At 42.2% G+C, this 72,082-nt stretch overlaps 3 protein-coding genes across 5 annotated transcripts; 1 reads left to right on the top strand and 2 right to left on the bottom strand.

Annotated features, from left to right (window-relative positions):
• Nucleotides 1-20,673: 20,673 nt before the first annotated feature.
• Nucleotides 20,674-35,379, bottom strand: pcyox1 (prenylcysteine oxidase 1). 3 transcript variants are annotated; one of them, XM_067249832.1, is made up of 7 exons: nt 35,127-35,379; nt 29,392-29,537; nt 28,979-29,185; nt 26,316-26,490; nt 23,713-23,885; nt 23,294-23,446; nt 20,674-23,094 (listed from the first exon to the last, which is right to left on the bottom strand). In XM_067249832.1, the coding sequence occupies exons 2-7, from the start codon at nt 29,501-29,503 to the stop codon at nt 22,424-22,426; spliced, it is 1,491 nt and encodes a 496-aa protein (XP_067105933.1). In that variant the 5' UTR covers nt 29,504-29,537; nt 35,127-35,379; the 3' UTR covers nt 20,674-22,423. The 3 variants fall into 3 exon arrangements, with proteins under 3 accessions (XP_067105933.1, XP_067105932.1, XP_067105931.1); XM_067249831.1 differs by having other exon boundaries at nt 23,713-23,924; nt 35,190-35,379; XM_067249830.1 differs by having other exon boundaries at nt 23,713-23,924; nt 35,127-35,378.
• A 55-nt stretch (nt 35,380-35,434) lies between these two features.
• On the top strand, nt 35,435-36,881 carry fam136a (family with sequence similarity 136 member A). Its single transcript, XM_067249848.1, has 3 exons — nt 35,435-35,711; nt 35,800-35,940; nt 36,058-36,881. The coding sequence occupies exons 1-3, from the start codon at nt 35,625-35,627 to the stop codon at nt 36,244-36,246; spliced, it is 417 nt and encodes a 138-aa protein (XP_067105949.1). The 5' UTR covers nt 35,435-35,624; the 3' UTR covers nt 36,247-36,881.
• A 207-nt stretch (nt 36,882-37,088) lies between these two features.
• gmcl1 (germ cell-less, spermatogenesis associated) lies at nt 37,089-51,810 on the bottom strand. The gene is made up of 15 exons (XM_067249833.1): nt 51,545-51,810; nt 47,893-48,076; nt 47,692-47,815; nt 47,096-47,192; nt 46,183-46,280; nt 45,923-46,035; nt 41,132-41,197; nt 40,665-40,749; nt 40,456-40,546; nt 40,177-40,317; nt 39,981-40,050; nt 39,675-39,750; nt 39,405-39,550; nt 38,359-38,446; nt 37,089-37,996 (listed from the first exon to the last, which is right to left on the bottom strand). Exons 2-15 carry the CDS (start codon nt 48,066-48,068, stop codon nt 37,856-37,858), a joined length of 1,512 nt encoding a protein of 503 aa, XP_067105934.1. The 5' UTR covers nt 48,069-48,076; nt 51,545-51,810; the 3' UTR covers nt 37,089-37,855.
• Between the last annotated feature and the right edge of the window lie 20,272 nt (nt 51,811-72,082).

Genomic DNA, 72,082 nt, shown 5'->3' with positions numbered 1-72,082 from the left:
CTCCCTGCTTAGGTTGCTGCCCCTGCGACCCAACCCCCGGACAAGCGGAAGATGATGGATGGATGGAACATCCTTCATATGTTTTGCTATCTGCTAAATGCATAAATAACTTTGCAGCTCGTGGGGCGCACATTTGGCAAATCAAGAGTTGAGGAGTGACGAGTGGTTGTCAAATTGTAATTCTTTAATCTCTATAAATTTTTCAACAACTGGCGCGGACAATAAAGTGAAGATGGCAGCAAAGTAGAGCTACGAGCTCAAACGGAAGCAACATTTTTTATGGAACGAAGATGCACTGTGTCGTCTGTCGTATGTTCCCGTCTAAAGCAGACAAAAGTGGATATTTTCACATTTTCGAAAACAATACCTGACCAGCCATGCTAGCAGACAGCACCTGGTTTGCGTGACAGCTAAGCGGATGGTTGACAATCCATCTTCCATGCCGTTGACCATGCTGGTCAGGAATTTAAATGTAGATGCCCATCGTATTATTGCACGATTTATAACAACGGCATATCACATAATTAAGACGGGCCAGCCGTTCGCCTTGTTCCCCCAGGCTATTGAACTGCAGCAGAAGAATGGTGTCGACTTTTCAGAATCAGAATTCGGTTTATTCGCCATGTATGTTATACAAACACGGAATTTACTGTGGCAGGGAGGTGCAAAACACTGAACATATACGAATCTTAAATTAAGTAAAAGTACAAAAGTTTAACTATTTCTAAGAACTAAACAATCTAAGAATACAACAATTTAAATATAAAATATATATAAAAATAACAATAAGAATGAGCAGCGTGAGTGGTCAACATAGTGCAAACGGATACTGAGGTAAGGTGGCTTGTGCATACTGTAAGTGCCATTAGATGGACTTGTAATAGTTATATAAGTGAATGAATGTCAATGGGAGTCCTTGGCCTTGTTGAAGAGGCCAGTAGCAGATGGAAAGAAACTGTTCTTATGGCGTGAGGTTTTGGTCTTGATGGACCGCAGCCATCTGCCAGAGGGGAGTAGCTGGAACAGGGAGTGACCAGGGTGGGAGGGGTCGGCCACAATCTTCCTTGCACGCCTCAGGGTCCTCGAGGTGTGCAGGTCCTCGAGGGTAGGCAGATTGCAGCCGATCACATTCTCAGCAGTGCGGATGATACGCTGCAGTCTGCTCTTGTCCTTGGCAGTGGCAGCAGCGTACCAGATGGTGATGGAAGAGGTGAGGATGGACTCAATGATGGCTGTGTAGAAGTGCACCATCATTGTCTTTGGCAGGTTGAATTTCTTCAGCTGCCGTAGGAAGTACATCCTCTGTTGTGCTTTTTTGGTGATGGAGCTTATGTTCAGTTCCCACTTGAGGTCCTGGGAGAAGATGGTGCCCAGGAAGCGGAAGGACTCAACAGTGTTGACTGGGGAGTCGCACAGGGTGATGGGGGTGAGTGGGGCTGTATTCTTCCTGAAGTCCACAACCATCTCCACTGTCTTAAGAGCATTGAGCTCTAAGTTGTTCTGGCTGCACCAGGTCACCAGGTTGTCAGCTTCCCACCTATAGTCAGACTCATCCCCATCAGAGATGAGCCCAATGAGTGTGGTGTCGTCCGCAAACTTCAGAAGTTTGACAGACGGATGACTGGAGGTGCAGCTGTTGGTGTACAGGAAGAAGAGCAGAGGGGAAAGGACGCAGCCCTGAGGAGATCCGGTGCTGATGGACCGGGAGTCAGAGACTTGTGTTCCCAGCTTAACGCACTGCTTCCTGTCAGACAGGAAGTCTGTGATCCATCTGCAGGTGGAGTCAGGCACGTTCAGCTGGGAGAGCTTGTCCTGAAGCAGGGCAGGGATGATGGTGTTGAAGGCAGAGCTGAAGTCCACAAACCGGATCCTGGCATAGGATGCTGGGGAGTCCAGGTGCTGTAGAGGGCCATGTTAACGGCGTCATCCACAGATCTGTTGGCTCTGTAGGCAAACTGCAGTGGGTCCAGGAAAGGGTCCGTGATGGCTTTGAGGTGTGCCAGCACAAGGCGCTTAAAAGACTTCATTACCACAGAGGTCAGGGCGATGGGTCTGTAGTCATTATGTCCTGTTGGCCTTGGCTTTTTGGGCACAGGGATGATAGTGGAGGACTTGAGACAGGCTGGCATATGGCATGTCTCCAGGGAGGTGTTAAAGATGTAGGTGAACACCGGAGACAGCTGGTCAGCACAGTGCTTGAGGGTGGCAGGAGAGACACAGTTCGGCCCAGCTGCTTTGCGGGGGTTCTGCCTCTTGAAAAGTCTGTTAACTTCACCTTCCTGAATGGAGAGAGTTGTCACTGTAGAGGGGGTGAGGGAGGAGGCCTCGTGGGTGGGAAGGGGTAGTTCAGGACTGTCCAATTGTCTTTCAAATCTACAGTAGAACTCATTCAGGTCATTGGCCAGGCGAGAGTCGTTAGTGGAGGGGGGGTTCTGGGCTTGTAGTTGGTAATCTGCCTGAGCCCTCTCCAGACAGAAGCAGAGTCGTTAGCAGAGAACTGACGCTTCAGTCTCTCTGAGTACAGTCGTTTAGCCTCTCTCACCGCCTTGCTAAACCTGTTCTTCGACTCCTTGAATCTGTCTCTATCCCCACTCCGAAATGCTTCCTCCTTCTCTGACCTCAACCTTCTGAGCTCTGCTGAGAACCAGGGCTTGTCGTTGTTGAAGTTCACCCTGGTGCGTGTTGGAATACAGCAGTCCTCACAGAAGCTGATGTATGATGTCACAGCCTCTGTGAGTTCATCCAGACTATTGGTAGCAGTCGTGAACATATCCCAGGGTTTTTCCTGCATAGAGACATTTTTAGCGCGCGCCAAAGCCGTTTTCCCGAGCGTCAAAGGCAAAAAAAAGTCTGCGATGAAGAAAAAAAAAAAGCTGTGTTCATCACGCGTGCAATGCATGTCAGCGAATATGTGTCACGGCCACAGGCGTGCCCCCCCCCCCAGTTTCAGTTTTTTGTCCTGCCCTAGTGTTTCCCTGTCATTGTCTTCACCTGTTCTCGTTAGCGTTATTGTGTCCACCTGTGTGTCGTTTGGTTCTGTGTATTTAGGTTTCTGTTTTGTGTCCAGTCTTTGTCTTGTCCTTACCATACCTGTCTGTGTGAGTACCCTATCTGTTCCCAGTTTTTGAGAATAAACCCTTGTTTCAACCATGCCTCGCATCTCTCGTGCATTTGGGTCCTACCCCTCCTCACACCCTGACAATATGTTCTCAATAGTATGTTTCAAGTAGGCTACAGCCAACCCTCGTTCTGTTTTGATCAATAGTAATCGAGTTGATAAGCGTGTCGTCTTGTCTGATCAATACGCAACTGTGAGGTGCACGAATGAGTGGCCAATAAACTGTCGTTCCGCTGCGAGGACCAGCCCGACGTGCACGAATACACCTGTACAAATGCAAATGAAATTTCCACTGAGAATGCTGACAAAAGTTTAATTTACGATTTCAAACGCAGCCTCCATTGGTATTCTTAACCTGGAATGATAATATATACAGTTAGGTCCATAAGTATTTGGACATTGACACAATTTTCATCATTTTGGCTCTGTATACCACCACAATGGATTTGAAATGAAACAATCAAGATGTGCTTTAAGTGCAGACTTTCAGCTTTAATTTCAGGGTATTTACATCCAAATCAGGTGAACGGTGTAGGAATTACAATACATTTTATATGTGCCCCCCCCCTTTTTAAGGGACCAAAAGTAATTGGACAATTGGCTGCTCAGCTGTTCCATGGCCAGGTGTATGTTATTCTCTCATAAAGGGAGTTCGTTATTTCATTGACAAGGAGCAGATAAAAGGTCTAGAGTTCATTTCAAGTATGGTATTTGTGTTTGGAATCTGTTGCTGTCAACTCTCAATATGAAGTCCAAAGAGCTGTCACCATCAGTGAAGCAAGCCATCGTTAGGCTGAAAAATCAAAACAAACCTATCAGAGAGATAGCAAAAACATTAGGTGTGGCCAAATCAACTGTTTGGTACATTCTTAAAAAGAAAGAACGCACTGGTGAGCTCAGCAACACCAAAAGACCCGGAAGACCACGGAAAAAAACTGTGGTGGATGATGGAAGAATTCTTTCCCTGGTGAAGAAAAACCCCTTCACAACAGTTGGCCAGATCAAGAACACTCTCCAGGAGGTAGGCGTATCTGTGTCAAAGTCAACAATTAAGAGAGGACTTCACCAGAGTAAATACAGAGGGTTCACCACAAGATGTAAACCATTGGTGAGTCTCAAAAACAGGAAGACCAGATTAGAGTTTGCCAAAAAAACATCTAAAAGAGCCTGTACAGTTCTGGAACAACATCCTATGGACAGATGAGACCAAGATCAACTTGTACCAGAATGATGGGAAGAGAAGAGTATGGAGAAGGGAAGGAACTGCTCATGATCCAAAGCATACCACCTCATCAGTGAAGCATGGTGGAGGTAGTGTTATGGCGTGGGCATGTATGGCTGCCAATGGAACTGGTTCCCTTGTATTTATCGATGATGTGACTGCTGACAAAAGCAGTAGGATGAATTCTGAAGTGTTTCGGGCAATATTATCTGCTCAGATTAAGCCAAATGCTTCAGAACTCATAGGACGGCACTTCACAGTGCAGATGGACAATGACCCGAAGCATACTGCGAAAGCAACCAAAGAGTTTTTTAAGGTAAAGAAGTGGAATGTTCTGCAATGGCCAAGTCAATCACCTGCCTCCGGGCCGACCTCCGGACCTGCTCCGGCCTTGTGGGACATCCGGTGACGTCCCTTGAGAGGGGGGTACTGTCACGGCCACAGCCGTGCCCCCCCCAGTTTCAGTTTTTTGTCCTGCCCTAGTGTTTCCCTGTCATTGTCTTCACCTGTTCTCGTTAGCGTTATTGTGTCCACCTGTGTGTCGTTTGGTTCTGTGTATTTAGGTTTCTGTTTTGTGTCCAGTCTTTGTCTTGTCCTTACCATACCTGTCTGTGTGAGTACCCTATCTGTTCCCAGTTTTTGAGAATAAACCCTTGTTTCAACCATGCCTTGCATCTCTCGTGCATTTGGGTGCTACCCCTCCTCACACCCTGACAATATGTTCTCAATAGTATGTTTCAAGTAGGCTACAGCCGAACCCTCGTTCTGTTTTGATCAATAGTAATCGAGTTGATAAGCGTGTCTTCTTGTCTGATCAATACGCAACTGTGAGGTGCACGAATGAGTGGCCAATAAACTGTCGTTCCGCTGCGAGGACCAGCCCGACGTGCACGAATACACCTGTACAAATGCAAATGAAATTTCCACTGAAAATGCTGACAAAAGTTTAATTTACGATTTCAAACGCAGCCTCCATTGGTATTCTTAACCTGGAATGATAATATATATATAGTAGGATCTCAACTGCAGTGTGAAGCGCAGTTGAGATCGTACTATATATATTACCTACTATATATATTATCAGTTGAGATTGCGTGTGTGCGTCTTTGAGAACTGTAAGTTGTATAACTTATGTTGTCAGTTCATTTAAGCCTGTTTTTGTATAAGTCTATAGTTCTTGCAAAACACCTGGGAATAAATATATTAATTAGAAAAAAGAATATATATATATAAAAAACATTTTTTTGGAGCACCGAAGACCCATTTTGACCCAGGAAAAACCCTGTATCCCAGTCAGAACAGTCCAAGCACGCCCGCAGATCCTCCATAGCCTCACTGGTCCACTGTTTTGATGTCCTCACAACAGGTTTACAGAGCTTTAATTTCTGCCTGTATGCAGGAATCAGATGGACCATGGTATGGTCAGAGTGACCCAGTGCTGCACGAGGGACGGCGTGGTAGGCTCTACTGACTGTAGTGTAGCAGTGATCCAGAGTGTTCTCTTCTCTGGTTGGGCATTTGATGAATTGTCTGTATTTAGGGAGTTTGTGGCTGAGATTACCTTTGTTAAAGTCGCCGAGTACGATAACAAGGGAATCCGGGTTTGCTCGCTCCACACTCAGAATCTGGTCGGCGAGCATGCGTTGGGCCTCTTTAACCTGTGGACCCGGTGCCATTTAACCTCCGACCAAAATGAGTGACGCAAATTCTCGTGGCGAGTAAAAAGGTTTACAGTTTATAAAAAATTATTCCAGATCCGGAGAACAATGTTGCAGAATCACTGTCACATCTACACACCAGCCACTGTTGATGTAGAAACAAATACCACCGCCTTTGGTTTTGCCGGAGAGTGCAGTCCCGGTCAGCTCTCACGAGTTGAAAGCCTGCCAGATGTAATGCAGTGTCCGGGATCAAATCGCACAGCCGGAGACATGGCTGTGCGATTTGATCCCGGAAGCACAAAACCGAAGATGAAAGAAAGACTCTGTTTTTCACCATCAGTAGTTGAAGTTCGTCCATTTTATTGCACAGTGAACGTACGTTGGAGAGGAAAAAACTTGGAAGCACTGTTCGGATTCCACGTCTGCGAAGCCGGACTAGCGCTCCCACTCGCTTTCCCCTTCTTCAGCGTTTCACTGCATGGGCAAAACCTAGCGCGGCACTGGCTAGAATTCCCACTAAATCTGCCGCTGGAAGCAGAAAAGTGGGAAACAAATTCACAGGACTTGTAGTCCTGATGTTTAGAAGTAATTCTCTTGTTTGACAACCCCGGAAATTTTGGCAGAACACTGAATTACCAGACAAAACAAGACAAAACAGAGCGCACCTGGCAACCGAGGCAGCCATCATCGGCGCCATCTTGGAATAGAATAATAATTAGAATAATTAGAATAATTGGGTACTTAGTATCATACTGATGAAATACTATGGAAGCTTTTATATATTAGCATTGAGGGACCAGAGGTTTCAGTTTCAGCCAGAGTTGTGCAGAGATGGCTGTCAGCAGGGAAGAGAGACATAGAAATGGAAGTCAGCTCATCAGTAATTGTTGAAAAACATGTATAAAAAAAAATGCCATTTTAGAAAATTTAATTATATATTATGTATTATAAATCAATTATTTTGTGTTATACTGAGAGACAAAATATTAGAAACTCTTAAGTAGTTTTAACAAAAAATTAACATTAGAACCTTAAAGTAGGAATTACAGCAATTATCTTACAATATTTTTTAAATATCATCATCACCATCAGGCAGAGAAAGTAATTAACTCTTGTTTAAACACATCCAGTAAACCAAGAAAAGCAAGTGAATAATACTCACCACTACTACAGAGCCTTTGGTACAGCACTCAAAGCATAAGTCAAATGGCCTTGGCTGGAGGATAACTACACAGTGAAAATATATATGTGGGGGGAAAAATCACAAAGTCAGGTCGGATCTCTGTGGGTGTGTATCAACTCAGGACAGAAGAATTGTAACAACTGAGAGCTGTACTTGATAATAAACTAAAAGCTAGCAATAATCATATTGATAGCGGTACTGTTAGATATTACGAAATATGAAAGGAGGCTTCCACATGCTTGGATTTTACACAGCGTAAAATCCAGATTATTCTAGCGACATCGCTAGAGTTTCGCATTGCTGAATTTCAAATATTAAAACTTTGATTTGGTTTCCCCCCATTTTGTTGCCGCAGCCACGTTTCAACAAAGCCAATGTCAGAGTGGAGTTAGGCTTGAAATAGTTGGTTTGAAGCGCCAATTTGAAAAGACAAGTGGAACCGTTTTATGAATTTTCAAATACAAACCAGCTGCCGTGCACACATTACGTTAATAGGCATAAAATCCGATACAAAGATATTGAAGGAATACAGTACATCTGAGACGCCACAATTAGCTAGCACAACCAGTTACCAACTAGCTTAGCTAGCTAGATGACAGAAAACGTTAGCATTGACTGACTGGCTTATACTCGATATTACAAGCAAATACAAAACTGAACTTTTTTAAACATTGCGGGTAATCACTCTACCTTTAGCTCGTATTTCATACGTTTTAATTACCTTAGATGTGTGCAGCCAACGTCCATTGAAAATTCTTCCAACTGAGAGAAAAAATGGCAGCGCGTGCAAGCTTGTCTGTTCTCGACCAACCGTTTTCCTGTCCTCAAGCCAGCCCCCTATGGCGGGCTTTTCCATTTCTGACTGATTAAACATAACTTTTTGGTTTCTTCTTCAAATGACTGAAACATATAGATTTTTAATTCCTCAATATTGAATGACTTTAAAAGAATTAATTATGTTTCTGAAAGAATATAAATAAATTATGTAGTATATATGAAATGCATATTTGTAAATTGAACAACCATTGATCTTCCATTTTTTCAGTGTACTGTCATCATGGTTGCTAATAGAACAGTGAAACCAGAGACCTGTTCCATAAAGCGAGTTAACCGAATAAGCCAGACTTATGTCAGTTAGTCTGACTCCTTTTTAGTTCATTCGGTTCCATAAAGCTAGCTCAACGTAGTTCGAACTCAGTTACTATGGCAACTTAGGCTGCGAAACTAGTCTGGTCCGGGGCAGGCTAACTGTCAGGCTTAGCGTGACTTGGTGCTTAACCATACCTTCCTGTAACACTGACCCAACGGGAAAACGATGATTTACCACGGATATTCTCATTTTCTTATTTTCATCAGTGCAATATCTTCAACACTGATAAAAAATCAACTTACATAGCCTACATAGGCTACAACATTTAGCCTAATGCATTAAACGATGATGAACAATGATTTGATACACGCCACGTTAAACGTAGCCTATGGCTTGCCTAGTTTGTGATTTCAAATCTTTAGGCATCAGGCATAGGCCTATCTCAATCTAAATTATCTGAGTATAATTAGCATAGCTGTATAGTTGTTAACAGTAGTATACAATTGCAAAACAAACCTAAATCCATAGGCTACATCTATATCCTCCATTTTCCTGACACAACCATGTTAAAAAGTTAGGCTACTGGGTAATGTATTGATTAATTGTAGGCTATTTATTTAAAACAATGTCAAAAAAGTACATTTACATGTGTTTAGAGGGTGTCTGTTTTTTAATCAACAAAGTAACCAAAGGTCTAAAAAAGGACCTCGACCTACGTAGCCTATCGTTCACGTCAATCATGGCGTGTCGTTTCATTTTGATGAAGCGTGGCTGAGGGAGCTGTCATAGTACAAGGCTTAAAGGGAACGTTTTTTCTGGAAGAAGTCACGTGGCCGTGTGCATTGCTTTTGCCGTGGTGGATTGTATGATCCATGTTTTACCTCTCTGGCTGCTTAAGAATAGGGTGCACGTGCAATTAGCTTGACTACTTAAATCTGACTTGAATTAGTAGGACTGCGTGAGCTGAAATTGGCCTTTATGGAACCGCTTTAGCCCCGCTTGACTTGTTAAGCTAATTCAAGTCTGGTTTGGGACTTTCAGTCCAACTTATTTGAGCGGCCTTTATGGAACAGGCCCCAGGTCACATACGGTCTAATAACTATCATTCATTACCTAGCTACAAACAAATGCTTCGTAACTGAAGAGTATTTACTTTTTATTGGCGATATTGACAACAAAGGTTAAGGAACTTGTCTTTAATCAAAAGATCGTCTCTGTTTTCAATTTGAAGCAGTAGATCTAGCTTATGTAGGACATTTTCCATTGCATCCTCTCTCTAGCTTCACGCCTTCGGTTATTATTCAAGCCTACGGTGTTAATACAGTCTGTATAAATACCACTTTGACATACTCTCAAGAAATGATCCGCAGGTTAGATGTAGCATGATCTTATTATTTAAGTATAAAAAACTCACCAGGGACAACGACAACATTGGCAACCCTGCACTCAGTGGCATTTTTATATGTAAAAAATTGGTGGGGCACAAACCATTTCGAAATATAGGATACATACCATTAAAGCTACAAAACTCCCTCTTGCTACTGATATGTTTATTTAATACATCAACAAACAGCGTGTCTCCACAAAACACTTTTAACGACAAAGCGGCTTGCTTCTACCAGGTGTTGTAGTAGCCTACACAGGCCTACTGAAGAGACCTTCTTGTGTAATTGCTCTCCTTCTCTCACACACACATGTAAAATTACCACTGTCACATTTGGAAACCTAAATTAGGAATGCAACCAAGCTCAGAATCAATTTGCCTACAGGGCCACACCCGAACAGCAATGAGCTCAACACCACTGATGGCCCCAACAAAGCAAAATGTTTTGACTAAAGGTTCAATAAACACTAAAATAACAAAAAACTGAATTTTCTGTCTATTAGTTGATGTGTCAGGCTTCACAGGGTTAAGCATCTGGGGGCCTGTTTCAATAACTATATGGGTCCCTACCTACATAAAACATAATAGAGCAGAAAAAGCAAGGATTCCTGTTGGTTTGCATCAATGGTTTATTATTTTATTATGTGCACTTTCATCTTCATGAACAGGCAGCTCAACATAGAAATAATCCAACCTTATTTGATTAAAACGATATACATACAGCGTTTTATGTTGGAATAAGCCTCGCCCTTTCGGTAACTTCACTGCTTAGCTAATTGATTAGCGCAGTATATTTTCAGCTGTCTGGGCTGACTCAAACATCCCCTCAACTTGAATTATTTAACAAAAGCAAAGAATAACTAGAGAGGGTACAATTTCTGGGGAAATTGTAGGGTGTGCTTGCTTGCGTCGGTTGCACAGGGGTCTGTTTTTGGATGACATTTTTACAACTGATATTTATCTATATTTTATATAAAAATGCATACTTATTATTCATAAAGATTACATAGATTTAAAGGCATTTTTTTGCTGCTCATTTACAACTGAAAATACGAGTGAAGTGTAGAATGAAATAGATATCTTCTCATTTCCCCTGCAAGAGGCAGCCTCATCATTGAATCAAAACGAATAAATTTGGCAGACCGGTGTAAAAATTGACCTAATCTCTATGACTTAAACGTCCTTTAAAGTTTTTCCCTTCTCGTGATATTTTAAGGCATTTAGCCTACTCATATTGCATTCATTCATGAATAAAGAACCCCCTTTGAAGATTATTCTACGACGTTACCGGCAGTAGAAGATGGAATCGCGATTCAGACAGTCCCATCTGCTAACTGAAAATATGCCCCCCAAAACGTAAATAAGATTGACATTTATTTAGTGGAAAATCGCTCATTCATAAAAAGCTCACTGGTAGCGATCATTGTCAGTAACAAGGCAAAATGCGATATAGCCCTGTGTGGAGAAGCTGCCCCGGTAAATTGTACTACTACGGTACAGTAGTAGACTACTGCTGTGTTCGTCTTGGTAGCGATTGCGTTGGTTGAATTCGATTTAACGTTCCGTTGTACGGTTTAGGCTGAAATTAATTATTTTCATGAACAGATTGACAACGTTTAGGCTGTGGCAATGAAGTTCAGGTTAGTAGTTAGATAGACTTTTGATTTAAGTAAGGGGAGTGCCGAACATTTTCTGTCACCGTTTGACTTCCTAAACAGCTGTGTACTGTAGCTAGATGTTTTTGTAGTGTGTCTCGCGTAAGCTACAGCGTTGCAGTGAGCTACACTGGTTTGAAACCACAGGTAATGGTAATTTCACCAACAAATCGTTTACTAATGTCAGAATAAATCCTACAACAAAAATGTATATGTGAGGAATGTTTATTTTAACGTTTGAAAACAGATACATCATAGACCACTGTAGTATGTGTTGCCCGGGCAACACAGGCTAATGTCATGATGCTAATATTTCAGTGAAATAGTAGACTACTGTTTCCGAAAGTAGATGTACTTCCTTAATAATATCAGCTTATATTGTACATTACACATCACAATTGTGTGTCATATCACAAAGTAAAATGAGTAAATAGTTATCACCCTGGCCTCTTTGCTTGTGGCGTTTCTGCAGCTGCCTTGCAGTAAAGCTATAGTTAGCCTAGCTATCCCCCAAGTTAACAGATGCGAAACGAATGTTCTGCCAAAGGTAGTCACGCGTGTTTTCGTGACGTAGTGACGTTAGTAACGTCAGTGACTGTGGCTAGCAAATTAGCCACCGTTAGCTTCACTTTTCGACACAAAAACTTAACTTAAGCCCAAACCATGCAACGGAACGTAAATTCCAATAGAAGCAACTCAATCGCTACCAAGACGAAACTTTTGACACCTACGTTGTCTATGTAGGCCAAATATTGACTGAGTTTTAGGGGGGCAAAAAGAATAATAAAAATAATAATAATAATAATAATATATATGTGAGAGAACAAAGTGCCCTTGCCGAAGGCAAAGCACACCCAATAAAACTAACAATAGCAATAGGTTTCCTCCTTACGGAGGAATCCTAATTAGAATGTATTTGTTCAATGAGTGAAACATACAGATGCATATAAATGAAATATTCCCCTGAGCTGTAACACAGGAGTAAACATTTACAGCTGCAGACCCGGCGCTATGGGCCTTGGGGTGCCGGGCCCGCCCTGGGACTCGGTTGGGCCCGCCCTTGACGAACGAGCCAGTCAGTCACTTATCACACGTAAAAAAAATATTTCCAAAGTCCAAAACACAGGAGGAAAGGTGCCGGCTGTGGATTAAACAGTGTGGGAGACCCCACTCCCAACTAAATATATCGAAAAACACATGTCTGCACCACATGTCTGCCGAAGGCAAAGCACACCCAAAAAGTGTCTGACTGACACTGAACCGAAGACTATTGGTATCATAAATAGCAACGATGGGCTCCGCGTTTCAGCACCGTGGACATGCAGGTCACCGGGCACAGGGTTAGAGCTAGCTCTACAGATACTGGACCAAAGAAAGAGGTCACTTTTGGTAGACTGAATAAGCTTTTCTTTTGTTGTCTGATATGTTCAGCACCACTGGCATATGTACGTTTTCATTTCTTTTCCTGCTCAAACTAACATTTTAACCTTCAGATCGCTTAACCCATAGAGTTAATATTACTAGAGGAAGCAACTTTTGTCTTCCAAGATGGCGTCCCCATTCATTTCTATGAAAAGTGCTCAGTGGCGCAGTGAGGCATGCAAGAGCACGAAACTGGACCGCGCCATCTTTCCACTTCCGACTCTTCCGGTCTAGCTTTAAACAGTGGCTCTTTTTTTCCCTAGCACCGAGACCTCGTGCACGCTTGCAACTAGCTGTACACGTCATACTTTGCGACAACCAGTCGCGAGCATAGATTTATATGGGTGCGAGCGTGTGAGCTAAGGCATTGCAGTGGCAGAATGCGGTACAAGTCCGATAAGAATCAGAGACATGATGCAAACTTTACGGAAATGTATGCTGTCATTAAATAGTATTCCTTTCACTTGGCTTTTAGAAATAGGCAATAGGGCTAAATATAGGGCTATTCTAGATGGAACTCATCACATATGTTGCTTTCTTTCTTTGTGATATGAGTATGATTTCCAACGCATTGTATTGGATTAAATAAACTGTTAACATGAACACTTAGCTCCGTCGTTGTTCTCGCCAGAAAAAGAAAGCTTAATAGTTATTTTTGTAACAGAAATCTTCCATAATGCAGACTTACCATAGCTTACTGTCAACTTTATATTCAAACGAAATGCCGCGAAATTCACACTGCCTTCAATTTAACATCAGTGTAGAAATGTGGCCTGTGTTATATATGTTCAACCTACAAAACCAAACGCCTATTAATGGATATAACGTGATCTAACAAGACTTGCTAATAATGTAATAAATTGAGAAGTGTGTCTAAAATATAGTCTACTTTATTGAACGTGCCTTTGAAAGGGGCATATTAACAGAACTATACAAGACGTTTCCATCAGATATAAGTGGGGGTGAAACGTAGTCACTGAGGACCTTCATTGTCCCACAAAAGCAGTCTGGCTTGATGACACGATCAAAAAAGAATAATGAGTGTGTTTAACAAAAGCTTCTGAAGGCAAGACTAATATTATTGAAATATATATAATTTCCTATTGTGGTTATCAGTGTATATGTCTATGCATCCACCTGGGCCGTTGCTTCAAGCCGAGGGGTGGGGGCTTGGCTTAAACCGGTCACGGGGGTGGTAAACGTCGCCAAGGTAACCGCGAGTTCGACCAATCAGAGATATCAGTGTTGTTTTGCTTAGGATTGTGGGTAGTGTAGTATTTCAACAGAAGATAGCAAAAAAGGACGACTCGCTCTTCTTCTTGCCGACTAATGTTGGCGCCAGACAGACAGACAGCCAATCAGGTATGAAATACAAGATGACGCTGTGGTGGGGCTACCCATAGATATATATATAGACAAGTTTTTGAGCCGTTTCCGCTCTACTTCCTAAACTCCTCCCTTCGATGCAATCCACTTCCGTTCTGGCGGGCTGGGTTTGTTTTGCTAGCTAGCTCCGTTGTGCCGACAAAACACTGATATCGCAGTGACAAAGAGGATATACAATTTACAACATGAAGAAAAGTGGTTCGGGAACGATGTGTGCGGTAGTTGGTTGCAAACACTCGAGAAAGCACCTGAACGAGTGTTTAGATAGAGTGCTACGACCACCAGTTTTAAAACCTAGAATCGCCTCTAGCCTGTTACAGTTATACTACAGTAGTATGCTTATTGTTTGTAGGCTATTCACATTGTGTTGGTGTTCCTTTGGCCTATTGTTGCAGTGGATTTAATAATTATACATTGATATGTGGATATAATAATTCAATCCTTTCAAAGTGCCAATACACACATCTGTATAAGCCCGGCATGAGGTGTGTAGCCAACCGGTGCTTGTTTAAAGCAGTCATAACCGGGTTCATAGGAAGAATAGATAGATAAGTAGGCACTTCAGGCAGTGACAAGCCACTTAAATAAGGATAACAGTGTACTGCCTGTCTTGTCCTTCTGAAGTTGTTAAATTGAATAGGCTGAACATCAACATGTAACATCAATAGCCTAGAAATTCCAAACGAATTAGCTTTCAATGTTATGTATGCCTAGGCTACTTGGACCGTGTCCTGGCAATAAATAAAGAACATTATGCTACATGTTTTTCTAAGACCATTGAATGTTCATGATGTTCCTGTGTGTTTATTCCTTTGACTGGGTACAACAACGCGATCAGTCAACCGACTATAAATGTTTTTAATGTCGGGCTACGAATTTATAGAACAACTTCTGTCTGATACGTGTGGCATCCTTTAGCCAAATAATTAGCTTACATTTTGCTGAGAGATTAAGAGCTAGACAACAAACGTTCTAATGAATCACCGACTAAAGTCATCTTCTGACATTGCCTTTGCTCCATGTTAAAAGCTCCAAAATGATGGACTGGCAAAAGCTTTATAACTATAAATCTACTCTAACAACACTACTCTACTCTAGTTGTTACATATTCATATAAATATATATATTTTATACACACAACAGCACACAAACAGACAAATGAACAAACAGGATTTCGCTAATGGCACACAAGTAACTAACTTTCTGTAACGTTCTGTAACTTTCTCTAAAGTTCTCAAACTGTTTCAAACTCTCACAAATCTCCCAACCAAGGTCTCATGCATTCAAAACCTTTGGCTTTGCCGCCTCATTTTATACCTCAACACGTCAGTCTTTTGGCAAGTAGGAGACAGGTTTCGTTCAAGATCACGTCACAAAACGTTTCGAAACACTTTGACACGTGACCGGCAGTGTTTTTAACACAAAAGCACGCAAACCAAAAACGCTGCATCCAGTTTTCACAACGGAAGTTGACCAGGCCTCTAGGGGGAGCGCTAAGTGGAACAGCTTGATTTTCGGCCCCACGGAGCGAAAGAGAGAGAGCATATGAGAAGTTTGGACCAACATCGAAGTAAAGAGGCGACATAAAAAGGTTAGTATTCATTTTTACATGTGGCCCTCCTCTTTTACAGTTTTTCAAAAGAGCAACTTCGATTTTGGTCCCATTTCCAAAACAAACTTCTCATATGTTCTCTCTCTCTCTTGCTCTGTGGGGCCGAAAATCAAGCTGTTCCATTTAGCGCTCCCAGAGGCCTGGACAACTTCCGTTGTGAAAACTGGATGCAGCGCTTTTGGTTTGTGTGCTTTAGTTTTTGCAACGCGTTTATGTATTTGCAGCGTTTTTGGTTTGCGTGCTTTCGTTTTTGCAACGCGTTTATGTATTTGCAGCGTTTTTGGTTTGCATGCTTTCGTTTTTGCAACGCGTTTATGTATTTGCAGCGCGTTTATGTATTTGGTTGCGTTGTGTATTCGCAGCGCGTTTGCTGAATGCTGCGCATGTGTTGTCAAATTCATGAAGATGTTTTCTTAATTTGCTTGTGTTTTGTCTATTTGCATGTGTTTTCTTCATTTGCAGCGCGTTTGCACGTCGGCCACCGTAGTTATGGAACCAAATTGCCAATATGCATCTTTTTCTATAGGGAGTCAGGTGGCTGAGCGGTGAGGGAGTCGGACTAGTAATCCGAAGGTTGCCAGTTCGATTCCCGGTCATGCAAACTGACGTTGTGTCCTTGGGCAAGGCACTTCACCCTACTTGCCTCGGGGGAATGTCCCTGTACTTACTGTAAGTCGCTCTGGATAAGAGCGTCTGCTAAATGACTAAATGTAAATGTTCTATGGCTCTGCGGCCCAGCAACTCAACTTTCATAACATTTTGTTCAGGAAGCCTCAACCCCAATGCTAAACCTTAAAACGATAACTGTAATATGATGCTCTTGTCTTCCGTCGCTGGCACTGTATCAGACTCTGGCATAGTGATTTGTGACTGACTGGTGAACTGTGGAAATATCCTCGAAATGCGCTGCCAGATGTTAAAAAAAACCCGCTTCTTTTAACAAGATAAATTAAATTTCAATCAGCATCCAATTGCCAGGGATAGCGAATGACATTTTGGGGTGGCACCTGGGGTGGCCAGTCCGATATCAGGGGGGGTCCAGTGCCACCCCAGACACCCCTATGGCTCCGCGACTACTCTCAAACATATCCGAAAGGAATGGTGATTTCGACAAGCCATTGCAGCATGAATGAGTTGCTGTGATTGTTGACCATTGAGGCCTCACCGTGTGTGTTTGCTATTGGCAGGTTCAGAGGCCGCACGGAATCCACCTCCTGGCGTTCTCGGGGGATCCCGAGGAGTGACGACAGCCAGGTCGTGGAAGCCGCATCCAACTAACAGGCTCAGCCACGCGTGAGTGAACTGGAAAGACACTGGCCGTGCGTCAAGTTCAAAGACTGCCTGTGGCAAGAGAACCTTTCGCCGGTCCTATACTTAGGTTCACTGGTAGTGCAGCCCAACCAATCCAGTCCCTAGGTTGGTCAGTTTCCTCGTTCGTTCGTTCGTTATCTGCCGCTTGTCCAGGGGTCGGGTCGCGGGGGCAGCAACCTAAGCAGGGAGGCCCAGACTTCCCTCTCCCCGGCCACTTCCACCAGCTCTTCCTGGGGGACCCCGAGGCGTTCCCAGGCCAGTCGAGAGACATAGTCCCTCCAGCGTATCCTGGGTCTTCCTCGGGGCCTCTTCCCAGTGGGACGTGCCCAGAACACCTCACCAGGGAGGCGTCCAGGAGGTATCCTGATCAGATGCCCGAGCCACCTCAGCTGGCTCCTCTCGACGCGGAGGAGCAGCGGTTCTACTCTGAGCCCCTCCCAGATGACAGAGCTTCTCATCCTATCTCTAAGGGAGAGCCCGGACACCCTGCGGAGATAGCTCATTTCGGCCGCTTGTATTCGCGATCTCGTTCTTTCGGTCACTACCCAATTCGTGACCATAGGTGAGGGTAGGAACGTATATCGGCTGGTAAATGGAGAGCTTCGCCTTTTGACTCAGCTCCTTCTTCACCACGACGGACCGATGCAGAGCCCGCATCACTGCGGACGCCGCACCGCTCCGCCTGTCGATCTCGCGCTCCATTCTTCCATCACTCGTGAACAAGACCCCGAGATACTTGAACTCCTCCGCTTGGGTCAAGATCTCCTCCCCGACCCGGAGATTGCACTCCACCCTTTTCCAGTTGACAACCATGGCCTCAGATTTGGAGGTGCTGATTTTCATCCCAGCCGCTTCGCATTCGGTTGCGAACCGCTCCAGTGAGAGCTGAAGGTCGCTCAACGCCCCTAGGTGACAAAGGGCAGCCCTGGCGGAGTCCAACTCTCACCGGGAACAAGTTCTACTTACTACCGGCAATGCGGACCAAACTCTGGCACCGGTCGTACAGAGACCGGACAGCCCCGATCAGGGACTCCGGTACCCCGTACTCTCGGAGCACCCCCCACATGAGCCCCCGAGGGACACGGTCGAACGCCTTTTCCAAATCCACAAAACATGTGTATACTGGTTGGGCGAACTCCCATGTACCCTCCAGGACTCTGCCGAGGGTATAGAGCTGGTCCACTGTTCCACGGCCAGGACGACCACATTGCTCCTCCTGAATCCGAGGTTCGACAATCCGACGGACCCTCCTCTCCAGGACCCCTGAATAGACTTTCCCAGGGAGGCTGAGGAGTGTGATCCCCCTAAAGTTGGAGCACACCCTCTGGTCCCCCTTTTTAAAGAGGGGAACCACCACCCCGGTCTGCCAGTCCAGAGGCACTGTCCCTGATGTCCATGCGATGTTGCAGAGTCGTGTCAACAAAGACAGCCCTACAACATCCAGAGCCTTAAGGAACTCCGGGCGGACCTCATCCACCCCAGGGGCCCTGCCACCGCGGAGCTTTTCAACCACCTCGGCGACCTCAGCCCCAGAGATACAAGGCCCCCCCCCGATGTCCCCAGACTCTGCCTCCACGTCGGAAAGCGTGTTGGTGGAATTAAGGAGGTCTTCGAAGTATTACTTCCACCGATCCAGGACGTCCCCCGTTGAGGTCAGCAGCGCACTATCCCCACCATATACAGTTTTGACAGTGCACTGCTTCCCCCTCCTGAGTCGCCGGATGGTGGTCCAGAACCTTTTCGAAGCCGTTCGGAAGTCATTCTCCATGGCCTCGCCAAACTCCAAAAACCATGCCCGGGTTTTTGCCTCCGCGACCGCCAAAGCCGCGTTCCGCTTGGCCTGCCGGTACACATCAGCTACCTCTGGAGTCCTACCAGCCAATAAAGTCCGATAGGCCTCCTTCTTCAGCTTGACGGCATCCCTCACCTCCGGAGTCCACCACCGGGTTCGAGGGTTACCGCCGCAACATGCAGCGACCGCCTTGCGGCCGCAGCTCCGGTCAGCCGCTTCAACAATGGAGGCCTGGAACATGGCCCATTCGGACTCAATGTCCCCGGCCCCCCCCGAGACATGATCAAAGCTCTCCCGGAGGTGGGAGTTGAAGCTCCTTCTGACAGGGGGTTCTGCCAGCCGTTCCCAGCAGACCCTCACATTACGTTTGGGCCTGCCAGGCCTGACCGGCATCCTCCCCCACCATCGTAGCCAACTCACCACCAGGTGGTGATCAGTTGACAGCTCCGCCCCTCTCCTCACCCGAGTGTCCAAGACATTTGGCCCCAAGTCCGACTACAAAGTCGATCATCGAACTGAAACCTCGGGTGTCCTGGTGCCAGGTGCACATATGGACACCCTTATGCTTGAACATGGTGTTAGTTATGGACAAGCCGTGTCTAGCACAGAAGTCCAATAACAAAACATCACTCGGGTTCAGATCGGGGGGGCCGTTCCTCCCAATCAAGCCCCTCCAGGTCTCACTGTCATTGCCCACATGATCATTGAAGTCCCCCAGGAGGACGAGGGAATCTCCGGGAGGAGCGCTTTCCAGCAGCCCCCCCAGAGACTCCAAAAAGGGTGGGTACTCTGAGCTGCCGTTTGGTGCGTAAGCACAAACAACTGTGAGGACCCGTCCCCCCACCCGAAGGCGGAGGGAGGCTACCCTATATTCCACCGGGGTGAACCCAATGTACAGGCGCCAAACCGAGGGGAAACAAGTATTCCCACCCCACCTCGACGCCTCTCACCAAGGGCTCACCACCTACAGGAGGGGTCATGGGGGTCGGGTGCAGTGTGAGACAGGCGGCGGCCGAAGGCGAGGGCCTTGGCGGTTTGATCCTCGGCTGCAGAAGCTAGCTCTAGGGACGTGGAACGTCACCTCGCTGGCAGGAAAGGAGCCTGAGTTGGTGCGCGAGGTAGAGAGATTCCGGCTAGATATTGTCGGCCTCGCCTCGACGCGACGCACAGGCTCCGGAACCAGTCTCCTTGAGAGGGGCTGGACTGTCTTCCACTCTGGGTCAGTTTCCTGATATTTTTTATTTCTTTTTCGGTCGGGAGGGACCCCGACCAAACGGATGTTTTTCTTTTCTATCTGTCTGTGTTTGCCTGGACAAGGGATAGCGTTGAGGGTGGGTTTATTGGGAGTTGCAGGTTGAGGCTGGGTGTCCTTATGTGCACGTGTGAGGATTGAAGATGGATCTGTGTGCAGTGATCTGTGTCTTTACGATTTCCTTAACCCTTGTGTTATCTTCGGGTCATTCTGACCCATCAGTCATTGTGACCCACCGTCGTATGCGACAAATTTACCTCATACAAAAACAAAGTGAAGCATTTTCTTTTAACCGTTGGGCTGTCTCAGACCCCCCACATTGGAATGGTTAAAAGAAAATTATTTCTATTTGTTTTTGTATTGGGTAAAATTGGGTAAACACAACGATGGTTCGTTATGGACCTTTGGGTCATGTGACCCGAAGGCAGCACGAGGGTTAATCTTGTGTGCGGGTTTGACCGGTAAAACTAGTATACAGACCCTAGCCTTACTGGGTGACCAATATTGGCCGGTGCCCTCCGCTAAACCTGATCCAGGGGAACCTCGTCAGGTTCGGCGACAAGCACACAAAATATTTTTGTCACTGTTTTATTGATGATTGGAAACATTAATTGCAAAGTGTCTTCCAACTGGATGTGATAAGGTTAATATCTCCAAAGACGACCTTTAGACAACCCTGTAAAACATTTATATTTTTTGGCAAATGCTGTTTAAAAAGTGTTTTTTTTACCTGTGGAATAAGATGGTCATGAATTCAACTTTTACTCGTCAACCACCCAAAAACACTTTACAGTATATCTCAGTCGCTTTGGTATATTTCTCAAATCATCCTTAACATTAGCAAAACGGTAGCATTTATCAAAATAATTAGTACAAAGTGCTATCAGAATGATAAGTCCTTGTCTCATTGTTAACAAACAAGATGGTTAACATGCTTAACCATGTTGTCAATACGACAGTGTACTCTGTAAGCAGTTTCTGTTGTAAACTTTGGCTAAGGTTTTGCACGATTGAAAGTGCCAAAGGCTGCACTTTTTGTGTATGGCATATATCAATTTCAACAGAACAAAGCTACACATTACATACTGTAAGTGGGAGATTGCTTGCAAGAGTTTGAACAGGATTCACATTCACACTTTTACTGTTTGTACTGTTGTTTAAAGGACCATGTCAATCTGATACAGAAAAAAGGGACAAAATTGTTTTATAGCACAAAGGGAAAAAACTACTAATCAGGAGAAATGTAAACATAGGAAATACCCCTTCAGCAGGACTGTACATGCAATGCTGGTATGGGGCATTATAATTATGACAATTGGTTAAGACATTACTAACTTCAGAAGAGAACCAGTATAACACATTTTAATCAACATGACACAAGCAATTGATAATATATGAAAAATAAGCAAATTTTCTATAATAATATGCAAGAAAATACCAAAGCATTGACAATTTGTTCAAAAGAATGTGAAGTTGCTTTTATGATGAACACAATTGACTAGATTATGTGGAGGTTTAATCAATTATTTTGAGAATTTCAATTGTGATCTGAGAGATGTACCATCTGAGTGACTGGGATGTAACTGTAATGATCATCTATAGATGAAAGAGCTTTATCCATACATGTATATATGCTACACACAGACAAAAGGCCATTAAAATGCTTAGTCAACGTCCAATAACTACATATTGGTTAGTAATTTACAAGGCACTATAGTTCAGAACACTACACATTTTTCATATGATATCACTTAGTGTTGGAAGATTAGCAGATGGTTTAGTTGATGTCGATAAATAACTGACACCTCCCTGAGAGGATTTATCATTCACTTTGTCACTTCACTAGACCATGTCATTAAACAATTAGCCACAGGACTTTGTGCATGTACTGAGTTCTAACCTCTATTTAATCAAAATTACTTATTAATTTAGCAGCTATTTGAACATTAAAACATGTTTGAGTGGCCCAGAATTGTTTGGTGGTAAAAAAAAGAAATCCAAAGCATTAAGTAGAAAAAGTATTTTGAACCCTGTCATATAAGTGTGTTCTATAATGTTATCACAATGATCAATAGAAACAGTATCATATCTTGTAAAATTTTGTGGAATATTTGGTGCTGGTATTATGCATCGTGACTGGATCTATTGAAAATACAGCAAAGAGAGGTGTGATAGTTAGTATCAGGTTGATTCAGTGTGTCTAGCAATAGGACAATGTGAAATTTCGAATTGATAGTTATTGTTTTAGACTCCATCTCTTTTACTTTCTCCACATCCTCCCCTCCATACAACCCTCCTTTCCATACATCTATCCATCCCTCCCCTACACCTCTATCTACAATTCCCCTCTCAGGCGGGTGTGCAGGTCCTCCTGGTCAATCTTGCTCATCTGGTTGTACCAGCGGTGGTGTGCCAGCAGTGCCAGGTTCCTAGCTGAGATGGCACTCATCTCCATGGCACTAGCCGCCCACTCTACAGCATTCAGGTAATATAGGCGATCGTGGAGGATAAAGGGCGGGGTCCGGCGGTGGGGCGGGCGATAGGAAGGGTAAGCGAGCCACCTGGTCTCAGAGACAGAGTCCCAGGAAAGGAACATACTATGAAGCTGCTCCTGAGAAAGAGGCTGATGAGAGAAAACCTTCCACACCTTGTTGTGGCTTGCCGGGGGGCGGGTGTAGCTTGGCGGGATGTGTACAGGGTCGATGGAGCTCAAGCTCTTGATGATGGAGCCCTTGGTGTCTGTGGTCAAAATATCTGACACCCTAAACTGGGAGGGCTGCTCAGTGGTACCCAGGAAGGACACATTCAAAAGGCCATGGACCAGGGTAGAGACAGTCTGGTGGTAGCGCCCTGGGTAATGAGAAGGGATGGGAGGAGAGAAACCTGCAAAGGTGATGTCAGACTTTTCCTGATGAAGAGGCGTGGCTATGATCACAATGTCATAGAGAGAGTGGCCGGCGGCAGACTCTCCAACGTAGTTTACCTCGTAAAAACTGCCTGTTGAGCCTAAGGATGATAAAAGCTAGTTATAATGAGATAGTAAAATATGGTGTATAGTCTAGGGGAATTTCAATTAGGGCAAGACAGCGCAATCCAAAACAGAATAACCAGAGACAATGAAAGTACATAAGGTAATGCAGGTTACTGTCCAAATTATGTCTTGCACAACTGCAATCCAGTCTTCAAGATTTGACCTCAATCGTACCTGACTTGGAGTGCCGCACCTTGATAGAGATGGCCGTCACTCTAGCAGGAATGAGCTCGGCCTTGCTGTGGTAAAGGAGGCCTGTACACACTCTTTTGTTGCCTCCATCTACTGCCCACAGGCCTGGATCAGCCCCGGCTAGAGAGACAGCCCCTGGAGACAACAGAATAAAATTAAATATGCGTTAAAGCCAAACACTATTTAAATTCAATTTAGAATAATACATAGAAATTGCAGGCAGCATGCTTTAGGGTTAAATTGCTAGAAATGATTAGCTTCTACAAGGCATGTTTCTAAAACCACTATGGTTTTAGAATATGTGACCTGTTTTTATTAAATTTGATAGCAATATAGGGTCATGCGGCAGTCAGAGTAAACTGTTAACTTTTTTACCCCCCTTTTTTGTGTGTAAAACTCACCCACAAAACCATTGATCCGGACACTCTGGCCATAGTTTACGCGAGTAACTGGTGCTACAATGTCATTAAGGAAGCTCTGAGAAAAGCCCTCCCCCAGCATGGCCTCCTCAAGCGTCTGATTGGCTAGTACGAGGAAGCCATCACCACCCATGGCATGAAGGAGCTTTTCCACACTGGAGAAAGAGTACCCAAACTGCTGGTACTGATAAATCCTGAACAAACAGGTGGCAAGGAACATGCTCAACGAATAGTAAAATATAATGATGTAGAACCTATATACACTGAACAAAATTATAAACGTAACACTTTTGTTTTTGCCCCCATTTTTCATGAGCTGAACTCAAAAGATCTAAGACTTTTTCTATGTACACAAAAGGCCTATTTCTCTCAAATATTGTTCACAAATCTGTTTAAATCTGTGTTAGTGAGCACTTCTCTTTTGCCGAGAAAATCCATCTACCTCACAGTTGTGGCATATCAAGATGCTTATTAGACAGGATGATTATTGCACAGGTGTGCCTTACGCCGTGGCTACACCAATCGCAGAAATTTTGTTTTGCGGACGCAGTGTGGACTCAGCAGAGTTCTAATCCATTGTAAGCAATGACAGTGGCAACACCAGGCGCGGAAACGAAATGTACACGCCGACAATTTCCGCGCAGAAAATTGATAAATAGACTGGTTTCTATTTTTATTATTTTCCGCAAGTTTTACGTGGCACTTTTTACATAGTCTGGTAATAAATCTATGAAAATTATTATATATTTTTATGTAAATAATGAAGGAAGCAATACATCCGATTATTTCCCAAACCTCGAGAGCTGTTTCCATGGAGATTTAACGAGATTTAACGTTGCTTTTCTATTTGAAGATACGACAGTGATAGTAAGTAGATAGATTAAAGTGTTAAATAGGAAGTAAGATAGTTGACAGTGTTTGTAAAACAAATAAACAAAGACAGCAAAACTGATTCATCTTCAACGCGTCCAATGTAGCCGGCTAAATAAAAGATCCGCTCTGTGAACATTCTATTTCCGCACGGCAAAATTTCCGATCTTGGTTTAGCCGTAGCATTAGGCTGGCCACAATAAAAGGCCACTCTAAAATGTGTAGTTTAACTGTATTGGGCGGGTCCGGGGGGGGGGGGGGTCCGAAAACCAGTCAGTTAGGGTCAGGGTCAGGCCAGGGTTAGCTAACCCTCGAGCTAACCCTCGACCTGACCCCGACCTGATGAGGAAGACCCGATGAGGACGATGAGGATGACAAGCATGCAGATGAGCTTCCCTAAGACGGTTTCTGACAGTTTGTGCAGAAATTCTCACCCTAACTGACTGGTTTTCGGGCCCCCCCCGGACCCCTCCAATACAGGAAAACTGCACATTTTAGAGAGGCCTTTTATTGTGGCCAGCCTAAGGCACACCTGTGCAATAATCATGCTGTCTAATCAGCATCTTGATATGCCACAACTGTGAGGTGGATGGATTTTAGAAAAATCATAGAAACATATATAGAAAAGTCTTACATCTTTGAGTTCTGCTCATGAAAAATGGGGGCAAAACAAAAGTGTTGTGTTTTTATTAGTGGTGGGCATAGATTAATTTTTTAAAATCTAGATTAATCTCACTGTAATCTTGGCATTAATCTAGATTAAAATGGCTCATTTGAAATCCGCCGAAGGCATTCAGAATATGTTTGCTACCCAAATAATGACTAAAAGTAAGTCTTTGAGAACGGGTTTCTCAAGCCAGGTGGCGCATTAGACTAGGAGCTCATCTCCTGCTTCCAAAATGCATCACAAACTGCTTGAGAAAGCTGTTCTACTATAATAATTGGTGATGAAAATAAATTATGTTCAATAAGATGTACTTGTGTTTATTAGATTAGTTAGCTTGGCTGATAGAGCTGTGCTGACGGGCTTGCCTCGGTTGCACTCAAACATCGTTGTTTGACGACGACTCTTCCCCTGCGCTACATCAGTGCTTGGCCCGGCATCTTCTGCATTAACTAAGGGATGCTTTGCGTTTCGGTGGTATTTGAGACTGGAAGAACTCCTACAGTAAACTAATTCCGCATAGCACAAGGTGCAAACAACCTTAGTCTTGTCGAGGTTTCCATTGGGAAGCTTCTTAAAAATACATTTTCCCTGAAGCAAACCAGGTGGCTTCATAGCTGCATCCATGTTAGCATGTCACGTTTGATGTGATAATTTCATACACAAGGCATACACACAGGTTCAAAGACTCGTTCTCGCCCCCTACAGTGCAATTCGGCCAGGTATACATCCGCATAGCTTGCGTAGTATAGACCCAGCTCCCAACCCAACTTTGAGAATAGATTAACGGCGATATTGTTTTTATCTCCGATAAGAGTCGCATCGCAGTGCGTTAACGCCGATAACGGCCCACCACTAGTTTTTATAATTTTGTTCAGTGTAGTATGAAAAGATAATTGTGTTTGATCCCATGTCTATAAGCTTCTTGGGGAATGTGCACTGTGAATAGAGGATAAGATAAATTGCTGATGCAGACAAATTAAGTCTTTTAAACATGCTGATGCTGAAATGTGCCAGCCTGAAATACAGACCATACAAAACAACCTCTCACCTCATGAACTTGTCAAGAACACTCTCCACCCACATGTGCATGCGGAGGAAGTTAAAACCATATCGCCAGAGCAGACGGAGGAAATTCACAATGAACCAGTCACTCTCTTCAAAGGTAAGCTCCTTCCCATCAAAGATGGCCATCTTGGAGGGAACATCCTTTCTCTGAGAAATCCCTGTAAAAAAATATTTAAAGATAAGATTTAAATCTTCTCACTTATGATATACCATACACTGAGACCAAAGGCCTATACTACAAAGCAAGTTCAACATACCCAGGATATCTTTTTGTTAAGTGACTTTACTAAGTCTAACATCTGCAATCACGCATAAGTAGTGTTACCATTTACCACGGTAGTTATCAACTTGAGTCAGGTCTACCCAGGTTTTCGTGATCTAGCTATGATCAACCGTATTTGCACCCTATTGCCCCGCAAGGACACTTAGATCTCAAGATGCCGGCTATCTGGTGGTTCCCAAAGTTAAGAAAAAAACAGCTGCAGGTAGGGCGTTCTCATATAGAGCACCTCTTCTCTGGAACAAATTACCCGTCTCAATTAAGGAGTCTGATACTGTTTCGACATTTAAAATTAGGTTAAAAACGTTATTGTTTAGTCAATTCTACGACTGTTAAAGGTAAGTATGTTACTAGTTGGAGGCAACGGGGGACGGGTTGCTTCCATCCTTATTCTATAAGTATAACTTATTTTAGAGTTCTCTTCCCCTGGAACAGATTTCATGTTCCAAATGGGGGGGGGGCTGTCGCTGTCTTGGTGTGTGGGGTTGCATCAAATTCCCCTTTTTTGCTCCGTTAAATTGCTGCACCAGTCCACACTTGACCGGTGGGGATCTCATTCTATTATGACTGTAACTGTTAGCTGCTCCTGGCATTCTCTAATCCCTGCTCTCCTCTCTCTGTCCCCCCCCCACACACATCCCTTGTGGTGTGGGGGGTTTGAGTTGTCAGCACCTGCCTGGTCGTCGGTCAGCCAACGCTGGACCTGGTCGCGAGTCTCCCGGTCCTGTCCTACATCTATAAAGTTGAACAATGGATTTTGGTGTTTTAAAAACCCACCGACACTGTATGACTATGTTTAGCCTGTGTTCTGCTACTCTTTCTCACCAACCGTCTCTGGAGGAGGGGATCCCTCTCTGAATTGCTCCTCCCAAGGTTTCTTCCATTTTTTCTCCTGTTGAGAGTTTTTTGGGAGTTTTTCCTTGTCTTCCTTGAGGGTTTAGGTTGGTTGAGGGGCAGTTCTATGGGCATATGTAAAGCCCTCTGTGACATGCTTGCGTGTAAAAAGGGCTATACAAATAAATGTGATTTGATATTTGGTTGTTTTAGGCTTTTTTTTAAGGCTTATTAGGCTACTTTGTTGCCGAGCAGATGCAACGTTGTTAATGGCTCGTTAATGGCTACATCTCCAAGGCAACCGCTTGTTGTTAGGTCCGTAAAACGTTTATTTACCTTTCAGGAGGTATATAAACGGATTTATTAACTTTTGAGAACGTATTCTAGACCAATAGGAACCGTGTATTGGTCCAATTATTACACTAGTATATAAGAAACGTTTTTACGGACCTAGCAACAAGCGGTTGCCTTGGAGATGTAGCCATTGACCTTAACAACGTGGCATCTGCTCGGCAACAAAGTAGCCTAAATTGCCTAAAAAAAACCTAAAACAACCAAATATGGTTTTAGCACAGGTCCGCAAACGCCCCGCAATCGCTTCCCGTTTTAAAGAAGTATCTGAAGCAGACAGAAGACGAATTGATGTTGTTGATATGTTGCGTTGGAGATGTAGTGACGTCACCAGTGCAAGTGCAGCTGATTGCTCTGACAACATGGCGTCTGATCCAGATTCGACGTGTTTGATTTGGGATCTTCCCACGTATTGTTGTAGTATATAAGAAACCAAATGTTTACTCCTCGACAGGTCAGCAAACGCTTTGTCGCCTCGATTTGTTAAAACGTTTGTTTAAAACGATCTCGGTTTACAAAGGCGTTTGCAGAGCTGTCGAGGAGTAAACATTTGCAGTTTGCAACATGACCAATCACAAACATGGACACGTCTACCAGAGATGCATATTACACAAGATGGACAAACTCTAATATTAAACACATACGAAGAATTTGAATAATCCAGGCTTTAAAAAAAAAACATAAGTTACTGCTGCCAATGGAGGGAAGGAAAGCTGGCAAAAACAAATCTGACTGTCTGAATGTGTAAGTTATTAGGCTTATCAATATCACTGCCTCATCATTGAGGCACGAGTATATCTGACAGTAATTACAATTGTGTATTCCAAAAAATGAATGTGTTGCTTAGGTGTATTCTTATGGTGTGTAAAATAAGCCATTCGCATTTGCTGAGAATCAATAGTATATCTTTCCCATAGATCATCAGGGAAAGGGTTTTGTCGGTCTCTGAACAAAACTTCCTAACTACCCTCTCGCTATTCATGGTCCATGGAATCTTCTAGGACAATTGTAATAACTTTTTCCAAAATAAGTGATTGGTCAATAGGCAGTGCTTTTATACCTTTTTATCTGTTATCTTGAACCATGGCGCGGTACCTCAGTAAAAAGTGAACCACCGTTGTGAAACCCTTTGTTGTTTCTGGGCAATCCAGTTTAACTCTAGTAGTATATAATAACCTTACCTAGTTTCTCAATAAAATGCTTCATATGAAGATTAAGGGGGTGAATGACTGAGCCCCCTGTCTCATACTCATTGTCCCCAATCTTCTCGGTGGCCAGTCTCCCACCTATGGTCCCCGGTTCAAACACATCAATCTTCACCCCGGCTCCAAACTCCTCCCTCAGGAAGTACACGGCTGCTGTTCCACCAATGCCTGCTCCTACCACAGCTGTGAAATGAGGTGAATCAAAACTAAAGGTTTCAACAATGGAACCATAAATTCCAACCGAACTCTGGTCAAAAAGCTAAATACAAATGCTGCATATACCAACAGAACTCTTTCTCCAAATACATGCATAGATTAGGCTTGCCTCACAACCTGTTCACAGTGCCAATGATAAGTAGAATCTGGACTTTGGTCTTAGCCTGGCTTACCTATCCTCTTGGGTGGTTCTTTTAGCTCAGGAGCTGAGGCTAAACTTCTCCTTCCAGTCTGACACAGACCCAAGAAGAGAAGAGCCCTGACTGACAAGGTTTTCAAAGTCATTTTGAAGCATTCAGTTATTCACATGAGCAGGCGCCTGTGAAAATAAACACATCCAGAATAAAATAACAATGCCACTGAAAATGATAGCTAGCCTGTATGGGCTGTGAATGATAAGAGATGACTGATAACTATTAATGGAGGCAGGAAATCAACGTCTTTAATGTGTAAACTACTAAAGTTCAACCAGAGCCCGTCTACGGAGAGCCTGTCCACTCGCTATTAAAGATCTTGTAAAGCAAGTTCCATGATTTGCTTCTCAGTACATTATATACGTGTGAAATGAGTTCCTGAAGGCATGTGCAAAGCGCAAAAACTTTGTCGCACTGAAATGTGGAGGTAGAACAGTTTCTCTTCCGTTTTCAGATCAGGTTTTAAAGGGCGGAGCCAAAAAATGACCGATCTATAGTGATGGACCGCTCGGTACTACGGTGTCGATACTGTCTCGACACATTTAACACTCACTGCATCGGAACAACGTTTCGAGACGGGTTTTAAAATCACTTCCGGTCACTTGACAAAGTGTTTGTCACAGCTCCAGATGTCACTTGAGTTTCGAGCATTTCAAAGGCCCCGACTCAAATGTTTCAATTGTCTTTGTGTTTCGGAAAGCCTCGGTTTGCCCATCCCTACCGAGCTACGTCACTTTGACATATCTATGTCAGATCACAGACTGTTGCATTCTGTTACTCAGTTGGTACGATGCAAAGACAAAGTAATTAAAGATCCTGTAAAGTGGAACTGAAAACGAGTTTTAAGTTCGCCACACCACAGAATAATGTGTTATTAACTACCCATCCAAATTCGAATGAAAAAATAACACAGACAAGTATGTTAAATTAGGCTTTGAAATCTTGAAAAAATCTGCACTCTTCTCTGCTTGAGACTGGGGGGGGCGTGTCGCCTGAAGGAGCTGAAGCTCGGCCCCCTTGCTGGAAGACGCCAGCTCTCTCAAGTAGGCTACCTCCGACCCAGATAATGGACGCTACGTCAAGCCGAACAAAACCGTATAGAATTTATTTGTTCAATGAGTGAAACATACAGATGCATATAAATGAAATGTTCCCCTGAGCTGTAACAGTAAAAATGGACACCAGAGACAGCAGACAGTGAGCTCTCCAACTAGGCTACTTCTAACACATTAGCTAACATTTCACCAAAATACCATCATTCTACACCGAGTAGCCTAATATCAATTTAGCGGTTTGCACTAACTCATAGCAGAGATACCTCTGGAAAAGTTATGTAGTATAATTATAACAAGCACACAGAACTGAGTGATGAACTGCTGGTGGCGGTGGATTGTCCAGGTGCGACCGGAGGAGGAACGGCCGGGAGGGCGATGCTCGGTACGGCTCTGCGCTGCAAGAGAAGCAGTGTGTCCGCGAACCCCGTCTGTCTCTGGTCCATGTTAAAACTATCCGCCGTGAAATGGTCACTGCATTTAGTCATTTAGCAGACTCTTATCCATTGCAGAGGCGGCTGTTGGAGTTTATCCGAAGCTTTCCATCAGCGTGGCTCTCCACAAAATCAATCAACCTATTTTTCCTTTCCTCATCAATAGGGAAATTAAAGTGTTGCAGCGCAGCTGAAGTTTTTGCATCCAGGAAAGATGCAGGGAGACATCCTGAAGCTAGCTAGCTGATGTAGGCTACAATAACAGTACAGTAGTCAGTGATCTGACGTAGATGGGTCGAAATGACATAGATGGGTAACTTTTTGGCCCCGCCCATTAAAACCTGATCTGAAAAGAAGAGAAACTGTTCTACGGTCTAACTACACTTTTCGGTGCGACAAAGTTTTAGCGCTTTGCCCATTCAGGAACTAATTTCACACGTATATAATGTACTGAGAAGCAAATCATGGAATTGACTTTACAGGATCTTTAATACATAAAACACTCAGAGACTACAGGTAGGTCTGTTCTGATATCTGCAATGATTTAGCTAGTGTTGCTGTTGTTGCTAAATTCAACTAGAGAGGATACAATTTCTGGGGAAATTGTAGGGTGTGCTTGCTTGCGTCGGTTGCACAGGGGTCTGTATATTTTATATAAAAATGCATCGGGCCTACTTATTATTTATAAAGATTACATAGATTTAAAAGCATCTTTTTTTTGCTGCTCATTTACAACTCAAAATACGAGTGAAGTGTAGAATGAAATATGACGTCTTCTCATTTCCCCTGCAAGAGGCAGCTGACAGGCTGAATCAAAACGAATACATTTGGCAGACCGGTGTACAAATGGACCTAATCTCTATGACTTAAACGTCCTTTTAAGTTGTCCCTTCTCGTGATATTTTCAGGCATTTAGCCTACTCATATTGCATTCATTCATTAATAAAGAACCCCCTTTGAAGATTATTCTACGACTTTACCGGCAGAAGATAGAATCGCGATTCAAACAGTACCATCTGCTAACTGAAAATATGCCCCCAAAAACGTAAATAAGCTTGACATTTATTTAGTGGAAAATAGCTCATTCATAAAAAGCTCACTGGTAGCGATCATTGTCAGTAACAACTCAAAATGCGATATAGCCCTGTGTGGAGAAGCTGCCCCGGTAAATTCTACTACTACAGTACAGTACTACTAGTAGACTACTGCTGTGTTCGTCTTGATAGCGATTGCGTTGGTTGAATTCGATTAAACGTTCCGTTGTACGGTTTAGGCTGAAATTAATTATTTTCATGAACAGATTGACAAAGTTTAGGCTGTGGCAATGAAGTTCAGGTTAGTAGTCAGATAGTTTCCCTACTGAAAGACTTTTGAGTAAGGGGAGTGCCGAACATGTTCTGTTGCCGTTTGACTTAAACAGCTGAGGAGTTGTTGTTAGCTACTCACACTAGTGTCTCGGGTACAGTAGGCTACAGCGTTGCAGTGAGCTACACTGGTTTGAAACCACAGGTAATGGTAATTTCACCAACAAATCGTTTACTAATGTCAGAATAAATCCTACAACGAAAATGTATATGTGAGGAATGTTTATTTTAACGATTGAAAACAGATACATCATAGACCACTGTAGTATGTGTTGCCCGGGCAACACAGGCTAATGTCATGATGCTAATATGTCAGTGAAATAGTAGACTACTGTTTCCGAAAGTAGATGTACTTCCTTAATAATATCAGCTTATATTGTACATTACACATCACAATTGTGTGTCATATCACAAAGTAAAATGAGTAAATATTTATCACCCTGGCCTCTTTTCTTGTGGCGTTTCTGCAGCTGCCTTGCAGTAAAGCTATAGTTAGCCTAGCTATCCCCCAAGTTAACAGATGCCAAACGAATGTTCTGCCAAAGGTAGTCACGCGTGTTTTCGTGACATTATTGCAGACCGGTGTAAAAATTGACCTAATCTCTATGATTTAAACGTCATTTTAAGTTTTTCTCTTCTCATGATATTTTCAGGCATTTAGCCTACTCATATTGCATTCATTCATGAATAAACAACCCCTTTGAAGATTATTCTACGACGTTACCCGGCAGTAGAAGATGGAATCGCAATTCAAACGGTACCATCTGCTAACTGAAAATATGCCCCCCAAAACGTAAATAAGCTTGACATTTATTTAGTGGAAAATTGCTCATTCATAAAAAGCTCACTGGTAGCGATCATTGTCAGTAACAACGCAAAATGCGATATAGCCCTGTGTTGAGAAGCTGCCCCGGTAAATTGTACTACTACGGTACAGTACTAGGCTACTGCTGTGTTCGTCTTGGTAGCGATTGCGTTGGTTGAATTGGATTTAACGTTCCGTTGTACGGTTTAGGCTGAAATTAATTATTTTCATGAACAGATTGACAACGTTTAGGCTGTGGCAATGAAGTTCAGGTTAGTAGTTAGATAGACTTTTGATTTAAGTAAGGGGAGTGCCGAACATTTTCTGTCGCCGTTTGACTTCCTAAACAGCTGTGTACTGTAGCTAGATGTTTTTGTAGTGTGTCTCGCGTAAGCTACAGCGTTGCAGTGAGCTACACTGGTTTGAAACCACAGGTAATGGTAATTTCACCAACAAATCGGTTTCTAATGTCAGAATAAATCCTACAACGAAAATGTATATGTGAGGAATGTTTATTTTAACGATTGAAAACAGATAACGCTACATCATAGACCACTGTAGTATGTGTTGCCCGGGAAACACAGGCTAATGTCATGATGCTAATACTTCAGTGAAATAGTAGACTACTGTTTCCGAAAGTAGATGTACTTCCTTAATAATATCAGCTTATATTGTACATTACACATCACAATTGTGTGTCATATCACAAAGTAAAATGAGTAAATAGTTATCACCCTGGCCTCTTTTCTTGTGGCGTTTCTGCAGCTGCCTTGCAGTAAAGCTATAGTTAGCCTAGATATCCCCCAAGTTAACAGATGCTAAACGAATGTTCTGGCAAAGGTAGTCACGCGTGTTTTCGTGACGTTAGTGACGCAGTGACGTTAGTAACGTCAGTGACTGTGGCTAGCAAATTAGCCACCGTTAGCTTCACTTTTCGCCACAAAAACTTAATTTAAGCTTAAACCATGCAACGGAACGTAAATTCCAATAGAAGCAACTCAATCGCTACCAAGACGAAACTTTTGACACCTACGTTGTCTATGTAGGCCAAGTATTTACTGAGTTTTAGGGGGGCAAAAAGAAATAAAAATAATAATAATAATAATATATATGTGAGAGAACAAAGGTTGTGCTCTCGCCGAAGGCTTGAGCACACCCAATAAATTCGAGGGGGCAGAGATTCAGCTCCTTCAGGTGACACGCTGTTGTTGTTGCAGTTCCACCAAAGTTCCACTGGGAGTGATCGCGGTCGACTGCAAAATGAATGGGAATCTATGGAGCTAAACGGCTAAATGTGTCTCTTTCACCTGATTGTCGTTGATAAATTTCAGATTTTATTGTAGTTTTTGCATGTCAAACATGGATTATAGGTTGAAAGTTGAATGAACGAGTATGTCCTTTCGATTTCTTACAGGGTGAGTCGTTGTTGCCCATAACACGCTAGCATTCTGCTAATGAATGCTGATTGGTTAGTGAAGGACTGACTACGACCAGAGATCCCGCTTGATGGCATCCGAAGCGGAACCAGAATGTCAGAGCATTAGCAACAACATCAGCAAACCAAAACTATTTCTAGCATGTGTATTGTCAAGGAGAGCCTAACCTGTCAGCTGTGTTGTTGATGCCTCGAGAGAGAAAAGGAAGTGACCAGAGCTTGCCGTAATGCAGTATCTCTTGGCCGTACAATGTGTATGACGTTATCAACATTTTAAAAGGCTTTTTAGAACAAAAGGCGACTTTTAGAAAATCTAAAACCCAGCAGTGTGTATTTTTTTGCCTCCCCTTTCGAATTCAGCATTCAAATTACTAGACAAAAAAGGATATCCTGAGAAAAGTGGATTTTGAGGGGTATAGCTTCATAGACCTCCTCATTCATTCTGCACGCGACCGTTAGCGCCCTCATATGGAACTAGAGTGGAACTGCAACCAGTTCAGAACCCGGAAGTTTCCCGAGAGTAGTTCTCCCCATATTAGACATTCTCTGGTTCAACCTAACAATACTTAACCGTATGTCCTTGTATTTTGTTGTCTAACAATCTAAGAAAACAATATCACCTACCTTGAACCTAAAATGGTTGTTTCGTGCTCAAAAAGAAGGTGGCAATATCAGAATTTCACACACCATTTGAGTCCGTTCAGGAGCAGACATCAGGTTCTTTCTTCGAGTGCTTTTGATTCGGATTGTGTCCTAGGTCGGTAGTTCTGTAACTCTATAGCAAACTAGTAACTCATTTCTTTCTCTGATCATAATAATGGGAAAAGATTAGATAATTGTATCTATAAAGTTGCAGCCTTTCCAAATGAGACATTGATCATGTTGCAACCATGTTTGTAAACGGAACCGGAAATTGAGGGAGGAAGCGGAACGCTAAAGGGGTTATCTTGACGTGATGAAGCCATGCCTTCTCGGGACGTGACCTCAACAGCAATTCAAATAGCCTCAAGATAGAATACAATACGTTTTGTGTAGTTTGAGTTTCTGTTGTGCAAACACAACTCCCCTGTAAAGCACCACATTTTACAGCTGTGGTTCTTATATCGATCGCTGCATACAGAGATGGCAGAGGCGCATCAAGCTCGTGTGCAGTCAGTGATAGAGGATATGGTTCAAAAATTGGAAAGAGACCATATTAGAAAAATGCAAGTAAGTGGACGTAGCATACAACTTTTCCAAATCACCAGTGTTTTCTTGTTCAATTTACCAATGGAATTATCTGTGTTAATGTAAACAGGGTCGCATGTTCAAATGCAGTGCAGAATGTTGTGAGCACTCCACGGACTCGATGTCACAGGTGCATCACTGTATTGACCGCTGTCACACGCCTCTGGCCCAAGCTCAAGGACTGGTCACCTCCGAGCTAGAGAAATTTCAAGTGAGTATTTCAAGAACCACCTCGAATGCACCTAATCACAAATGTGATTATATCAAATCAGATGTTGCCGTTTCACTGCCAACGGTCTAGGCTAAAGCAATTACTCCTTATCTCCAGGATCGACTAAGCAGGTGCACTATGCATTGCAACGACAAAGCCAAGGACCTGTTTGACTCAGGGGACAAGGAGCCAGCGGTACGAGCACTGATGGAAAGTTGTGTAGGCAGCTGTGTGGATGACCATGTCAACTTAATTCCTAGCATGACACGCAGACTCAAAGACAACCTGGACTCTATACCTCAGTGAGGAGATGTGCTACAGATAATTCACTAAGAAAGGTTGGACCCCATTCTATAGTACAATGAGCAGGGAGGAGTTCATAGTTTACTTACTTCTAATGAAGAAGGAATTATACTACGAACTAACTCAATGTAATGGTGTACACTGCAGGGAAAATAAGTTACAATGGAAGATGTAATAAAGTTGGATTTGGGAGGTTGGGTTTCTGCTTCAAAAGATTATTCTGAAGGCTTTACAGTGGGGAGAGGGCACTTTCTTCTCAAATCCTCTGCCATCTGGCCAGTTTATGTACAAGGCTTGTCCATTTCAAATTCTTTGTCTCAGTTACAATACCAGAGTTTGGAAATACCTATTTTGTTGAGGGTTTCAAGCTGACAAGAACAGATGAAAAACATAGTAACCCTGCCTGATATCTCGTCACTGTGAACTTTTGGGATCAAGGTGAATTACAACACAACTGAACAGTTGTTGAGTGAACTCTTCCTTGTTAATTGTGCTCTGAAATCTTTGCTACCTTTGTGTGACTGTTCTTCCCCATTGACCTCTGATACTTGTTTTGATTGCTGTCCACGAGTGCGGAACGAACTTCACCTTGTTTGTGAATCTGTTAAGCATGGAAATTAAAGAACATTCTTGAATGGTCTTGACTGATGTTACATTACTAACAGAAAAGCACATCTGTCACCTAGAGCTTGAGGATAAGTATTATAGCCGAGGTTGGTAAAAGTTTCATAGCAGAAAAACTGTAACCAATAGGTCCACATCTGAATAGGTTTGTGATTGGTACAGGCTTGTTTATACTTAAAACATTGGGGGTTAACTAAATTTAATTGAAAGTATTGTTCAGATGCCATTTCCTACTCTTGAGTTTTATTAACAATAGGCATGTTCAACAGTCACATGCAGTATGTCAGCAGGAACATATTATACGTACATGTGCAGGTGCATACCAAAGTACACTTTTTTGTTGTTGACTGCATTTGAATGACGGTACATCTAAACAAAAAATACTGCAATGACCAATGTAATGATCTGGATTATCTGTAGACACCAGTGACTAAGTCTAGGTCATAGAAGGAGTAGTAAAGGCATTGTTATGCAATCACTGCTTTTCACTTTGGTCCAGATAAATACTTTCACACACAGTGTACTTATCCTAGCATTCAAAGTTATTAAAATTAAATTAAAACACTGGAGCACTAAACAAATTGTTCATAAGCTAGGAGTAAATAAAGGTAAAGAGGATTAAAGACAGTTATGGATGTACACAAATAGAGGTTTGCTTCCTTTTGAGTCCCCTGTTTGTATAATTACACAATTTTAATAGCACCACTGTCTTCAGGAGTGGATAATGTTTGGGATGTTGAAGCTTTTTCCTAATGTTTTCTTTCATACAATATTTAAAATAAAATAATACTAAATGAGATCTCAAAAGGAATGAAAAAGTTTAACATAAAAGTAAGAAAAGCTGCAGAAAGATAAATACTATCATAAAAGAACTCCCAGGCCAGGCTCTAGAGCATGCAGACATCAAAAGTCAGGGTGAGGGATCATACAGCTGTGACAGTAAGTGGCCATTGCACGCACACTGTGGTTTAAGGATGTGTCCCAAGTATCACGAATCACTGCGAGCACTGCACTCTGGCTCTGGGCTGTCGGGCCGTCTGTCTGACTGTGTCGAGGTGTACAGGAAGTTACAGCACACATAGAGGGGGAAAGACAGTAGCCTGCTGTCCAGATTCATTACCACATACTCCTGAGATAGATTAAGAGGAAAAAAGAAGAGGTAGAAAAAATACAACTGAATTTTCAAATTTACTGTAGCGATGCATTTTTACTTAATATTGAGACATCACAACTAAACTTCTACATTTTGCTAACAGGTGGTTCATTTACATTTACATTTAGTCATTTATCAGACGCTCTTATCCAGAGCGACTTACAGTACAGTAAGTACAGGGACATTCCCCCGAAGCAAGTAGGGTGAAGTGCCTTGCCCAAGGACACAACGTCATTTGGTTTGCACAGCCGGGAATCGAACCAGCAACCTTCTGATTACAAGCCCGATTCCCTAACCGCTCAGCCATCTGACTCCCTGGTTCAAACCCCTTTACTCACTTGGTCTTTCTCCAGAGTGAGAAGCTGGTAACCTGTAGATCTGCTGCAAACCAGCTTACCACTGCTATCAAAAGAAGCCAGGCGTAACCTGGAAACAAGGAGAGGAAAAAAAAGGAGGAAAAACATATGTTATATTTCATTTAGGTGGCTGAGCGGTTAGGGAGTCGGGCTAGTAATCAGAAGGTTTCCGGTTCGATTCCCGGTCGTGAAAAAATTACGTTGTGTCCTTGGGAAAGGCACCTCACCCTACTTGCCTCGGGGGAATGTCCCTGTACTTACTGTAAGTCGCTCTGGATAAGAGCGTCTGCGAAATTACTAAATGTAATTCGATTTTTAATTTTCAATCAAATAAAATGTTGAATACTAAAGAATATATTGTGCTTATTAAAGTTATGCATTGTGCTTATTAAAGTTCTGTCTTATGAACTTAGAAGTGTGCTCAGGCTTAAACATTGTGTCTCACACAGGGCGGGGGGAGTCAGGGGTGCGAGAAAGAGGAACAATCCAGACGAGTTTTGATCACAGAGTGGGGGAAAAAGGCTGTATTTTGTGTCTCTATCTCTTCATTTTCAGAAACAACCTTGAAACCGGGTGGAGACGGCATCCGAGCAGGTGGGACGCGTAGGCAAGAACAACTCCCTGCTGCACAGGAGAACAAGCTCAACCCTCTTCTTGTGTTTTTTGTTTTACTGCACTGTATAATATATGCTGGGGCAGGGACAGATAGTTAGTTGGACTTCGTAAACCAACCCAAACTCTGTTGCAGGTAGGAAAACGTAGACAACCCCAGAGCTCTGTACTCTTTGTTTTCCAACTGCTGCATTAAAGCTGATATTATCGGACCTCTGCGACTCCAGACCACTCTTTTTAGAAAACAGATTTGTGTCATTGAATGCTATCATTACATATTGGAATAGACACAACATTTAGAGTCCTTCAATACTCAATTGAGAATAAAAACACAGAATGTTCAGTACATAAATATTTACATTGTTATCAGTTATTTAATTATTTACACAGGAAAAAGTATAGCATATTTGACTTACCTGTATGCCAAATGCCTGCGAGGCTGCAGACTCACAGCACCCCCACAAGGTTGGCTGAGTGTGTTCCTCTTAAACACGATGAAGCGGTTTGTGTAGGTCACCAGCAGGTCAAAGCCGAAGTTGAATCCTGTCCAACGCCAACAGTACTAAAATAAGAGAAGTTGAATATCAAGCTGTAAATATAAAACACGTTTAGATAACATCCATATTTTATTGTATAAGTTCAACTAAATTAGACTTTATATGGGAGAGACCGGTAGTATGACTCACATCTCCATCTTTAGTCAGTTTCCTGCCACACCTCATGCTGTTAAGCTCAAATTCCTCCTTGTTGGCCTCCTGGGGACTACAGGCACATTAATAGCAATGCCTACAATTTAAATATTTGGTCAGTTTAACAATACAAGATGCAATTGTGATTTTATAGCTGGCTACCAGGAGTCAAGAAACCCAGTTATTGTTAACTGATAACATAAAATATCAACATAAACAGCATTAACAGGCCTGTATGTGTACTAGTATACCATGTGTCAGAAAGAGTTCAGTGTTTCAATGAATTGAAACACTAAACATTACCCATTGTCGTTGTCGTGTTCTGTCCTGAGCATTGCAAACCATTGGTTCTTGTACACATAGGTTAGCCATTCTGTGAAGAAGGGGGTGGGACCAAGTCAAAAACTCCAATCACTCATACTCATTATAAATATTTTGGAATACTTTATATAAATTGATGAACATGATTATCATTGTAATGGTGCTGTTTAAAGCACACCAGGAGGCAAGATGTTATCTCTCTCCAGGATGCGCGCTGAGGCCAGGTCGTTGATGATGTACTGCAGGCGGACGTGTCTGAAGACTGGGACGAAGAGAGATCCTTCCTCTGTCTTCAAGAAAGGCTCCTCCTCAGCAAGCTCTGCACAAAATGAAACATCAGGACAGACTGGTCAGTCGGTTGTTAACCTCTGTAAATGAATGTGTGTGTGAATCACACTGTTTAAATCCGTTTTTACAGTACTATATTACGTACCAGAAACATCACAGAAGCACCTACCTGTCCTGCGTTTGCACAGGCAAGAGTCGGCATCAGCCAAAAGCTGCTTGATGGGACCATCCCAGGAGGGATTCATCTGCAGAAACATCCACTGAGGAGAAAAATTGAATTGAGAGGAAGGGAGAAGTAGGGAGAATAAGAAAATGAGGCAGATAGATAAGCAATCCATCTCCCATCCAGCCCAGGGGAGCTGGATGGGAGCTGACTACCTTTTTTAAGGCTGTGTAGACATCCATCTCCACCTGCATGACAAACAGGTCAGATGACTGGATCAGTTGCTCCATCACCTCCACCCTGCACAACCAGAACAGAAGACCTCCTTGCTCAGAAGCATCATAGAGACAACATGTTGTATATTCCGAGCTATGGCAAACCTTTTGTTGAAGCAGAAATTTGTACTTATTTTAATTAATTTAGTTACACCAATATTTATTCAGACAAAAATCATTTCAGGTGAAAAAATTTAAGGACCTTAGAACAAAGCAAAATGGTATATATATATATATATTTTTTTTTTTTAAGGAAAAAATATAAATAAAAGCAATAACCATTGAAATAATGGTAAATACTTACTTGATGGCAACACATTGACTTATTGCTATGAGTACAGTATAAGCTAATTCTTAAGATGGTTATCAAGATAATTGGTAATTCAAGTTTTATTCATTCAAAATACCCAAGTTCCTTCATAAGGTCAACATTCTGGTGCGTCATTAGGTTGTTGAGGAGCCATTCCAGACACCTGCAGGAGACACAAGCATGTGAGCATAAGGATAAAAATATATTGTGTTACGTATTGTATTAAATCTAGAAGAGCTAAGATCAAAGGTTTTAGAACACCAATGTTTCCAGATTTTATTTAAATGTATACATTCTGCATGTACTCTGAAATTACAGCACAGAACAAATAAATAATTGGCAATTAATGGATTAATTTTGTTTAATCAAAAAAGCCACCTTTTGCATATGTAACACAGGAGAGTCAGGAGACTGTGCTGGCCATTACACATTTTTTAGAGTTTTCTTCTGAGGTACTTCTGATATAGCACTGAGGTATATTCCCATCCCCATCCCATCATCTTCCGCTTAACCGGGGGTCAGGTTGCGGGGGCAGCAACCTAAGCAGGGAGGCCCAGACTTCCCTCTCCCCGGCCACTTCCACCAGCTCTTCCTGGGGGACCCCGAGGCGTTCCCAGGCCAGCCGAGAGACATAGTCCCTCCAGCGTGTCCTGGGTCTTCCCCGGGGACTCTTCCCAGTGGGACATGCCCAGAACACCTCACCAGGGAGGCGTCCAGGAGGCATCCTTATCAGATGCCCGAGCCACCTCAACTGGCCCCTCTCGACGTGGAGGAGCAGCGGTTCTACTCTGAGCCCCTCCCGGATGACCAAGCTTCTCACCCTATCTCTAAGGGAGAGCCCGGACACCCTGCGGCGAAAACTCATTTCGGCCGCTTGTATTCGCGATCTCGTTCTTTCGGTCACTACCCACAGTTCGTGACCATAGGCGAGGGTAGGAACGTAGATCGACTGGAAAATAGAGAGCTTCGCCTTTCGACTCAGCTCCTTCTTGACCACGACGGACCGATGCAGAGCCCGCATCACTGCGGACACCACACCGATCTTCCTGTCGATCTCACGCTCCATCCTTCCTTCACTCGTGAACAAGACCCCGAGATACTTGAACTCCTCCGCTTGGGACAAGATCTCCTCCCCGACCCGGAGATTGCACTCCACCCTTTTCCGGTCGATAACCATGGCCTCAGATTTGGAGGTGCCGATTCCCATCCCAGCCGCTTCGCATTCGGTTGCGAACCGCTCCAGTGAGAGCTGAAGGTCACGGCCTGATGAAGCCAACAGGACCACATCATCTGCAAAAAGCAGCGACCCGATCCTGAGGTCACCGAACCGGACCCCCTCAACGCCCTGGCTGCGCCTAGAAATTCTGTCCATATACAGTTAGGTCCATAAGTATTTGGACATTGACACAATTTTCATCATTTTGGCTCTGTATACCACCACAATGGATTTGAAATGAAACAATCAAGATGTGCTTTAAGTGCAGACTTTCAGCTTTAATTTCAGGGTATTTACATCCAAATCAGGTGAACGGTGTAGGAATTACAATACATTTTATATGTGGCCCCCCCCTTTTTAAGGGACCAAAAGTAACTGGACAATTGGCTGCTCAGCTGTTCCATGGCCAGGTGTATGTTATTCCCTCATAAAGGGAGTTCGTTATTTCATTGACAAGGAGCAGATAAAAGGTCTAGAGTTCATTTCAAGTATGGTATTTGTGTTTGGAATCTGTTGCTGTCAACTCTCAATATGAAGTCCAAAGAGCTGTCACCATCAGTGAAGCAAGCCATCGTTAGGTTTGTTTAGATTTTTCAGCCTATCAGAGAGATAGCAAAAACATTAGGTGTGGCCAAATCAACTGTTTGGTACATTCTTAAAAAGAAAGAACGCACTGGTGAGCTCAGCAATACCAAAAGACCCGGAAGACCACGGAAAACAACTGTGGTGGATGACAGAAGAATTATTTCCCTGGTGAAGAAAAACCCCTTCACAACAGTTGGCCAGATCAAGAACACTCTCCAGGAGGTAGGCGTATCTGTGTCAAAGTCAACAATTAAGAGAAGACTTCACCAGAGTAAATACAGAGGGTTCACCACAAGATGTAAACCATTGGTGAGTCTCAAAAACAGGAAGACCAGATTAAAGTTTGCCAAAAAACATCTAAAAGAGCCTGTCCAGTTCTGGAACAACATCCTATGGACAGATGAGACCAAGATCAACTTGTACCAGAATGATGGGAAGAGAAGAGTATGGAGAAGGGAAGGAACTGCTCATGATCCAAAGCATACCACCTCATCAGTGAAGCATGGTGGAGGTAGTGTTATGGCGTGGGCATGTATGGCTGCCAATGGAACTGGTTCCCTTGTATTTATCGATGATGTGACTGCTGACAAAAGCAGTAGGATGAATTCTGAAGTGTTTTGGGAAATATTATCTGCTCAGATTCAGCCAAATGCTTCAGAACTCATAGGACGGCGCTTCACAGTGCAGATGGACAATGACCCGAAGCATACTGCGAAAGCAACCAAAGAGTTTTTTAAGGCAAAGAAGTGGAATGTTCTGCAATGGCCAAGTCAATCACCTGACCTAAATCCAATTGAGCATGCATTTCACTTGCTAAAGACAAAACTGAAGGGAAAATGCCCCAAGAACAAGCAGGAACTGAAGACAGTTGCAGTAGAGGCCTGGCAGAGCATCACCAGGGACGAAACCCAGCGTCTGGTGATGTCTATGGGTTCCAGACTTCAGGCTGACATTGACTGCAAAGGATTTGCAACCAAGTATTAAAAGTGACAATTAGATTTATGATTATGTTAGTTTGTCCAATTATTTTTGGTCCCTTAAAAAGGGGGGGGCCACATATAAAATGTGTTGTAATTCCTACACCGTTCACCTGATTTGGATGTAAATACCCTGAAATTAAAGCTGAAAGTCTGCACTTAAAGCCCATCTTGATTGTTTCATTTCAAATCCATTGTGGTGGTATACAGAGCCAAAATGATGAAAATTGTGTCAATGTCCAAATACTTATGGACCTAACTGTAAGTTATGAACAGAATCGGTGACAAAGGGCAGCCCTGGCGGAGTCCAACACTCACTGGGAATAAGTTCGACTTACTACCGGCAATGCGGACCAAACTCTGGCACCGGTCGTACAGGGACCGAACAGCCCCGATCAGGGAGTCCGGTACCCCGTACTCCCGGAGCACCCCCCACATGAGCCCGCGAGGGACACGGTCGAACGCCTTTTCCAAATCCACAAAACATGTGTAGACTGGTTGGGCGAACTCCCATGCACCCTCCAGAACCCTGCCGAGGGTATAGAGCTGGTCCACAGTTCCACGGCCAGGACGAAAACCACATTGCTCTTCCTGAATCCGAGGTTCGACAATCCGACGGACCCTCCTCTCCAGAACCCCTGAATAGACTTTCCCAGGGAGGCTGAGGAGTGTGATCCCCCTAAAGTTGGAGCACACCCTCCGGTCCCCCTTTTTAAAGAGGGGAACCACCACCCCGGTCTGCCAGTCCAGAGGCACTGTCCCCGATGTCCACGCGATGTTGCAGAGTTGTGTCAACCAAGACAGCCCTACAACATCCAGAGCCTTAAGGAACTCCGGGCGGACCTCATCCACCCCAGGGGCCTTGCCACCGCGGAGCTTTTCAACCACCTCGGCGACCACAGCCCCAGAGATAGAAGGGCCCCCCCAATGTCCCCAGACTCTGCCTCCATGTCGGAACGCGTATTGGTGGGATTAAGGAGGTCTTCAAAGTATTCCTTCCACCGATCCAGGACGTCCCCCATCGAGGTCAGCAGCGCACCATCCCCACCATATACAGCGTTGACAGTGCACTGCTTCCCCCTCCTGAGTCGCCGGATGGTGGTCCAGAACCTTTTCGAAGCCGTTCGGAAGTCATTCTCCATGGCCTCGCCGAACTCCTCCCACGCCCGGGTTTTTGCCTCCGCGACCGCCAAAGCCGCATTCCGCTTGGCCTGCCGGTACACATCAGCTGCCTCTGGAGTCCTACCAGCCAACAAAGTCTGATACGCTTCCTTCTTCAGCTTGACGGCTTCCCTCACCTCCGGCGTCCACCACCGGGTCCGAGGGTTATCAACGCGACATGCACCAACCGACTTGCGTCCGCAGCTCCGGTCAGCCGCCTCAACAATGGACGCCCGGAACATGGCCCATTCGGACTCAATGTCCCCGGCCTCCCCCGAGACATGATCGAAGCTCTCCCGGAGGTGGGAGCTGAAGCTCATTCTGACAGGGGATTCCGCCAGCCGTTCCCAGCAGACCCTCACGTTACGTTGAGGGTACATTGAGGTATATTTTGGGTCATTATCTTTCTGTAGGATGAAAATCTGACCAACTAAACGTATACCAGAGGACATACGTATCCTCTCGTATATGACACAAAATTGACTCTAAATTCACTCAAAATGGTCTTGCGCTGCAAAATGCTGAGGTAGACATCTTTATTCAGGGTACCACTTCATCTGTGCGAGTCGCGATTGTAGATCCAGAGCCCCAGATCATCATAGTCCTGATCGAGCAATTAAAGTCTTATCTTGAAACTTGCATACCTCGACCAGTAAGATGTGCTTGAAGCTATTGTCCTGTGAGCCGTTTATCACGCAAGCTGTTGATTCTCAGAAACTTTTCTGATTCTGTTGTGGCATTGTGTCTGCCTGACCTTTTCCTGTCAGAGTATCCTCCAGTTTCCAAGTGCGTTTTGACGGTGTATGAAAGGGCTTTTTTACTTTTTGGTAAACCTCTAGCAGTTTACCATTTTAGGTTATTTCAAGGGAGGGGAAACTGCTTACATTTCAATAAAACTGTGAACATTTTCTAAAACGTTTGACCATTGGTGTGTATGTGTTGAGCTTACTTCTTCATTACTGAGTCTAGTCCGTAGATACTGGCAGAAGAGTAGTAGCCACACACAGTCTTAACATTGACATTTTCCTTCATGGTCTCACCACACTGCTGGATAAGACCGTCCTGTACATGAACCAAATAAATATTCTGTACACAGCACAAAGCTTTATCTTTGTAAAATGTAAAATGTTTATCTATGTAAAATATATTCTGATCTATGTGGATGTTTTAATGGTTACTGGTTAATCATATTGATAAGAATATACTGACCAGCTGGAGCATACAAGCAGCTGCAAGGATACTAACGACCCTACTGGGCTTGATAAGCACGTCGTCCCTATACAAAGACCCAAACACCACCTGCAGAGCTACACACACAAACACAATATATCTAGTAGTAACCATAACTAGTGAAGCACAACATCAAAACAATGGAACAAGGATGCAACCCAAGCTAAATAAATACTGTTAGAACTGGACTAGAACCAAACTCTAGTCCTTGATTATCAGTCATGTAACTGAGTGTACACTTACTACAGTTTATGCACCACTTGTACCTAGAGCCCGACCGATATATCGGCGGCCCGATATTATCGGCCGATATTGGGCATTTTCCAAACTATCGGTATTTATAATTGACGATAAATGAATATTTTTTTTTTTAAATGGTTCAAAGGACTTTAAGTTTCATGTATTTTTATACATTTTATTTATCATAAACTGCATTACATTATTTTTGTGAGGAAATAATAACAAGAGTCAGATGGCTGAGCAGTTAGGGAATCGGGCTATTAATCATAAGGTTGCTGGTTCGATTCTCGGCCATGTCAAATGACGTTGTGTCCTTGGGAAGGCACTTAACCCTACTTGCCTCGGGGAATGTCCCTGTACTTAGTCGCTCTGGATAAGAACTTCTGCTAAAAGGGAGTAAATGTAAACTACAAATAACTACAGTTAGGGAAATCAGTTTGTTTTGTTATGCGTTTCTGGATTTAAAAAATATATTTTTCGGCCCGATATCGGAATATCGGATTTTTAAATCACCAAATATTTGTATCGGTATCGGCCTTAAAAATCCTTTATCGGTCGGGCTCTACTTGTACCTTGGTTTGAATAAAATAATCAGCTAAATAAATAATTGAATGTAAATATAAATCAACCTTCTGCTTTGGAATAGGCTCACCTTCTGTGTCAATGTTCTGGTCTGGGATTTCCAGCTCTATGACCATCATGTTGGACTCTTTCCACGAGCCACTAAACATGCTGGAGAAATAGCCTGACTGCATATCAGGAGTGGAAGGTAGAGAGAAACATGGATGAAGAGGAGTGAGGAAGAATAAGCTTTTTATTTCTATTTATTTTAGCTTTGTAAAGGAAATGTGTTCACTGGTTTCATAACGTCTGTGTACTGGTGAGGCTTATGTAATGAAAGCCCTAAAATTCAGCATTTAATTTGATTGTATGGCTTCCATTGATTGTTCACTAATTATAAATCCTCTACTTTCATATGTTACTCTTTTTTATTACTTTGCTGTATTTTGTAGGCAACTGACACCAATAACAAGGGCAGGAGATGGGCATCAGTTTGGTTAATAAAGTATCTGATGGAGAGCGTCAAAGTAGCCTACTGTAGGTCCTGGCTGGGAGCAGAATGTTGTAACACAGAAACAAAAACTGACTTGTTAAATTGGTTGTTGTTGCATATCTGTATAAGGTACTGTCAACTGTGCCCTCATTAAAGCCATTGCTCTTCAGTAAGCATGAGTGTTTGTCACTAACCTGACAGAGATATACTTTGTGCAGGTTCCACTCCTGCCCGAGTGCGCAGATACGGATATCACTGTTCTCTCCATTCAGGAACAAGGTCTGGTAGATGTACTTTGAGGTGCTTTTCAATTTCTTCCTGTTAGTTCCAACACAGTTTTTAGTTTCAGTCACAGCCGTTCATACCGCATTTCTTTGAATGATGGTGCCTCTCACCTGCGTGGTGTGTCCAGAAGGACATCCTCCTCCTCGGGCTCGCTGTCGCAGTCGCAGAGTGCGCTCCTCTTCCTCTTCTTGCAATCACACCCGTGCTTGCGGCTGATACCAGCCCCTTCTACCACCTCCTCCGGTCCATGGGAAGAATCCTGGAAACGGCTTCCGAGGGTGCCCATCTTTCACCCTGGCATTAAGGGTCATCAGTAAAAAAATATCAGCAGCAGTATTGTTTCATGTCCTTCACTCAGTGCTGACCAAGCTAATAAAATCAATTTGTTGTTAAAAAGGCCTAAATAATTAAAATTCAGCACTGATGTAAATTGAGTCAGATCATCTTTTAGTTTTGTCTAGATGTTTACTTATACATTTTGTTTATATCTTGCAGCATATTTGTTTAGGTTGGCACACAAAACCATGTTTTTATGAGACAAACTGCTTTGCAAGCTAGCTAGCCCATGACGAAATGACAAAATCCAAGAGGCGGTTACAGTGCCTCCACTGGCACATGACAGTTACTGTTTTGATGATAGTGGTACGCAAGTGTCTCGTGGCAGTTCATTGGGTGTCTTGCAGCTTTTCTTTACTGTGGTGTAACTGCCCCGTGGCCATTTTAGAATAGGAGAACAGGCTATAAACTTTTATTTTTGAAATATGTGTGGCGGCCTGCGGAAACCTGTGGATGTTGCTCATTGTTGGCTATATAAAAGATCGAAAATCGTTTTCTGTCAAAATTGAGAGATTTTTGATGTTTTGTATAGTGAACACCCTAAACTTTATTGTAATGTACAAAAAGAAGGGTGAGTTCAGGTAATGTGGGACCAGGGGCGGTTTTAGCTAATTGGAGGCCCTGGGCAAATAGGCCCCCCCATAAGCCGCAACCCCGCTGTTTGATTAACTGAAATTATTATGAAATGTTATGTTCTACTATTTGCCTACTTTAGCAAGTCACTGTATTTCTAAGCCCTGATAGTGTAACTGAGACGACACAGTCAATAATTCCTCTTTCAAGTAATAAGCCCCCGTTCAAGTGTTGAGCATTAAATTAGCTGCACGGTCTGTAGAGATCTTGAGACAATGACAAAGCCACTTTTTTGTTCTAAAACCGGAACATAAGCCGCACAAAACTGTAAAATCGGAGTACAAGCCGCGGCTTATTTTCCATAAAATACGGTAGTTGGTGTGGAAGTGGCTGTTTGGCTGCTGCTGCTAGCAATAGCTAACCTTGGCCCAGCAGCACTTGAAATATTATCAGAAATGTCTTCATCTTCCACAGACTTATTCTTTGATTGGAAAAACTGCGTTAGCTTAGGTAATTTCTCCCTTAACTTCTCCTCCCTTTTCTTATTTCTTTTTTCACTGCCACTTTGAAATCGTTTCATGTTTCCGCAATCATACACACTCCACCACACGACAAATTCTCCTGACAGAAACGTCATGACCTGAATCATATGTTTAGCTATAAAGAATAGAATTAAAGAATTGTGTTTTCATGCTTAATTTAAATTGTCATTCGTTTGCAATGACAAGTGATTTATTTTAATTATTTAAAAAATAATTTGTAAATATGACAAGCTCCCCCTGGTGGCCGAGGCCCTGGGCAACTGCCCATTTTGATTATTTAATATGTGCAAAACCGACATCCAATCACCAGAGTTGATCTTGACTCGTAAATACAACACTTTTAGTCACTATGCAGTGGTTTATATTTGTCTGACATAATCTGAGTATGCGTGATCTGGCTTGACGGGGTCCGTACAGATAAAACGCATCGAAAGTTCAGCGGCATATGACATTCTATTTCTGTAATGATAAGACTGGCAAAGGAATTTAAATTAAGTTACAATGAGTACTATTGCAGCATAATGAAGGGGTTTAACCACTGATTGAAACACACACAAAAATGTGTAAAATAAGAAGAATCAGAATCAGAACTCGGTTTATTCGCCATGTATGTTATACAAACACGGAATTTACTGTGGCAGGGAGGTGCAAAACACTAAACATATACAAATCTTAAATTAAGTAAAAGTACAAAAGTTTAACTATTTCTAAGAACTAAACAATCTAAGAATACAACAATTTAAATATGAAATAAAATATATATAAAAATAACAATAAGAATGAGCAGCTTTGATAGCAAAAAAAAAAACGTTTTATGTGACTGTCCCACATTATCTGATCATGTCATGTAATGTGGGGCAGCATTCTTCAGGTAAACGCTTTGTTTATACTATAAAAGTAATTTAATTCGACAGTTCTCACATTTTAAATACCAATGCATCATACTGCACTTAAGTTCCCAACTAAATAACAACTTTCACTGTCATCGAACCAGCGCTTTCAGACTTGTAAGCGTGACCACTAAAGGCCGAATTATACTACATTTTCACGGAGATGGACACAGGGAACAATCAGATTTGCATCCGTCACTTCCCGCCAAGTGGTTAACTTAAGTGTTCCATTTGAGACAGCACTACTCAGCGACGGAGTGCACTACAGATGAAAGTGCACTGTATTGCAGTGCACTGTATTGCAGTGTACTGTATTGCAGTGTACTTAGTAAGGGTACTAAATGACTAAATGACTAAATGTAGCAAAGTGTGCGGTAGTAGACACAGCCTAGATGTCTTACGGCGGAGTCTAGAACGTCCGCACATGGCGGCCATCTTGCTACAATCAACTCGCTCACCCATAACATTGGCTGTGTCTACTACCGCGCACTTTACTAAGTACACTACAATACAGTGCACTGCAATACAGTGCACTTACATCTGTAGTTTGCAGTGCGTCATCCGGCTACTTTCAGTGCACTGAATTCTGCTGGTTCTGTCAGTGTAAGCGCCCTAAGCACTGAAAGTCAGTGCTCGAAGTGCACAAGTGCGTGGTAGTAGACACATCCTTAAGTCAACCACTTGGCGGGAAGTGACGGATGCAAATCTGATTGTGACACCCGCGAATCTAAGGCGAATCTGCTCGCGAGTCATTTCGCCATTATTTTAGAAATGAAATGAAAAGCTGCCGAAAGGGCTCCTCCTCTTCCGCTACGTAGCCAATATGGTGCCCGTTTAGGGCGAGTAGTGTCCATCGTTGTACACTGCATTTTTTGACCGTTTGCACTGCGTCATCCGGGTACATTTAGTGCACTGAATTCTGCTGGTTCTGTCAGTGTAAGCGCCCTAAGCACTGAAAGTCAGTGCTGGAAGTGCACAAGTGCGCGGTAGTAGACACAACCATTGTGTTGATGCTACATGTACTTTTTAAATTACCATAACTTGCTCAATTTTCAACCGATTTTTTAACGGTTTGGTTTGTTATCAACGTCAGAGATGTCGTTATGACACTGCATACTTCTATTCTATTTATAAAAAAATAACATAACTATTCATAAGTATGAGTTGACTGTAGCAAGATGGCCGCCATGTGCGGACGTTCGACTCCGTTGTCCGGCAACGCGGACGAGACATCTACCCTTTATATATATCTATGCTGTCACTTATCACTCGCTCCACTGGCACATACCACTCGCTACAGTACAGTTTCGGTTCTAACCGCTACTGGAGACAAAATCCCTTGAATCCAAAACAACCACATCAACATCACCAACTGTCATCGACAGTTGTTTTACTGTCGATGGGGACATGAAACTACTTACCTGATATAATTTGAGTCCGCTTTTATGGTTTTCTGGCTAGCTATAGGCTATAGCTAGCAGGGACTATCAGTGTGACAGTTCAGACGTAAACAAGCCCGACAACCGAGCCTGCGCATCTAAGCTTTATTATTATAAGGCAATTGTAATAAATGTTTTAGCAAATGCCTCTAAAACTATTTAAAAGGATATCTTGCTTTCCACTTTTTAATCCAAAACAATGCAGGTTCGGCTGTCTTCTTCTACTATCTCTTCTTTGGAGCGGTACACTACTGTTACTACTGGTGGTTTGGTGTATTTGCAGGTCCGTAAAACACGTAACGATCAAGCATTTTGGACTTCCGTTGACGCGAATCTCTGTTTAAAATATTTTTTATCAGGGTTCTTCTAGGTGGTGGGCTGAAGCTCAAAATCGTGCAATTGAACGATCCCTGGTGATGGAGGAGCTGGATTTTTCTGTATCGCTTTAAAACTTTTCTACAACCCTTAAAAAATGTGTTGGCATGTCCAGTTCTTGCACATTTTTCAAGGAACAAACATTTTGTTTATTTATCGACACAGGCATGTTTTCCGGACAACTATGGTCAGCATCCAATAAGAGCTCATACATGACACCTTCATAAAATCCACCAATCGTATACGCCGATATCCATGGCGAGTAAAGTAGGAAGTACAAGCATTTTGGTGAGCCGGTTGTCAGTGGGTGAGTGGGCTTCAAATGTATGGAAAAAAGTCAAACAAATGGCTAATTTAGGTATTCTCTAAAGAAAACATTGCAACATTCCACTTAAACGAGCATATTTGTTATATTATTGCGCTGCTATTAGTAATCAGAGCAAGTTAAGTGATAATGAAATGTGCAGAACACTGTTCAAATAAATATGTTAAATATATTGTTTTAAGTGTGTGTCGCCTAAACATATAATAATGACATGAATCAATGACATACGTAATTATAATTAGCCAAGAGTAGGTATACCACATCAGTAGGGCTGTCCCCGACTAAGAGTCGACTAAAACGTCTGAAAATCGACTAATCGAAATTTGAAACACTTTTTTTTTCACCAAAAAAAAACCTACAAACATTTTCCCGATCTTACTCAATGGCTGCTGGACATTGCAGATTCAGCCGCTAATAGCCTACTAATAATAAGACTCGTATCACCAATCCTGTTGTAACCGAATGCCGATGGTATTTAGTATATCTTACAATGTACTACAAATTAAAAATATTGTTTGTTTAACATGCAAATCATCAGGGGGGTATTCGTCGTAGCTCGCTAAGCGGTTTAGCGAGCTAATTTTCAGGCTAAGATAAAAAACGCCCCTCTTTTTGGTTCGTGGAAGCAACTTTCGATAAATCACCATAGTAACATATCAATTAGCACTAACCTGCTCCAGAGCAGGCTAACGTAAGTGTAGCTGGATAAGCTTGCCACACCCCCGGAAAATAACATGGCAGCTCCCTTTTTGAGAGACCCAGTTGACCAAGGAGCTATATTTTAGTTCGATTAGCTTTCCATACCAATAGAGTTCTTCGCGATTGCCAAGATCCTTTATTTCACACGGATGAGTTCTTGTTTGAGCGATATCGATTCAGCGGACAAGGACTCATTTATTTGCAAGACCTTCTCGGGCCGTACATTGCAAATATCATACACCGCAGCAAGCGTTATGAGCTTATGCTGCTGTATGTGAATATGTAACGCTATGTTTTAGGAAATGTCTTGTCTTATCTGTTGTGCCTGTGCTTTTTATATGTTTCACTGTGGGAGAGTGGGAAACGTCATATCGATTCCTTTTTATGTCTTGGCATGTGAAGAAATTGACAATAAACTTTAACTGTGCTTCAGACTCTGCATAGCCTTGAGGTTTTTTGCGTCAGGTATAGGCTAAATTTTTATACAGTATAGGCGATGCAGAAAACATTGGCAAAGCCGCAGCATGCGTTGCTGTAAGAAAAGTGTACTTGGCGCTTAACCAGCTGATGAATCAACTCATCATATTCCCTGGCCATGTCCCAGTCAATGAAATCAAAGAGGGATTTACACATAGGCCTACATGCATATACACATATATAGTACATGATATAAGCTCAGTAGCCTACATATATCCTCATAAGTGTCTATGAATTCGTATCAATTAGATACTCTTTGGCCTTGTTTTTATCAAGCCTACTTATTCTGAAAATTTCCATTAAGCCTACTACCAGCAGGCACATTTAAAGAAATGTGATCTGATTGGGGTAATGGGGCACTTAAGATGAGCCTATACATTTCCCCAAAACTTTCTCATTTATAGCTTATCGGAAATTTTGCCAAGCTGCTTGTCTTGCTCTGGCAGCGGCGGTGTTTGACTTAGGCATGATAATATGTTTATTGTCTTCGCAGAGACAGACTCATTATAATAGTTTGCTCGGATGGCGAGAATAGCCTATTACCGCTCTCTCTTTCGTCTTTTCCGCCATCATACCGTTAGAAAATCACGGTTTTGGTGATCGACCTTTCCTGCCTTTTGAAGTAGGACGTGCACGTGCAATTTCCCTGATAAGTTTAGCCTGATTGAAATTAACCACATGATTTGGATGCGGATCAGCCTTTGACGAACCGATATTTGCTGTTCTCACTCATCTCGCTAATGTTAGCGGGCTAAAGGGACAATTGATTAACTTAGCTTCAACCCTTACGACGAACGGGGCCCAGAGCGCGCTTATCACTGCCTAAACTTGCAGCATGCAAACTTACGTAGAAGCTGAGTGGGGAACGGTGCAACCAGTGGCAGGCCGTCAGGGCCTGCAAGGCCTTCTCTGCTGGCCTAAACATACTCAAAAAATATGTAAATTAAATTATTACAAAATGTTGTGGTTATATATTTTTTCTTCATAATTCCCCTGACCATCTTAATGTCGTTCCATAAATACACTGACAGAAATAACAACAAATATTCTCCGTAGTCTGTTCTGTTCGTGTCGTGTTATATCCGCTTGGTTGAGCTGCTGACAGTGTTGTTTATCGTGGTAGAGTTTTTATCCAATCATAATTCAGCTAGCTTGTGTTGTCAGGTTCTATGAAATCTGCCTGAGGCCTTCAGAATTAAGAGAGCAGGCTCCCGTGCGCTGTAAGTGAACGGAGACGGTCAATTGCGATAGCCAATCAGATCTCGAGTCTTCAACACCAAGGCCAGCTAGAAGGCCTTACGCTGAACTTTATGTACGCGTCCTGTGATTGGATAAGAACTCGTGAAAGCCTGGAAGAGGACAATCCGTTTGCGAGAGAGATCGATCCGTTCAACTGCAGTCGCTCATTGCTGTTTATTGCTGTGAGTTTTCAACAAATTTAAACCCACGATGGCTGAAGTAGAAGAACTAGATTTGGTTGCCGATATACTTGCCACGCCATTTTCAAGACAGACTTTTCAGGAAAAGATGGACCTTGTGAGAAGAGGTCGGCCAACCCCTATGCTAAGTAGCCTGTCCCAGCAGGGAAAGGGGTTTGTCCGGCATTTTCAAGCTAGCAACTATGAAAGGTACCCGTGGCTCACAGCTTCAGAGAAACGCTGCAAATTATACTGCTATATATTCGTTATCGTCTTGTTGGTGACTTATGTGAAACGGAGATAATGCGCAGTTTATTGGACAAACTTGTTTAAGCTCACATAGCGTACTTTTGGTGGACTTTAGTGGACAAACTTTGTTGACTCATCTCTGATAATCGCCTTTTATTTTTTAGTTTTGACAGTATCTGTGATCTTAGTTTTCTACTCTTAATTGTGAATGCGAGCTTTTTGATTTTCAATGCTCCGGAAATTAAGTGTTGCTCGACTAGCCTATATTAAGGTGATGTAAGTGTGATTCTGTATGGATTCTCCAGCCGTGGTGTCAAATTGATGCTATTGTGAGGTGTATTAGTTTAGGTAGGACTAAGTATGACGTCACTGAAGGCCTAGGCGTGAAATGCACGGCCCGCCACTGGGTGCAACAGAGAAAGATTTTGTTGTCTTGGCCGCAGAAGATAATGTCATTCGATTTGGATGTGATTCTTATAATAGGCATATTCATTTTTCAACCCAGCGCGTTAGCATGAGCGAAGTAGGGCTAGGCCAACTTACGTTTTTCAGGTGTGAAGGATTCAAATTCTATGTGTCTATTCCAATATGTAATGATAGTATTCAATGACACAAATCTGTGTTCTAGAAAGAGTGGTCTGGAGTCGCAGAGGTCCGATAATATCAGCTTTAATGCAGCAGTTGGAAATCAACAAGTACAGAGCTCTGGGGTTGTCTAAGTTTCCCTACCCGCAACAGAGTTTGGGCTGGTTCACAAAGTCCAACTGGCTATCTGTCCCTCCCCAGCATATATTTATACAGTGCAATTGAAACACAAGTATCAAAAAAGGGTTCAGCTTGTTCTCTTGTGCGTCAGGGAGTAGTTCTTGCCTACGCGCGTCCCACCTGCTCGGGTGCCATCTCCACCCAGTTTCAAGGTTGTTTCTGAAAATGAAGAGATAGAGACACAAAGAACAGCCTGCTTCCCACACTCAGTGTGAGACACAATGTTTAAGCATGAGCACACTTCTAAGTTCATAACTTTAATAAGCACAATGCATAACTTTAATTAGCACAATATATTCTTTAGGTGGTAGGCTACATCATTATTCGACGTCTAACTATGAAAAATAAACCGTTGTTGGCAGAGTTTGCATTCAACAATGTTGGTCACCCGGTACTTTGTAAATGTACTTTAATGAAATGCTGCCATACCACAGATTTCTTTGCCATTTTGACTAATAACACTGACTATGGCAGAGTTTGTAGTTCGGCAGCCAATTGTGCTCTTGCCGTGTGCAAAATAACAAAACAAAGAGCAGATTAACGAAAGGGAAAACAGTAACACCTTTTCTTTTAAATTATATATTTTTAGAGTTGCTTTGTTTGTCTTAAATAATAAAATCTACAATTTCTGTAGAACATTTCGTTAATTCAGCAATGATGTCACAAGCAGGAATCAGATCTCACACTGCCATATGGCAGCTCGACTAAAACATTCTTAGTCGACCAAGAGCATATCGACCAGAAAATCGACTAGTCGACTGAGTGGGGACAGCCCTACACATCAGTAACACTTATCAATACATATTGACATCTCTGCACACTTGGCAAGTTGGAAAACAAACCTCATTCACGCATGTGCACAATTAATTGTATTGCTAGCAGTGTATTCAAGGCCACAAGTAGTTGCAATCATACTGTATGCATGTAGGTAGCAAACCAACATATTTAATCTACCCATTTACTGAAGCTAGTTGGTCCAAGTTTGTTCAGAGTCCATTGCAATTGCAACATTTTGACAGCAAGGAAAGCATTCTTGCAGAAAAAGCAGTGGAAAGATTCAACTTAAATTCAGCACCTCAGAACCATATGCTAGGTAATGCTGGATTTCACAAGGGTGTTACAGTAACTTCACCAACACAACACATATAGCTAAAGCACGTAGGAGGAGTGAAAATGCAGGTCTGGAGAAGGTTTTTCAAACAGAAGGTGTGTATGAAATTCTGTATTTTGTATGGCAAGATGTACAGTGGGGTCAGTGTATACAAATAACCTACTGCAAAATCAATTTTGCTGTTACAATCTAAGTGCACCACATTTTATTTGAAAATTAGTTGACATACAGTACATAGCATGCTTATTAAAAGCACAGACAGGACGGGCAGGGCATAGGAGAGGATGGGCAGGACAAAGAAAACCTATAATCTGATGTGGAATATCATGCCCCTCTAGACATCCGAGTGTCAGCTCGTATGTTTTTTTTTCATTTGATAAGGTAAACTATGCAAGATGCCTTTCTTCTTACTGGCTGGAGATGAACAGTCTGGAGGACACACATTTTGCATATACCTACAGGTACAATAAAAAGGATAGTCAAAACATCATGTCAACAATCAAATGTATGATCAACCCATTCGACCAGACATTGGAGGGAGAAAGTCACATAAAATCATGAAAACTAGCTTCAGATGCTGTTGTCAGTGACATTTTTGAGGCGGAAGAGAGAGGAGACAATGCCTTTGTAGAGTTTGTACAATAAAGCAGGGCTCTCAAGTGTCACGCATTGAGCGTGACAGTCACTCATTTCGGTCTTTTGTCACGCCCTCCCGCCACACATTGTATTTCTCACACAGAAAAAAAAATATTTATAATATATTTAATATGCCGCAGCACCCAACCAAAATTCCTCTGGCCGCGCCACTCTCACTATGGAACCGGCAGGAATCAAGCGCGTCTCCCTTGGAGTTCTTAGTCGAGCCTGCCACTTATCAGCCAATCAAAAAAAAGAAAGGGTCTGTACAATAGCCAATCGGAAAATAGCACCATTGTATCTGGGTAAGATTTAATGCAACAACCAATGGAAAAAAAGCATATCCTGTAATTTTTCACGTGATTCTGCTACAACATCTTCCAAAAGTTTCGTTCACCTACAGAGCAAACCACTGGAGCTTGAGCATCACTTTGAGGACAGTCATGATCTCCTGTTTTAATGTTACAACAAATTCACAACTTGTTTGACACAAACAATGACAACTTGACTGCTGTTAGAAAATGTTTCCCAGATAATTAGCATCAGTTTTTCATGAGTGTCTTAACCAACAGTTTTACAGCCTGTTCACTGACAACACCTGCTCAGAACAAGTAGTTCATAGATGTAGCCGGTGTGTATCGGTGAAACTCACTCCTCATGTATGTAACAGGCTACCTGCGTCGATGGTTAGCTAGCTTTTTGTTGGCGTAGTTGGTAGTGGTGGCGCTTGGGATGTCAGCGGTGGGAGGTTCGAACCAAATGCGGGACGAACATATGCCCGATACCTTTGACGGAGCTTGCAATATTTCGTCTGATACATATAATAGGCCTAGTCATATTTTCGTTATCACACGATGACATAATAAACATCTCTTTCCAAATACGCGTAATAATTTTATTAGCACTAAATACATTTAAGTGTTTTGCATAGTCGATGTTATAGGTCAGTTTTAAAATAATGTCATATTTTATCATTATATCCTGGCCATGGATGCATTAATCATTGCTGCCTTTCAAAGATGTTAGGTAAAAAGCAATTAATTAATTAATTTTGACCCCCTGGGGGGGGGGGGGGGGTATGGGAGGGAATGTCACTCTTGCCTGTCTTCAAAACTTGAGAGCCCTGATAAAGGCTATAGAGTGAAGAGATTAAAAAACATAATCTTTAGGGCCAATTTCTCTTACTTTAGGACTAGGCTTAATCCGGGTCTGGGAAACTTGGCCTATATGTTTAACCCTTGTGCTGCCTTCGGGTCACATGACCCAAAGGTTCATAACGAACCACCGTTGTGTTTACCCAATTTTACCCAATACAAAAACAAATAAAAATAATTTTCTTTTAACCATTGCAATGTGGGGGGTCTGAGACAGCCCGACAGTTAAAAGAAAATGCTTCACTTTGTTTTTGTAGGAGGTAAATTTGTCGCAATACGACGGTGGGTCACAATGACTGATGGGTCAGAATGACCCGAAGATAACACAAGGGTTAAGGACAGTGCAAGAAAGACAATGACGAAGGTTAAAGGTTGGGAAATAACTTTTAGAGCTGACTGAGACCTGTCGCTCGTTTGATTATGTTGACACAGCTCAATCTCCCATCTTCAGCCAGCTCAGTCTACTATCTCCAGTCAGCTCAGGGTCCCATCACCAGCCAGCTCAGTCTACCATCTCCAGTCAGCTCAGGGTCCCATCACCAGCCAGCTCAGTCTACCATCTCCAGTCAGCTCAGGGACCCATCACCAGCCAGCTCAGTCGACTATCTCCAGTCAGCTCAGGGTCCCATTACCAGCCAGCTCAGTCTACTATCTCCAGTCAGCTCAGGGTCCCTTCACCAGCCAGCTCAGTCTACAGTATACTCAACAAGAGGTAGACACAAGACAGCTTACACCCTCTACCTGGAACACATTATAGCATCAGATGTTTAAAAATAGTCCAACTCGGATGTTGTGTATTACTTTTTACAGGGTTTTTGGGGATTGTTATGGAAAAATTCTAGTGGCACTGTGTAGATTTGAACAGTCAAGAGATGGCGGTTTCAATACATTTATTTAGTTTGTACAATTTAAGAATTAACAGAGTACTCTGGACCGGTCATAGCGAAAGACATGCAGATGTAACCTACAGGTCGTCCGAGAGAGTGGTGAAGAACAACCCTAAAACCCTGCCTTATATAAACTTAGAACAAATGGTTCTTCTGATGGTCAATCCATCAATATGGCGGTCTCTGTGATTGGTCAGCACTGCTCAGTGACAGTTTGACTCCACATCAAGTGTCCCACAGTTCTTTGATGCCCCAGCTCCCTCTCTAAAGAAGGAGATGGTTAATGATACACAAACAGGACACAATCTCCTTGGCCAAAAGGTTAGGTCAGCTCGCTCAACTGAGATAACAATCTCCCCCAACCCCCAGACCTAACTAAGACCCTCTGGCTCTTAGTTAGGTATCATAAAACAACACCATAAATACCTTAAGACAATCTGAGTGTCCATTCTACAGAGTAAACCACACCACAGAGCCTCAGTTTCTAACATTCGTCTGTCTATAACAAAGGAACTTACTTTTTACCGCTTAAAGAAACATAGATATTGTAACTATGTCAAAAACTGCCATAACATTCCTATATATTTTTTTTTTAAACAACATAAACCCAAACAGTCCATTAAGAAAAATAAGACTCAAACCTCAACAAAGTAGCAAACACATTAATACCTTCATCTGTAAATCTGATTTCATACTATCATTCACATTAACCTCTTCTTCCTGAAACCCAGTCAGAATTCTCTAAAGGACTATAGTTCACCATCTGAATTGAAAAAGTCTTAGCCATTGTTCTCTAACCCAGAAATCGTATCCACCATGTCATTAATAAAACGTTGCTGATTATAATATGTATAATTATACATATTATAATCCATATTTTGCTAGCCGTACGCAAAAACATCATTCTAATCCTGCAGCTACCTGATTTCTAGCTTAAAACATCGTAGGCACATCTCTTTTTAACAGCTGCATCATTACTGGTGAAACAATTGAAGTCATTACATTTGTCGTCATAATATCATTAGAACCTTGGAAACACAATAAGAAATGCCATTCCCAAGACAAAACCCATTGTACCCCATATACCACAAAGTCCAGGTTGTCGGAACGGATGCCATCTTCAGTAGGCTGTAGATAATCTTCTTTCAGGCAGGATAGCCTATTGAACCAATTGCAAACGACGATCAAATTGCTTCAGGGCAACTTTCAAAGAACTGCACTATGCGCACAGACTCTGAGCTTTCCTTGGTACTACACAGAATGAGTATCCTCTCCTTCCGTCTCCAGGCAGGGCACACGCTTACAATGGTTAGCGCGTATCCACGTTGCTCTTCCCTCCGGTCTTAACCGCCGGATTAGTCGTCAGGAGAATCTGGTATGGCCCCGTCCACCTTGGGTTTTACCAGGCGTTTCAGGTCCTTCACCACGATCCAGTCATCTGGTATCAAATCATGCAGCGGTCCAGTCATAGGAATAGCCTCCTTCACCTGCCTGTGAATCTCACACAAAGTAGACTCCAAAAGTTTGCACAGTGATAAACAAGCACATTCTCACTGAGGTCAGTTAAAGGTAACTGACTTCTTGTCGTCTGACTTAGTCTTCAAGGTTCTGTTCTCTCATTCAACTGAAGTGATTAACACAATGTTGAATCCTATCAACACCAAAATAACTTCCTTAAACAAGTGTGACCCATTATCATTACATACCCTCAAAGAAAAATCCCATCGAAGAATAATCTAAATTAACAAAACTTGACCACTGAGCCCCTGAGAAGTCTAAAACTTCTTCCCATCCAACAACCATCAACAATCATTAAAACAGTATCACTTCTCCAAAAATTTTACTCTAAAAAATCCATCTATCAATACTCAAATGGTTTCTCTAACCTTAACTGTGAAGCTTATCGTGTTTAAATTCCTTTTCTCATAATACTTGTCCCACATATGAAGTACTGACAAAATGACTATGCATCCATTACAAATCCTCTTGTATGCTAAAATAATGCATTCTTGATATCACACAAACTGTAGAGGCATGATCTTTCCAGGTGTTAACTGAGCAAAATCTCAAGATAAATGTTTTATGCAGACCATACAACCTCCATTTTTATTCTCATATCCTTCCTTTTTCCAAAACGCATTTTCTTGTGGTTTAGTCCAAGTTCGAATCTCCATTCCACCATTCCTTTCTCCATCTGTCCGCTGTATTCTGTAATTCTTATCAAATATACTCAAACAAAAACAAAATTCTCACTCTGGGTTAAATACAGTCCAATATTTTCAACTCAGCAGTATCATATCAAACCCCTCACAGTCCTATCACAAAGCCAAACTACTGAAGCTAAAGACATAAAACCATAAAACCCCCATAGTCACTCTCTGTTTGGATCAGTCAGTCATCAGTCAGTCATAAATTCCTAAACGTCATCTCTTCCTCTCTAAGAAGCCTGCGCTTCCCTTAAAGAATCTGTAACAAATGTTGTATCAAGGTCACACAACAATTTTCCTCAAGAGTCCTGTAAGCCCAAATTTGTCAAGTTAGGCTCATCCGGACATAGCAACATCATCTCATCACTTCCTGTAAACATATCAACATCAAAAACATATTCTAATTAGTTCATCAATGCATGCAGGCAATCTAGAAACTGCTCCAGCTAGTATCAGCACTAGCATTTTCCCTGTGGAATAATCATCATTGTTAGAGTGAATTCCACATTTGTATACAGCAAGTTGTTCTATAAGTGAAAATAAGAAACTTCCTGTTTCCATACCTTTCCCAAAATCATATATAACGCCAATGATATATTTAACTATCAGTAAATATTTTAACTCTTTTCCCTTTTATGAATTAACAAGCTTACACTGAAGCAAACAACTTTTGAACCAATTTGTATAAAACAAAACTATTTTAGAAAACAACCAAATTACGAATAACCTCAACTTTTAGTCTCTCATCTTTTCTTAAAAAAAAATGAATACCTTTATATTTCAGATTCTCTTTTCATTTGTTTGTCTGTATTTAAATTCACCAAATCAAATCTCTCATTTTCCAAGACATGAGGAAAATCACTACCCCAAACCAGAATTTTATCTGTAGGATTCCAAAATGGAAAAATAGACCATAAAATGTTCTTAACCCTTGTGTTATCTTCGGGTCATTCTGACCCATCAGTCATTGTGACCCACCTTCGTATTGCGACAAATTTACCTCATACAAAAACAAAGTGAAGCATTTTCTTTTAACTGTCGGGCTGTCTCAGACCCCCCACATTGGAATGGTTAAAAGAAAATTATTTTTATTTGTTTTTGTATTGGGTAAAATTGGGTAAACACAACGATGGTTCGTTATGAACCTTTGGGTCATGTGACCCGAATGCAGCACGAGGGTTAATGTAACCAATAGCCAAACTTATACCCCATCTATATCTCTATATAGGTTAGATAGGTAGAACTTCATAACTTGCTTTGGCTGCAGTCCAGAACAAGCTACTTAATTCCAACCATCACACCACAATTTATCAGACCTAATGAGTCTTCCCAAATTATCTCAAAACCAAGTTATAATAACCCTCTTTATGAACCAATACCATAATAAAACAACCTCATCACAGCCTAACTGTTTATCCCAAAACATTGTACCAGGCCCTGATAAAACACTCAAAGAAAACTTAAAATCAAATTACAGTCAAATTCAAAACAAAAGTACATTGTAATAATTTTCTCTTTCTCATTTCATAAACGTCATCTAATACCTTTATCAAAACTCTTAAAAACCTCTAGATTTTACTATTTTGACTTAAAATGTTTGCCCATGTACCTCTTCAAAGCATATGCATAGTTCCCTCTTCAGAACATCAAAGTGTTTAAACCAATCATCTCTTCACATCCACAAAACGTTCTCTTGTTTCATTAAATCCATGTTCGCACACTTAAAACTGCTCTTAGAATAAGTAATTCATGCTAGAATTAAGCTACGACTCGCAATCACATCAATCAAACAATGCCCTTAAGACAAAAGAAAATATAAACTCTCCCTTTTTCTTTTTAAACCTTTAAATTCACAATTTAACATAAACCCGTAAAACAAAACCTTATTCTCTAACTTCTCAAAAGACGTATCAAAGCATGTAATATATACACCTTTGAGTATTCCCATATTTTTTTCCCTTTTTTTTCTTTTTCCTCTGAACAACACAGATGGTTGGCGTTTACCGTCTATTCACTTAATTTTGCTAAAGTATAACTTTTCCAATCCAATTAGAACTAATTTATGAACCAGGGGTTTAATTTCTGCATTTTACTGGGTACCATCACACCACAGATTTTCCGCTCGTAAATACAAGTTCTGGTCTGAAAGGCTTTACCTCCCTGTTTGGCTATGAATTTGAACAAATGTTAATCATACATTCGTAAACCACCAAACTTCGAATTCATATAAACGGACACATCTTTCACCATTAATACTCACATAATTATGCAGAATTACACCCTCTGGGATCACCTTTGTAAAACTCAACGTAACGGGACTCTTTTTTTAGCCCCCACCTTACCTCGGAATTTCTGAAACTCATTTTAAAATGTCCTCAAACAAACAAAAACCTTGTTAGCAAATGTCTCAAAATACTCATCACCCAACATATTTCAAAAATAACCAAATAAATATGTAAAATTCGCTCCAAATTTATCTATTTCTCTAAATTTGCGTCTTAGTCAATTTCTCAATTTCCGTCTGCGCATGCGTCATGCGGTTACTCATCCTGGATCTCAAATATCAAGCTGCAATTCCTTTACTAGCCTGTACCCCGCCGCCATCGCTGTTGAGTCTGTTAGTTTGTTAGCTAATGTTGTTGCCATAGTTGCAAATTCAACTTCCTGGACTCTCCTTTGTCTCAGGACAGAGCAAAATGCACTTCCTCCACGTTTTCACCATTAGCCATTAGCCAACAAAGTCACAGCCTGGATTTTTCCTCAGATCCCAGCAATCCTAGCAATTTGTAAATGACTTGGTTCAACAGACAGCGGACTGGCAAATTCGCTAGAATCATGTCAGCCTTCGTATTTCTTCTACAATTACAACCTTTACAATTCTATCAACCATTAGTACTATTTTAATTTCAACATAAAAATTAGGCTCCGAAATCTACATATGCACCTAATATCACTCGTCAGAGAATGACAGTTTACACATGTATTAGCATTCTGGTTGGACAAAGCTTCAACTTCAAGTCCATTTAAATAGGTAAATATGAATACCACCAAACCCAACACATTTCAACAAATCATCTCAGCAGTGGCGGCGCCAGATAATTTTTCATGCAGGTGCTGAGGGGGTGCTAGATCATTGACAGGGGGAGCTGCGCAATTATATATATATTATATAAATACTATCAGGGCCAGAGTGGGACCCATTTTCAGCCTGCGAGTGTAATGGCCAAAACCAGCCCATCCCCACCAGGGGCCGAGGCATACGTTTAACATTCGGGGCATAACCCAAATTTAGGACCTAGTCAAGGTTTTGATGTGAGCTGAAATCTGAACTTCACATTAATGCGAGCACGCAAGCGAGATATTTTGCATTAATTTCAGTGCAAAATAGGTTTTTGAGCTTTATGTAATATAAACATTACGTTGGACTCTGTTATATTTTCTCGAAATTACAACCCAAATTTTTACCTGAAAGATTTGGGGCTTTTGAGAAAACATATTTTTCCCACACTTGCAGGAACCTAGATTTCTGAAGTGACAGATCTTTCTTTTTTACCTGTCTTTTTCAGTTCCTCCTGGCATCTTTTCCCCATCCATTTTATTATTTTGACATCATCTTAATCTTGCAAACTCCCTCCACAACAATAAATGATGGTTTAGGGTCTTGGTACACGCACCTGTGTTTGAGAAAGAGAGCATGCGCGACAACTGAAAACGGCACTTTTTAATGCACGGTCTGATCATGCGTTTATTTAGATTAAAACCTAGTGTAGCCTATTAGCTTACTTATCAGTCACACAGTAACAAACTTAACACAAATCGTTTTATTCGGTGTGTGAAAAAACAAAGACAAAGCAGGCGATCTGCTGGCACAATTTATGAGCGGCAGAGCGGGCAGACCGGGAATTCTCCCGATTCTCCCGATGGCCACTCCGGGCCTGAATACTATTACTAAATGAGCAATATTTTAGGGGGTGCTATCGGGGTGCTTTTGTCTTTCTTGGGGGTGCTGAAGCACCTGCTAGCCCCTCCCTAGCGCTGCCCATGCATCTCAGCAGCAATAAACACACATATGTAGCACCTTTGCCCTTAACAACAATCGCAATTCAGTCTCTCGAACTAGTTCCCCTTGTATACACTTCAGTCCCTCGGACTGGCTCAATCTTTCTAATCACTTCTTCATAACCCTTTACATATTTCTTTAAACAGTAACATCTGTGAACTCCCACAAAATAAAAATAAAAACCATTGAACATTTCCAGACATAAACAAAAATATTCCCTAAACAACATAACATTTCCGTTTGAACACATAACTTTCTATAAAAGTTTCAATAACCCTGGGATTGTAATACTTAAAATGAATACCACTTTTGTTGCCAAAACTGGCCTTTTACCAATTATCCTACCCAAAAAACGAAATTTCCAGTGCATTATTCAATATCGAATCAAGCTCATAATATAGAAAATCGGTCTGTACATAATTTCCAAATCAAGAGTATGGCAACTCACAATAGTTTCTTAAGTTTGACAAAGAAACAGAAACACACATCTGTTTTCCAACCAATATATTTCTCAATTCAACGTCAAATTCTCTCTAAAATGAGTGTTTTTTGTTGTTGTTTTTTGCACTCATGACGGGTGCGGGCCACTGCACGCAGAATGAGCTTCAATGAAAGAATCAACTTCCGCTAGGCTCAAGCGCATGCGCCTCTTTTCAAGTGGAGAATTCAGTCAAAGAATTAACATTAGCATTTTCAAAACAGAATGTCTCCGTCTTCAAAAACAAACGCCTTCTGGCGGTTATCAGACCGATGTAAAGTCTAACATCAAATATATAACGGTTAACACAAAGTTGTAAAACAATATAACAAGTCAATCGTCTCTCTACCAACAGTGTCATAACCGATAAACATTGTACGTCACCAGTTCGGAACTCAACTTCCGGTCACGAACCCCTCTGATTTGCGAGAGTTCGCCCCCAATTTCCAGAAAACTTTCAACAGTGATGACACATCTCCGGACATTCACGTACATTCTGCTCAAATCCCCACAATTAAAGCACGCATTTTGGATTGACCATACCTAGCAATTCGCGTTGGCCTACATGTTTTTCAACAGCATGTCAACACGCTCTGCATTAGCTTTGACCAACATAGCTCACAACATTTTTTATTCCAAACACAACAAGGACCCTTTGTACCGGAGAGGACTTAACCTCTCCTTCTTTGAAACGCAAAATAATAAGTATAGGCAATTGCAAGTCAAAGCACAAGCCGCAATCTTTGCGGGAATCCAAAGCAAATCTATAAACAAATTCCAGGATCCTACTTTCTTGACTTTTCCTAGATATGGGAAAGATGTCAGATGTCAGAAGACATCTGACCTATCTCCATCCAATCAGAAAAAGCTCTCCAATCAGGCTAAAATCTATTCTTTTCTCCACTCAAAAAAATCGTGTATCTATTTCTCTCCACGAACTTATTTCGCAATTCAATAAGGTCCTTAAAACAAAACGACCCCACACTCGAAAATCCACATTTATCAATCCATATTTGCATTTGCAATAAACTATCGTTACCATACTTTTGTTTTATGTAATCGATGTTTGGACAGGTCAATTCTGCCTCCAGACCATTCATTTTTAGAATTACAATCCAACCAACAATAACCAACGACAGAAAATAAAGACACAATTACCCCTTTTCTTTTCTAAAAACAATTAAATCCCGACTTCACAACTTTCAATGAAAATATACCCCAACTGCACACAAATTACAAATATTCAAACCGAAAAATAATTAAATTTTTGATTTTTTTAATTTGTATATACCTTGAATAGTAGACACCATTAGTTACTCATACTTCTTTTAACATCAAAAAACATAACTTGCAATTAAAACAAAAAATGAACACGCGTGTAAAAACTCAAACCTTTGTTTTCAAATCCCTCAGGATACATCCTAACTATTTTTTTTTTCTTTTTCTTCACCTTCAGGGACTCAAACCCTTTGTAAACAATCAGCTGATTACCTCATAAAGAATGTATAATACATTACAACACATATTCTAGAACTGTAATCACCAGCTGCATATCAGGCACGGCACTAACTATGATCCCAGTTATTAATATGTGTGGCATTTTAATCACTGAATGCATCACGGGCACTGTGCACGAGTGAATATAACAACAGGATTTATGAAGGAGGCATGTCTTAAAGTTATGCATTGTGCTTATTAAAGTTATGAAACTTAGAAGTGTGCTCAGGCTTAAACATTGGGTCTCACACTGAGTGTGGGAAGCAGGCTGTTCTTTGTGTCTCTATCTTTTCATTTTCAGAAACAACCTTGAATCTGGGTGGAGATGGCACCCGAGCAGGTGGGACGCGGAGGCAAGAACAACTCCCTGATGCACGAGAGAACAAGCTCAACCCTCTTTTCATCTTTCTGTTTTAATTGCACTGTATATTATATGCTGGGGCAGGGAAAGATAGCCAGTTGGACTTCGTGAACCAGCCCAAACTCTGTTGCGGGTAGGGAAACGTAGACAACCCCAGAGCTCTCTACTTGTTGATTTCCAACTGCTGCATTAAAGCTGATATTATCGGACCTCTGCGACTCCAGACCACTCTTTCTAGAACACAGATTTGTGTCATTGAATACTATCATTACATATTGGAATAGACACAAAGATTTTGAATCCTTCACTCACTAGTATACTTTTACTCTCGGGACTTAGAATCACGTTTAGGCCACAAAAAGACACATAACACGATATAACATGTGAATTTATCTCCCTCTGTGTGTTCGTCAACAACACTACCTTTATGTGTGTCCGTCGACACACTTCTGCAGACTTTTTTTTTACGACTCCCACGTAAAAGATAGGTTCATCAACCTTACCTTATTAATTTCGTACGACTTCATACGTACAGGACACAGTTTTACCTCTGCCCAATTAACCGAATTATTGACAATAGCCTAAAAAACACACATCTAGACAATTCAATATCACACAGTGTCCAAAAAGAATATCTCACCGGTTCCTTTTGAAGATCAGCCACAAAACGTCCAACGGGCGCCCCCCCTGGCCCTGCTGTCTCACGCATGGCGGAAGGAAAGGCGGCTTTTTGCCGGAAGATCAATTCGCCGAGGGGAGCCGGCTGCTGAACGCCGTAGACCAATCGAGGATACCCGTACTGGCCACCAAGATGTTGTGGAAAAATTCTAGTGGCACTGTGTAGATTTGAACAGTCAAGAGATGGAGGTTTCAATAAATTTATTTAGTTTGTACAATTTAAGAATTAACAGAGTACTAAAGAATATATTGTGCTTATTAAAGTTATGCATTGTGCTTATTAAAGTTATGAACTTAGAAGTGTGGCAAGCAGGCTGTTCTTTGTGTCTCTATCTCTTCATTTTCAGAAACAACCTTGAAACTGGGTGGAGATGGCACCCGAGCAGGTGGGACGCGCGTAGGCAAGAACAACTCCCTGATGCACGAGAGAACAAGCTCAACCCTTTTTTGATACTTGTGTACTCTGGACCGGTCATAGCGAAAGACATGCAGATGTAAACCTACAGGTCGTCCGAAAGAGAGGTGAAGAATAACCCTAAAACCCTGCTTTATATAAACTTAGAACAAATGGTTCTTCTGATGGTCAATCCATCAATATGGCGGTCTCTGTGATTGGTCAGCACTGCTCAGTGACAGTTTGACTCCACATCAAGTGTCCCACAGTTCTTTGATGCCCCAGCTCCCTCTCTAAAGAAGGAGATGGTTAATGATACACAAACAGGACACAATCTCCTTGGCCAAAAGGTTAGGTCAGCTCGCTCAACTGAGATAACAATCTCCCCCAACCCCCAGACCTAACTAAGACCCTCTGGCTCTTAGTTAGGTATCATAAAACAACACCATAAATACCTTAAGACAATCTGAGTGTCCATTCTACAGAGTAAACCACACCACAGAGCCTCAGTTTCTAACATTCGTCTGTCTATAACAAAGGAACTTACTTTTTACCGCTTAAAGAAACATAGATATTGTAACTATGTCAAAAACTGCCATAACAGGATCTCTTGCAAGGGCTACCCCATTCAGGGTCAGCCACTGTCGATTTTAAGTCTCCACTAAACACAACAAGAGGAAGAGCCAAGACTACATAAACACTTTCAACATGCTACATATTATGGTATTCGTTGTATAAAAACATCTCAATAATGTTCTCATGTTTCTTTGTGTTGTTTGGCTATCCTGAGCACAGCCAGCTAAATCTCCAGTGTCAGTGAGTACCCAACTGTTTTAATCACCGCCACTGATTTAAAAAATTAAGAAAATAAGGTCAATTAAAGACAGACAGTGACACAGAAAGCAAGATTTTTAGCTCAACTGAGCTACCATTGTGGTGCCGAGACTTGTAGGCTTACTAGGCTAGCTACTTGACGCATGGTCACTTAGGTTGTTTTTACTATCAACTGATCCTGTTACGAACCATTCGATTAGCTAACAAGATGATACACAAGTTCTGGTTGGTTGGAGAGTTTAGGTAGTTGAGACGATTGCCTGATAAAGTTGCTAACTTTGAACTAAGCTACAGAAAAAATGTGCAAGAATTGGATGTGCCAACAAATGAAAATGTTTTAACCCTTGTGCTGCCTTCGGGTCACATGACCCAAAGGTTCACAACGAACCATCGTTGTGTTTACCCAATTTTACCCAATACAAAAACAAATAAATAGCATTTTCTTTTAACCATGCAATGTGGAGGGTCTGAGACAGCCCGACGGTTAAAAGAAAATTCCTCACTTTGTTCTTGTATGTGGTAAAGTTGTCGCAATACGACGATGGGTCCCAATGACTGATGGGTCAGAATGACCCGAAGATAACACAAGGGTTAAGAAAAAAACGACGTTGATAATATCAAAAATCCAGCTCCTCCATCGACGGGGACAGGTCATTTCAAAAACTAAAACAGATACGCGGGCTCGGCCCACCACCTATTCCGGTAGGAGGGAACATATTGTTTTTGTTAGTATTCTTCTTATTATATTTCTCCATGAAATGGCTCAATAGCTCAAAAAGTCCTTTGCCCGATTTTTTCAAATTTGGCCCAATGATACAAAAGGTCACTCACTACTCCCAGACCGCTAATGCCCCATGTACGCCCATAGGTGGCGCTATAAGTCGCGCCCAAAGTCTATGTGCTTTCCCCTGCGCCCCATTACTCCAAAATGACTGAAAATTGCTGTGCTATGCCCCCTGATACATCCAGTTAAATGTTCCTGGGAAAAAACGCTAGGTTTTCTCCTTTTATGGTATGCTCATGAATAGAGCTGCACGCTGATTGGTTGGTTTACAACGAGTGAAGCTGCTACAGTGGCCCTGAAGTGCAAATTACAACAGCAAATCATAAAACACAACGCCAAACAGGAAAACACAACGCCAAATAGGAAAACACAACACCAAATCAAAAGCACAACACCAAATCGGAAAACACAACGGCAAATAGGAAAACACAACGCCAAATAGGAAAACACAACGCAAAATCAAAAAGCACAATGACATTAACTTCTGACGGAAAAGGTAGGGCCTATCTAGCAGAAGATTGACCCTCCTGATTGGACAGACGGACTGTCTGTCTTTTAACAGGAAGGAGCGGTGAAAAACACGAACAGCACCTGCTGTCAACCTGTTTGAATGGGACAGACAGCAGCACCATCTCGATTTACTGACATTTTCGGTATACTTATAACACATAATATCAATTGGTTACTGGTGTGTTGCATCATGTATATGTCTCATACTTTATTAACATTTATGTATTACATAATTCACCTATAACAATAGGCAGCCATATTGTGAAGCAGAGCTAGAAATGGCATGCTAGCTGCGTACTGTAGCCTAATGAGGACTATTATCTACTGAACATTTAACTTTCGACTGTTGAAGTAAATGGGAATTGTTAAACACGTTTTTTTATTCATCAGCCCACTTACAATTTACCACGTTAACAAAATGTGTTATGTTCTGTGTACTAATCATCTACTGGGTATCTGACAACTGCCCACTTCAATAAGAGATCCAGATTATCCATTTTCTTACCTATTTTGTAGACTTATCCAGTGGCGGAACCAGACTTTTATATATGGGGTGGCCAAGGGGTGGCCAGGGCTACTTCAGGGGGTCCACGGACCAAAACTGAAAATGTGTGTTTAACC

The sequence above is a fragment of the Osmerus mordax genome, chromosome 14 (genome assembly GCF_038355195.1).
Source record: "Osmerus mordax isolate fOsmMor3 chromosome 14, fOsmMor3.pri, whole genome shotgun sequence".
Lineage (NCBI taxonomy): Eukaryota > Metazoa > Chordata > Actinopteri > Osmeriformes > Osmeridae > Osmerus > Osmerus mordax.
Note: the sequence above shows the minus strand (reverse complement) of the source record. Positions and strands in the feature narration are given on the sequence as shown.

Bases quoted from the DNA above. Each gene is read 5' to 3' on its own strand.
- fam136a (XM_067249848.1), top strand. From the start codon at position 35,625: ATGGCAGAGGCGCATCAAGCTCGTGTGCAGTCAGTGATAGAGGATATG. The intron at 35,712-35,799 runs GTAAGTGGACGT...TAATGTAAACAG, and splicing joins ACCATATTAGAAAAATGCAA to GGTCGCATGTTCAAATGCAG. The intron at 35,941-36,057 runs GTGAGTATTTCA...CCTTATCTCCAG, and splicing joins CCGAGCTAGAGAAATTTCAA to GATCGACTAAGCAGGTGCAC.
- gmcl1 (XM_067249833.1), bottom strand. From the start codon at position 48,068: ATGGGCACCCTCGGAAGCCGTTTCCAGGATTCTTCCCATGGACCGGAG. The intron at 40,547-40,664 runs GTAGTCAGCTCC...TTTTCTCCTCAG, and splicing joins TCTACACAGCCTTAAAAAAG to TGGATGTTTCTGCAGATGAA. The intron at 39,751-39,980 runs GTAATGTTTAGT...ATGTGCCTGTAG, and splicing joins GAACACGACAACGACAATGG to TCCCCAGGAGGCCAACAAGG.
- pcyox1 (XM_067249831.1), bottom strand. From the start codon at position 29,503: ATGACTTTGAAAACCTTGTCAGTCAGGGCTCTTCTCTTCTTGGGTCTG. The intron at 29,186-29,391 runs GTAAGCCAGGCT...CTCATTTCACAG, and splicing joins AGAACCACCCAAGAGGATAG to CTGTGGTAGGAGCAGGCATT. The intron at 23,095-23,293 runs GTACGATTGAGG...TATCATCCTTAG, and splicing joins GGTGCGGCACTCCAAGTCAG to GCTCAACAGGCAGTTTTTAC.